This window comes from Pinus tabuliformis, chromosome 4_1 (genome assembly GCF_031772625.1).
Source record: "Pinus tabuliformis cultivar Carrire ecotype Pingquan chromosome 4_1, CPIR1, whole genome shotgun sequence".
In the NCBI taxonomy this organism is placed as follows: Eukaryota; Viridiplantae; Streptophyta; class Pinopsida; order Pinales; family Pinaceae; genus Pinus; species Pinus tabuliformis.
In genome coordinates this window covers 691,705,432-691,777,520 of record NC_142303.1, presented here as the reverse complement: position 1 = coordinate 691,777,520, position 72,089 = coordinate 691,705,432, and the positions used below count along the sequence as shown (strand labels likewise).

Below are 72,089 nucleotides of genomic sequence, written 5' to 3'. Positions count from 1 at the left end.
ATCCATGCACAAAACCATAGGTAGGTCTGCCTACCTAATAGGGTTCAAAAAAAATTCCTAGGGCACTGCCCCCCGCCCCCCCGATGCACCCGACGCAACGAAGTGGGGGCTCTGCCCCCCCTCCTCTAACCCCCCGACTTAACTACTAGGGCTAGTCATGGAAATAATATAACACAACCTAACATGCACATGGGATGAAATCCTCCCTTATATCCAACACAGCTACAATAGAGCTCTTGATAGCTCAACTAGCCACAACCCCTTTTAGGTGGGATTGGGATTCCAACCACTATGTCCCATTGATGTGGCCATACCATTTGCAACTACTCAGGCATATTCATCTCATGTCCAGTCTGAAGCTGACAGGCTAATAGATTCATTGAGTGCATTCAGCACATCTTCCAGCAGATCCATGACATATTGGATAGAGCCACTACTAAGTACAAGAAGCGACATGATCAGCATCGGGTTCCACACAAGATCTAGGTGAGTGAAAAAGTTTGGCTACATTTGCAGAAGGAACGCCTTGCTAGGCCCCACCGCAAGCTTTTCCCACTCTGATATGGGTCATACACCATCACCAAGGTTGTAGGGGGAAACGCCTTCAAGCTTTGCATTCCATCATTCCTTAGCCTGCACTCAATATTCAAAATGGACCGCTTTTGTCCATACTTTCCACCATTGTTGGACACATCTGACATTGTAGAACAAATCAGACTAATGGAGTTAAATACAGAATGCATGTAATAGGCCACAATTGATCTAACCATGGACATGCAGGTCAAGAACACTTGCCAATTGAGGATCCATCTATTTTGAGTTGTCAAAGTAGGTCAACTCCTTCACCAAGGAAAGTGGTTCACCAAGGACCAGGTACAACAGAAATTTCCTCACCTCATGGAAGCTCTTCATGCAAAGGGGGCCATTGATTCCTAAGGAAGGAGGAATTATCTAGGTGGATATTGGCTGCCACCCGCCTATTCCACCTAGACCTTCAGTGGATTTCATCATTTTCCTTATCTATAGCAGCATTTACCATCTTTATCATTTTTTTCAGGTCCTAAACTTCCAAAGCAGTTTTGACCCCCTAAATGACATTTTTTAAGGTCCGCATCAAGTTGTAGGGCTCGGAGAGATATTTTCAACGAGGTATGGTACATTCCAAATGAAAATAATATGACCAAGTTACGACCCAAGAAGTTGGTTGCCCAACTAACTCCAATGGGGCCCACAAAATCTTAGCATTCCATCTCCTAGGGTTAAGGTTTTGGTTTTTTAGGGTTTTCCCTCATTGTTTAATAATAACAAAGCCCTTGAGCCTCATTGTAACATAGTTCAGAGGCATGTAGCCACCACATCTCTTCTCAGTGATAATCTACCATCACCTGAGTTAGTTTATTTCTAGTTCTCTATGTAAGCATATTTCAGGGCTTTGATATTAATGAAATGAAGTTTTCTTTCTATTGCACCTCTGTTTTTATGTGTATATCTATGTTTTTTTGCATTCCCACATAAGTCCAGATAAAATGGCCCACGGACCTTGACATTGATATCAACGCCGAAAACATGTATATATATCATTTGTTTGCCACCCGAACAGAGGAGAGACGAGAGACCGAGCAACGAAACCATGGACAGAGGGAAATGCGCCTAGGTGGGGAACATTTTTTGAGATAGAATATTCTATGGGAATATTCTCTAGAATATTCTACATAATATTCTCATGTAGAATTAGTGAGGAACCTTGGAGATTCCTTGGGGGGCAATTTCGAAGGTGTCAAAATTATGTTGACTTTATACTCATTTTACTTAGTTTTTCACAAGGAATGTGATGGCATAATCAGTTTCTTAATCTGAGCAACCAAATTTAAGTCAACCCACAGAAAAGAATCTTTGAGGAATCTTTGAGATTCCCGGGGAGCCCATATTTGACTAAGTTAGAAAGGGATCGAGTTTACAGTCGGATTTCACGGTTTTTCGTAAGAAATGAAATGGTGCGGGTAGTTCCTTTATCCGAGTAATCAATTTTCAAGTCATCCTAAGATTTGGAGGTATAAGATTCATTGTTGCCATGTCTTCATTTGATTTTGTTGAGATGATGATTCGATTTTGTGATCCATGTATGCCACTTTTTGAGAGGATCATTTTATGTCACTATATGTGAGAGACTATTATTTTGTCATGATGAATGAAATATTTTATGAGTAAGATTTATTATAGAAGAATGTCCCATAGGAGAGAAAAATGTCACTCTAGTTAAGGGAGTTCATCCTTGTATTTGACAAAGAATGCGTCAAGTACTCATCATCTTCTTGCAACAACTAATGAAGCGACATCCCCACTCTTAACAGTGGGCCTAGAGATGTAGCCCACACTGGGTAAACTTCGTTATCATATCTTATGTTTATGGTTGTTCATGATTATTGCTTCTTGTTTCATGTTGATGATTTGTTGAATTTTTTTAGAATATGCATTGCTTATGATTTTACAAGCAAATGTAAGTGTCAGTAAAAGGTCCTGTATGATGCAGATTTTTTGTTTGAAAGCACTCATGAAAATTTCTCGGATCAATATATCATGGAACCATTGGTGGATGCATTGAATTTGTTCAATAAACTTGGTAGATTTTTTGGCTTCATATTGAACATGTGCATATTTTTCCATGGTAGTTACAAGGGGTAGTGCAAGATCAGTGGGACACAAACATTGAAATCTTAGGCCCACCTGAAAGGGGTTGTGATCAATTGAGCTATGGAGAGATTAGTTGTAGCTATAATTTCACATAGGGGAGACTCTAATCTCATGTTTGTGGATGCTTGGATTCATACATCCATACTATGTGCACAATCATCATGTTGATTAACTCTATCTGGCCATCAATCTGGGGGTGGAAGGCAGTCAACTTGGTAAGCTCGATGTCTAAAATTGGGTAGAGGCTCAACCAATATACACTTAGAAATTTTATATCTCAATTTGATATGATGGTCTGTGGGATCCCCATATGTGCCCACACTCATTTGAAGAAGAGCTTGGCAGTGGATTTTTCTGTAATACTCTTCTTATATGCAACCAAAATTGTCATCTTAAAAACATCTATCAACGACCACAAATACATATTCATTACCATGCTTGGTAGAAGGAAGGTCAAGAATATAGTCCATCGAGATGGATTACCGAGGTCAGTTAGGAGTAGGAAGAGGGGTGTATATTCCTTACTTCTTAATGGTTTTTTTGGCAATGGTGCAATCAATGTAGGATCTAATATACTTGCCAACATATTATCAGAGTTTTGGCCAATAAAAATACTTCTATAATACTGCCATTTTTTTCTCCAAAACAAAGTGACTTATGACCCAACTGTAATGTGCCTCCCAAATCATCTTGGCACACTCACTTGAAGATACAAAAATGTGTCCCACATAGCACAATATCCAATCTTGAAGGTGGAAGTATGGAACTAGCTTGCTAATCCTCAACATCTTGTAGGTGGAATTGAATTCCAAGTAATTGGTGTATAGTTGCATCCTTCCAGAGGTCTCGTGCTCACTAGAGTTGAGAATTGTGTTCAATGCCATAATCGGGTGTCAGTTTAGGAAGACGTGTGACATGATTGGTGCTAGCCTTCTTCTATTTGATGTTCAAATGGAATTGTTGTAGATATGTGGACCGTTTCTAATGGTGATTATTATGCAGCTTCCCCTATGTCTACATAAATTTAAGAGGATGACGATATGTGTGGATGATCATCTCCTTCCCAATAATATAATGTTTCCATTGTTGGTAGGCCTGCATAATAGAATACATTTCCTTATCATAGGTGGGGTATCTTCGGACAATCTCAGAGAATGTCTCACTGTGATAGGCTACTTGATGACCTTACTAAGTAAGGACAACACAATAGCATAGTTGGAGGCATTTGTATCAATCTCAAATGGTTGTTGCAGTTCTCTCAAGGTGAGCACTATTGCAAAGCAAAGGCGGTGTTTCAATTCAATGAATGTCTTATGTTGTGACTCAGACCAAAACAACTTTTCTTTTGCTACACCCTTAGTAAATTTACTAAGGTCCAAGTGATATGAGATAACCCCAACACTAATATTCAATAGAAATTAGCAATTCCCAAGAAGTTTTGAAGCTATATTAGAGTCATCTAGGCTAGTCAATCTGAATGACTTGGATTTTAGCTAGATCCACATGCACACCATGCTCATCAATTATGTAACCCAGATATTTGACCTCATCTATGCCAAAGGATCATGTATCTAAGTTAGCACATAGCTTATATTATCGTAGAGTGTCAAGAACCTACAAAATATGTTGCAAGTGCTCTTCCCAACACTTGTTGAAGATGATGATATCATCTAGATATACAACCATGAAAGATTTGGTGAAATTCTACAAGATGTCATCTATCAGCCTCATAAAAGTTATAGGGGTATTTTTCAAACCGAAGGGAATGACCAACCACTCAAAGAGATCCTCATTGGACTTGAAGATGGTCTTCCATACATCTATGGGTTCTATTAGAACTTGGTAACTATTCAAAATCAAATCAATCTTGTTGAAGTACTTGTCTCCCTTGAGCTAGTCAAGAAGGCCATTAATCCATGGAATCAATTATTTATTCCTGACTGTGATTTTTTTCATATCTCTATATTCAATGTAGAGTCTTGAGGCTCCATCCTTCTTCTGTATGAGTACAATTAGGCTCCCACGATGTGAGGAACTTGGTTGGATGTGCAATTTTTGTAGAAACTCCTAGATATTCCACTTTATTTCCTTATTTTCTAGAAGAGAGTGGTGGTATATTTTCCCATCAAATAGAGGTGTAATGGGGGTTAGATCGATCAAATTCTTGACATGACAATGCAAAGGTATCCCTATGGGTGAGGAGAAGATGTCCCCATACTCTTCCATGACCTTATCCGCTTGCTTTTTCTACACAAAGGAACCCTTTCTAGAGGCCATGGGCATAGCCATGATCTTCCCCTTACTTTGAGAGTGAACTAGGAAGAAAAAAATCTTATGCAGGCAGATGATCTTACTACATTTCTTAGCAAAAATCAAAGAAATGGCAGTAGGCAAGGCTACCTCTAATACCCTATATAGTTTTTTTCCCAAAGTAATAATTGTTGAAATATGGTAACAATAATATTCCAATTTAATTTGTCGTTGAATTAAATTGTGAATTAAAATTGAATTTAGTCTTAACAGCTACTTGGAAATAATTGATTTATTTATTTTAAATTAATTAGTTGGAGAAATTCAAGTTAGAAGTATTTCTGAAGTCATGCAAGAGTTATCCCTTAAATTAAGGAGATAAGATTGAGTTATAATTGAGTTGTAATTAGTTAACTCAATTTACTGAGTTAAAACCAGTTAAAGTAGTTCTAAACTGTTTGAGGAACTAATAGTGAGTTAACAGTCAGTTGATGCACTAATGCACTCAACTAGTGCTACTCTAGTTAACTGAAGATTCCCTCATCAGAAACTCATGCATGTCCATTCTGAGAAAGACCCAGTTGAGATTAATGTTCAAGGACAGTGTACTATCAATTGCATGTGTTTTATCATGGAGAAAACTCATGCATGCAATCAAGGATTCATCCTTGAGGATTACGCAGTTTTGAAGGCTTGTTTTTCCACTTGATAATAGGCTAATCATCCACAAGGAACAGCGCAAGGAAATAGGAGCTTGGAGGGCAGAGAGGAAGGCTAGAGAGAAGCCAAGATTGCTTGTGAGAATCTGTGAGGATTGTACTGAGAGCTGGCTAGCTATGAGAGCTAAGACTTTGTATAATTCCTATGTATTTCAACCATGTATGATAATACAATAGTGAGGGGTTTTATCTGAGACTTTCCCCAAAGTATTTTCATGTGTATTGTGCCATTGATTCTTCTTCTTCTAGTTATATTATTCAGCTCGATCTTTAATCTTCCGCAAATTGATAGTAGAAGAAGGTTATAATAATCTTCTTTGATTTATATTGCATTATCAGGTTAACCTATCACATATTTTCTACATGGTATCGGAGCTATGAACAGTATAATGAGAAGAGAATTCGAAGTTTGAAGTTCAAGGTTGCAGGTGCAAATCGAATTCATATCATACTTCAAGGTTGGCCAATGGCGTTCCATGGCTTGAGACTCGAGTATGCCCTGGAAGGTAGCTTGAATTACATAGAATGGAAAGATAGAATGGAGGTTGTATTAGAAGACAATGGCTTGAAGGAATTCATTAATCAAGAAATCCCAAAGCTAGCTTCAACTAATGTGCAAGAGTTGGCTGAGTGGAAGAAGTGTGTGGTGAAGCTAAGACGGATCATCCTTGAGGGAGTTCGAGACCATATTGTCTTGAGTCTCCATGGGAAGGATACTCCATTTTCAATGTGGAAGACATTGAAGGACCTCTACCAGAACAGCAGCGACCATAGGAAATTGGCGCTCAAGGATAAGCTTCGAAGAATCAAGATGGAGAAGGGCGATACTATTTCCACATATTTGAACAAGTTCACAACCTCCAGAGATGAGCTTGGCAGTGTGGGAATAACTACTTCCGATGATGATATGGTGAGCCTCGCTCTCCTTGGCCTTTCAAAGAGGTGCAATAGCTACCAGGACTCTGTGAATGGAAGGGAGAAACTGTCGGATTGGGAACGGCTGTGGTCGGATCTTATGTAGGAGGAGACCAGGAGGAGCACACGAGATGGTTCTTCATCCAAGAATGATGATGAAGAAAATCTGACCTTAGCAAGTAAGGCAAGGAAAGGGAAGGGGAAGGATTCCCATTTCAAATCAAATTCTTCTCATGGAGGTAAGAAGGGTGACATGTCTAAAGTAGGATGCTTTAATTGTCACAAGATGGTACATTATGTGACTAATTTCCATTTGGAGAATTCCAAGAAGGAATCCTCGGAAGGATCAAAAGGTGAGGCATTAGCCTCTTAGTTCGAAATGGACTTTACCCTCATCGCATGCATGGTGTCATAGATGACGGGTTGTGTCTGGTATCTTGACAGTGGAGCCTCATTCCACATGACCAGTGATAAAAATTTATTCAGTGCCTTGGAGGAGAAAGACCTCAAGATGCGCTTAGAGATGGGTGACAACGGAAGGTATAGTGTTTCAGGAGTGGGCACAGTTTCTTTTCAAAGGGAGCATGGAGCTCCTCTCACCTTGATAGATGTGATGTATGTTCCTAGACTAAACAAGAACTTGGTATCGGTCGCAATGTTGGAGGAAAAAGGATACAATGTTGTCTTCAATAAAGGAAAGGTGTTCCTAAGACACATAGCCACGAGTCAGACCAAGAGGATAGGGATTCAAGTGAAGAATCTCTATAAACTAGAGGTAGATGATTATGCAACATTGGGTACGAAAGCAGAATTGGTGCAAAGCCAAGACATTGGCAAGTTGTGGCATACGCAGTTGGGCCATTTGCATCATTCTGCTTTGAAGATAATGCAGCAGATATCTACAGGACTTCCCAAAGGTAAACTTGAGCAAGTTGACACACGTAAAGGTTGTACCTTGGGAAAGTACACCAAGTCTTCCTTTCATGATCGAGACAGTTGAGCAGAGGCTATCTTAGAGCAAGTTCATACTGATTTGTGTGGACCATTCTCGATGGAATCCACAACGAAGCAAAGGCATTATGTGATTTTCATCGATGACTATTCTCATAAATGCTGGATTTATTTCATGCAGAAGAAGGACCAAACTTTCACAAAGTTTTGTGATTTCAAAGCTTTGGTCGAGAAAGAGTTAGGGAAGAATATCAAGGCTTTGAGAAGCGACAACGATGGAGAATATGTCTCTCAAGAATTTAAGGACTTCTGTGCAGAGGAAGGAATTAAACGAGAGTTGACAGAACCTCATAACCCATAGCAAAATGGGGTGGACGAGAGGAAGAATAAAACTATTGTGGGGGCAGCACGGGCAATGTTGCATGACCAAGGCATACCACTTCACTTGTGGGTTGAGGCATGCAACACAGCGGTCTATTTGGAGAATAGAAGCCCACATCACATACTTGGGATGAAGACACCAGAGGAAGCTTTCTACGGTAAGAGACCAGATGTGGGCCACTTCAGGATCTTTGGCTCATCAGTACATTGCCATGTGACAAAGGATGCACGGAAGAAGCTTGAGATGATATTTGTGGGGTACACTGATACACCTCACAACTATCAAGTGTACTTGCCTACCAGTCAGAGGACAGTGGTTCGCAGAGATCTCAAGTTTGATGAGCAGAAGGCCATGTGAGTTTCCCTTGAGAGGGAGCTCCAACTACAGGCTGTGGAGGAACCATTGGTTCCTAAGGAGGAGGAGCCTCAGACTGATGCGGAGCAGCCGCATGCAGAGGTTCTATGAGTGGAGACATCCACTCAAGTAGAGTCTTCCAGAGATGGATGGAAGTGCACAAGAGAAGCTCACAGATTGTTGGAGGATGCAAGAGAGAATGCAGGAGCACCATCTTCTCAGTGCAGACAGAGGAGGTCACCTGAGACGTACAATGGATACATGGACCTTACTGGGGAATGTGTTGAGACAGAGCCATCTTCCTTTGAGGAAGCAGTGAAGTAGCCAATTTGGGTTGATGCTATGGTGGAGGAGTATGACTCCATAGTTCGTAACAATGTTTAGGATGTGGTTCTGAGACGGAGAACAAGTCGATTGTGAGTTCTCATTGACTTTACAAGGTAAAGCAAGCTGCTGATGGTAGTGTGGAGAAGTATAAGGCAAGATTTGTTGCCCATGGCTTTTCACAGGGCGAGGGGATTGATTATGATGAGAATTTTTCTCCTATCGCAAGGTAATCATCTATCAGATCTATTTTGGCACTATCAGCACAGATGGGTTGGAAGATCCATTAGATGGATGTGAAGATTGCATTCCTCAATGGCAAGATTGAGGAAGAGGTGTACATATAGTAGCCAGAAGGTTTTGAGACCTTCGATCATGAGTCGCATGTGTGCCAACTCAAGAGAGCGTTGTACGAGCTAAAGCAAGCACCTTGTGCTTGGTAGACCAAGATAGAAAACTACTTCACCAGGTTGGGCTTCATGAAGAGTGAAGCGTATGCGAACTTGTACCACATCATGGTGAAAGGTAAAATGTTGATCATCATACTTTATATTGATGATGTCATATTGACTAGTGATGATCAGTTGATCGTGTTCGAGATGAAAGACATGGGTCTCATGCATTACACCCTTGGCATGGAAGTGTGGCAAAAGGATGGGGATTTGTTTGTGTCTCAGGGAAAGTATGCCAATGAGATACTTAGGAGATTCCACATGGAGAAGTGCAAGCCCATGCAGACTCCTCTAGTAAGTAACTGGAGGAAGGAGGTTGCTACTTCAAGAGAAGTGGTAGAGGCTACTATGTACAGGAATCTTGTGGGTTCACTGATGTACTTGATGAACACACGCCCATATTTGTGCTATGCGGTGAACCATCTCAGTCAAGTGATGGTTCAGCCTACAAATATGTTTTGGAAGGTGGAAAAGCATGTATTGAGATACCTCAGAGGCACATCTCAATATGTATTATGGTACAGACGGACAGAGGAAGTGAAGCTATAGGGCTTCACTGATGCATATTGGGCAGGGAGTCCATTAGATCAGAAGAGCACATCAGGAGGGATTTTCAACCTTGGGTCAGTGGCAGTTTCTTGGTACAGCAAGAAAAAAAGGTCAGTTGCAGTCAGTTCGGCAGAGATAGAATACATGGCTGCAAGTCAGGCAGCATGTGAGGCCATCTGGATGCGGAAAATCCTAGTTGGTTTGTTTGATCAGAGGATGGATCCAACTGTGATCTATTGTGATAATTAGAGTTGTATCAAACTCTTTGAGAATCCAGTATTTCATGATAGGTCCAAGCACATCAACATCCAGTATCATCATCTCAGAGACTGTGTAGAGAGGAGGATCATGTTGCTACAATATAGTTCGAGAAAGAAGCAAGATGTTGACATTTTGACAAAGCCATTGTCAAGTGTAAATTCAAGTTCCATAGAGACAGGATTGGGTTGGCAAATAATCCCTTTCTTGTTGAGAGGGAGTGTTGAAATATGGAAACAAGAATATTCCAATTTAATTTTTCCTTGAATTAAATTGTGAATTAAAATCAAATTTATTCTTAACAGCTACTTGGAAATAATTAATTAATTTATTTTAAATTAAGTAGTTGGAGAAATTCAAGTTAGAAGTCTTTCTGAAGTCATGCAAGAGTTATCCCTTAAATTAAGGAGATAAGATTGAGTTATATTTGAGTTGTAATTAGTTAACTCAGTTTATTGAGTTAAGTCTAGTTAAATTAGTTCCAAACTGTTTGAGGAACTAACAGTGAGTTAACAGTCAGTTGATGCATTAATGCACTCAACTAGTGCTACTCCAATTAACTGAAGATTCCCTCATTAGAAACTCATGCATGTCTATTTTGATAAAGACCCAGTTGAGATTAATGTTCAAGGACAGTGTACTATCAGTTGCATGTGTTTTCTCATGGACAAAACTCATGCATGTAGTCAAGGATTCATCCTTGAGGATTGCACAGTTTTGAAGGCTTGTTTTTCCACTTGGTAATAGGCTAACCATCCACAAGGAACAGTGCAAGGAAATAGGAGCTTGGAGGGAAGAGAGGAAGGCTGGAGAGAAGCCAAGATTGCCTGTGAGCATCTGTGAGGATTGTACTGAGAGTTGGCTAGCTGTGAGAGCTAAGGTTTTGTATAATTCCTATGCATTTCCACAATGTATGATAATACAATAGAGTGGGGTTTTATCTGAGACTTTCCCCAAAGTATTTTCATGTGTATTGTGCCATTGATTCTTCTTCTTCTGGTTATATTGTTCAGCTCGATCTTTAAGCTTCTGCAAATTGATAGTAGAAGTAGGTTATAATATTCTGCTTTGATTTATATTGCACTATCGGGTTAACCTATCATAGATTTTCTACAATAATAATAGTATGAGGTCTGGACTCATATGCATCATGACGCTTCCACAAGTATGGTTGGCCAAAAAAAAGATCACAAACTTTAAGGAGAGAAACACCACAAAATATCTTATCTGTGAGAGGCTTGATGTTATAGGGTGGGTGACATTGTTGACAGGCGCAAATATCTCTGCATTAGTGGAGCCACCTAATGGCGTATGGATGTAGGTGTGGTGTTTCCAGCAGGCCCAACCTCTTAATTACCTTTTCTAATATGAGGTTATTTTGACTCCCACTATCAACAATGAAATGTAGTAGATCACCCTTCACCCACATCTATGAGTGGAAGAGATGCTCACCTTCCTCTGGATCTTCATGCTCTTTGTTTTACCTTGGTGGTGAAAATAGTGTCGTTGGGTTTTGCATCAATGATTTTTTTCCCCTTTTCGGGTTTTGGCCCAGGGTCAGAACCTGTGTTTGACTCTGAACTTTTAGCCTAGCCACCAGTGATTTCTTTGTGTGACATTCATTTGTGTTGTGAGGGGTGCCCTTGTGGAAATCACACCACTTTCATGTGTATTTCTTTGTATTCCCATTCTATTCTTTTCTTTTGGATTAAATGGGTTTTCCTGGGGTTTTCCACCTTAGCTTTGTCCTTTATTCTATGGTTTGGGGGTTCCCTTACCCTGCTTCAGGTTCACAAATCTAAAGTATCGCTTCTTATGTTTAAATTTTTGGTCGATTTTGACAACATATCGGTATAATGCACCAAGTGAGGAGATGTCCAATAACTCCATTTCTTCCTGGATGTATCTCTGCAGACAACCACGGTACTTGAGCACCATATGTCACTCAGATCCCTTGATACCCAACTTTGTGGATAAGGTACGAAATATATTTGTGAACTCTGTCACTTCTTAGTCCCTTTCCTACCATACTGTGGTCCATTTTATGTACTTGCCTTCATAGCTTCCAACAAGGTAATATTGTTCCTTAACAACATCCCGAAAAGAGTTCCAAGAGGGTGTGACTAAAAATAGTGGGGATTCCTCCCTATCCCTTTTCCCATAGTAAGTTTCCCACTAGTCCTTAACATGGGTGGTGGCCTTAAGAAGTGAAAAAGTGATATTTTCTCTATCAAAAAAACTATGGAGCGAAAAAATATCCTTACAACATATTTAACCATTTATCTAGAGTATTTTCATCTATTTGACCTTAAAATATAGGAATAACAAAATTAGCTTGTACCTTAAAAGGGGTGGCACCTCTAAGTGTTTTTTGGATGAAGTATCCATCATATTGTTTGTTTGTCACTCAAGGGCATCTTCGAGAAACAATTTAATAGGATCTCCTACTCCCTCATTTTTCTTTTATTCTACCATCGGAGGTTGTCAGGGTTGAATAGGACAATATTGCAAGGGATGAAGTAATTTGAGTCTCAACTCCTTATACCCTGACCTCATTGGGGACATGCACAAAAAAATAGAGAATGAGCAAACTGATATGATTCCACTGATTAGAATTTAAGAGGGGAATGAAATAAAATATAGATTTAAAATCAAACATAGATATAAAATGAAACTAAACTTCATTTAATAAATATAAATGTCAAAATTGTTAACATGCGGAATGAAATAAAACTAGCTCGAATGGTGGTAGTTTATCTCTAAGAAGAAATGTGACAGCTACACACCTTTCTGAAATTGTGTTAAATGGAGGCTAAAAGGAATTTTTATCATGAAAAAATAGAGAAACCCTAAACATCCAAAACCCTTACCCTAGGAGATGAAGTGTCAAAGGCTTATCAATCGTAATGGGGTAAGTTGAAATGTCAACTTCTAGGGGCCGTAACTTTGGCATACGATCTTTGCTTGACATGCATGATAACCTGTTAGAAAGGTATATACAAGGAGAAAAACGTTTGAATACAAATGTCAATCAAAGTCTCATGCTTGCCTATTTCCACAAAAAACATCATTTATGGCCTCAAAATGGCTTTGGATGTTCAGGACCTAAAACTACCAAAACTAGAAGACTTCCAAAATAGGAAAATTATGTTTTGAACCAATGGAATAGGTGGGTGGCCACCAATATCCACCAAAATCACCCTCTTTTTCCAATAGATAATATGCATTATAATTCTAGCAAGAAAATTCGTTTCACCAAAGAGAATAGTTACCTCTTGCATTTTCTTTGTTTTGTGATATTTAGTTTAGGAAATTCTATGTTAGTTAGGATGTTATGTTGGAGTGTCCTTATGGGATAGATGTGGAAATTATATTAGGGGTGGCATTAGATTTTAGAAGATGGACAATTGTAGCAAAAATATGAGAGTGTTGTTAGTTGCAACCTCCATTTTGTAATAGAGGTGTTTTTGCTTAGGGCAAAAGGATGAGTTGGATAGAAGGAGAAAGGAAAGGGATTTTCAGTGTGTCCTGTGCAGTTGTTTGGGTCTATAGAATGAAATTGTTAATCATTTGTAATTTTTTTTTTATGTAATCTAAATACAAGCTTGTGTTATGCTATCTATTCATAGTGTAATTGATATTTGTTATATTGTGTTTCTTCCAACTGCATGCTTCATAAAAGTAGGAGGAGAGAGGATTTACAATTGTTTGTTAACATCTAATCCTTTTTTGGATGAGTCAAAATTGTCATTCCACCCGAAACAACACGACATGAAACCCCTATCGATTTCCACTTAGGCCTCGATCCTCAGTTCTCAAGTTGGTTCAAGTTTGAATAAGTGTGGGATATGTCCAATTTCTTGGAACTAGAGTACAAAGTTTCACTCCTAGCACGTGATTCTGCCAATGTGAAGTTCTTCTTTGAGGCCCCAAAAAAACCATAGTGGCTTTTGTTGGGGATGCCTTAGTGGTTTTACAGAAATATCAGGGGATCCTAACAATAAATCTGGGCAATCCACGTACTCTGCTAGTATTGTTAGTGGTTTCCATTATGCCCCCACCAAGTGTTAACTCATGGCAAACCTAGGAGACCTCACAATCCATTTGGGTCATTGATTTAACTATGCCTGCAATCACACCATTCAAAGGTGTTTTCCCATTAAGTGAGGGCCCATGGTAGTCTTAAGATCCCCCCGCAATTCCTGTTAGGATATAGATCACTCCTTCTCATGATTTAAGTTGTCGATAACAAAATTTGCACATAGTAGAGGGCTAGTCCAATAAGTCGCGGATGGTCCCTTCAGTTGGTAGGCCTAACAGATAGAAATATTCTCGACAGTTGTAGTTACTACCACCACTCCATCACTAAAGAACTGAGGCTTGTGATGAGCGTTGAATGGTCCCATCAGTTAACAACCCTAACAGACGAAAACATTCCTCTCAATGAACAAATCCCACACTAAACTTTTTTAGGTTTTAAACCTGTACAAAAATTACCTGCAGATGAATTCTAAAAATAGAAAATAAATAATGACGAGAATATTAAAAAAATACACAGATATTTCCCCTGGATCCCAAAACGAGAGCTATCAGGTTGATTTTTCATTATGTTCCTTTCAATGTTACAATACATATATATACATGTTGAAGCATTCATAAACCCCAAACCATTAACCCTGAATTAGAACATAACAGTAGTTCCCTTGACCAAATATACAAAATACCATGCGCAGAAAACCATCATGCTCAACTACCATGTGCAAAACCCATGCACGAAACCATAGGTAGGTCTGACCACCTAATATAGGATCCAAAAAAAAAAAAAAATCTCTGGACGCTGCCCCATACCCCGTGCAGGGGGGTTACCGCCCCCCCTAAAACCCCATAACGGGTGGGCGTTGCGCCCGATGAAACGAACAACGATGGCTATCACCCCCCCGCATGTGCGACTAGTCGTGGAAAGAATATAACACACCCAACATCTTTCCTAGCATTAGACAGAAAGAACAAAGGTGACGCTCCATCAATAGGGTGCCTATAGTTGGGAGAGATGGAAACTCTCCTCAATAAAAAATGAGGGCTAATTTCCTCAACTAAAATATGATGAATGACTGCTCTACAATAAAACTTGGTGACTTTATAGAGTGTTGAAATATTGAATAGTGAACAAGAGTTCTACAAAAAACCAATTCTAGGTTCTAATGTCTCATATGTTCAATTCCTTTGACTTTGATACTAATCCGACAGATAGAAAAGGAAAAATAAACATAAAATTTGATTGAGAAATGTTCTAACACCAACAATAATTATTTTAGTTTTATCTTTTGCAACACATGCAAGTTATATGAAAAACATTGTGTGAAGATGGGGAGTAATTAACACATTCTAACAAAGGTTTATATGGTTTCAATGATTCCCATAAAAAATATATTCTCATTGACCAACTTATTTTTCATGTCACAAGAGGGACCTATGAATCCAAGATGTGAAACCAATTTTATAATTTTGTAAACGGTTTAGGAATTCTTGTCAAGGTAAGTAAAAGCACTTTTGACTCGGTATTATGCATTCTAGTGGAATTTAAAAAGACATTGTGTTTTCAAGTAGTGCTTACACAACGTCCGGGTGAGTATGGCATGGTCGATTTGAAACTTTGGGCCTCCCACAATTCTAAACTGGGGAAATATATTGACCTTTCACTCCTCGACAGATGAATTCTTTAAATTCTCAACTAAATTCCTAAAGATACCTTGGTAATGAGCCAATGGAGATTAGTTTGACAACCATCACACATCTAGTTTCCTATTTTTGATTAAAAATGTTGTGGATAAAGGATTGAATTGCTGACCAACTTATTGACTTATGAGTGAGAGACTCAAGTTGGCGTAATGGATTTTGTTGCTTAGTCAGGTAAGTCATTGCGTTCTATCTAAATATAACCTGAAATTCACCTTCATTGAACACTTTCATGTGGACCACTAATTCTCTATTTAATCCTACTAACACTTGGTTATGTTGGATGATTTCTAGCGTTCTTGTAAATATCAATTTTGGTTGTCTTGAGCCTTTAGGTGTCTATATATTCTCTTTTCTTCCACTCAAAATATCAGTGCTAGAGAAAAATGGATAACGATCACAAGGAACTCATGAAGGACTCTAGTGGAAGCAATGTTAAGTTAAAAACATTGTACAAGAAAATGGTCAAGCTCAAATGGGAACACGACTCAGATCAATTCCACAATTTCAAGAATATTTTATTGGCTCTCATAAGTTACTTTTTCTTTGCATGTCGCAATACTTTGTTAAAAGATAGTCAAGACATATTATAACTTATATGGGAATCTTAAAAGTGACTTTGGTTTGTTTCAAATGTGTTCGAGTGTGTATGAATAATTAATAAACCAGTTAAGCATGTAAGCATGTAAAGTATGAAGAACTCATGGAAAATTCAAAAATGAGAAGAAAAGTGAATAGAAGAAAGTTCACAACCCATATTCGTTGACGAAATTCGTCCCTCATGGACTATGTCTCTGAGCCCATTTTTCTTAAATTGGGAGGCATTTTATATTAGCTCTAAAGTCTTAAAAATTGCATCAAAATAGCCTCTCCGTGTTTCCAATAGACTCTACTCAATCTTTACAAGAAGCTACAAAAAAATTAAACTCAAAATGGATGAGTATAATACCAAAATGGCTTCCAAAATTCCCTGTTTGTGCTCGTTTGTAGGCCTCAAACTAGAAATAAATTCTATTGTGTTTACAAATCCCACCTACCATCTCCCTTTGGTGAATTTATATATTGAAACTCACTATTGTTTGACCATACAATAAACTATATAGAAATGGACCAATCACCATTGAACCTCGTGGCTCATTAGTCACACCTTATCCACAATTTGGATATTATATCTACCTCAACTCGATGTTGTCAGATTTCAATTTTTGTTCATTGTCCAACTATATGCTAGAGCCATGGCACACAGTTTGGTTTACATTGGTGCTTTGGTTCGTTGTGGCTTGTACATGTTGCTCGTTCATTATGGAGGTCATAGGGTCAAACCTGCGGCCTCCCCCTTTTGGCATTTATTGATAAAACCAAAAATTAATAACACTTCAATATCTTATACAATTAATACCCATGGTATGACAATTAGCTCGATACTTTGTTACAACGATGTTGGCGGTTCAAACCCCATGACTTCTAATAAATTTTGACCGACAAATTTTCTTTATTTTTCCCTAGGTTCCATGTGGCACCCACTAATTGGGCCATGTAACATATTTTACTTGTGCCCCTGTAGCCTAATCAGTTGCCACATAGCCTACCACTTGTTCACCATGTCATTCACTACTAGGTTTCCATGTGTCAACTAAGACTTTCCACATCAGCATATGACATTTCCATGTGTCACCATAACCCCTACCACATCATCATACTGATTGCCACGCCAAATTTTTTGCATTAACACATGGCACTTCCTTGTACATTTTTCCATATCCATGCAATCTTCAAAACATGATAACTTTTACGTACAAAATTTGTATTCGCTCGTTCAAGTTGCGTTGGATTTGGTTCATGGAGCTCTACATAATGATGCAAATTTCACTTGAATATGGACACTCTTAATTTTTTTCCATCCCCGTATCCTCCCAAATCATTCCTCCCAACTTAGAACTTTTGGACCTCCAAAATCTTGATTTTAGACAGACTTTAAGTGAATATGAGGCCTCTCCACTTGTGTTGTGTCATTGGCGCATCCTTCTTAGAATCTGTACATCTAACTCACCACAAAAACAATCAACACTATACATAAATTGTTAAGGACATTGATAAAACTTTCATTCACACCTACATTCATTGTTGCTACTACAAACAATACACTATTAAACAATAAGAAACCGAATAAAATAACCGAACATATAGATGCAAACAAGAATGTACCATGCTTGTCTTTCATAACTAGAACAAGATCAAACACTTCATGCAACGACACTTCATGTTGTACATTTTTTTATTCTTTAAGCATATATTTATGATTAGTATTCAACTTTACTACTTCCATTTTACGCTTAGTTTCTTTAGATTATATAGACATACACATTGAATTCTTTCTTACATAAGCTTTCCTTTTCGATTGTTCCATCATAAGAAAAGATCTCTCTGCCTTGATTGGATGAGAATGTACAACATATTCAATTCCTTTCTTAAATAGATGATATTGATTTTATTCTCTGAAGAAGATTGCTTTGTGATCATATAAATACACCCCTATAACACAATTCCATAGATATCTAACATCACCACATCAAATTCAACTTTATTCATGAACTCAGATGTTATTGAAAATTTTAAAATGCATTTCTTTGTTACCTATAACTTATCATCTTTGTGCATCCAATTTAATGAATAAATTTTCTAATGTGGTTTTATTCTCAACCCCAACTTCTTAACAAATTATACCGAAATCAAGTTTGCTTGAGATCCGCTATCTATTAGCGTGTCAATTTAGTGTGCTTTGAAATTACCCTAATATGAAACAATTTGCATAATTTTTTATCCTCAAAATCAACATTGTTTTGAGAGGCACATGAACTATCAATGTCAAAATCGTTACCAACATCAATTTTACCTTTCAACACCATAGTTGCAATTGTGTTCCATTGCCGGAGTCTGGCCGTAGGTCTTGATGTATTTTCGCTGCCACTTTTTGCTTGAATCATTTTGGTCTCAATTCTAGGTGCAATTTCCAACAACACTCATCATCAAGACCCTCTTTCGTGCAATGAGTGCAGGAGGGTTTTCCATCCTCCTTTTTCATTGATTTATCCTCTTCACTTTCCCTTGGTCTTTTCCTTCTTTGCGTGGAGCGGATTCCGTTGAAACACCAATGTCACCTTTCCTTGCTTCAATATATGTTTCCCGAACACAATATTCATCAAAATTAGCTGGACCAAACATAAAAGCAATGTTACATGTATAGGTGTGCAAACCACCAATGTACTTCATGAGTGTTTCTTGTGTATGCAACATCACAACCAATATTAAGGTGTTTTTTTTTTTTTTCCCTGAATTCTTTTGTGTAATCTTTCATTGTTCAACCTTTTTTTCACCTTAGGTTTTGATGTTCTACAATGTTTTTTCCTTATAACCTAAGTCGTAAAATTTACTTTTAAGTGCGAAAACAAAGTCTCGCCAGAGAGGGAAAGTTTTACTAACTCGTTGAGCTCCTTTTTGAAGCTTATTCTACCACCAAATAAGCATCATGCCTTCTAGGTAAATAGAGTCCAACTTGATTTTGGCCGCATCATCCACAATCTGTTGCACACTACAGTAAACTTACATTTGTTGGACCTATTTTTCAAGTCATTCTGCATTAATATCTCCACCAAACATAGGAAGATCAAACTTCTTGTCCAACTTTAGCAAAGGTTTTGCAGAAAGTTTCAAGCGAAGGTGGAGAAGAAGAAGATGTAGGAGTATCCTTCAGGTCACCATCAGAATCATCATTCTTCAATTGATTCGACGTTCCCTCTGTCTCATATTTGGTTGTGTTTGTCTTTTCTGATTTCTTCTAATCTCATACATCTCCTTGACCATTACCTTCATTTTCATGAAGGCATCTAAGAAAGCCACATTAGAGTCGAAAGGATGCTCCCCTATCGAAGTCATCTCTTCAATGTGAGCTACTTGCCTTCTCATTCCAATTTTTGGATTTCCTTCCACAAGTGTTACTTCACCTTGCTTGAGCTTGCTCCTGGTGATCAAGCACACTCACAAACCAAATTGTCAACCTGCTTTGATACCACTTGATTTGGGAATCTTAAAAATGACTTTGGTTTGTTTAAAAAGTGTTTGAGTGTGTATGAATGATTAATAAACCCGTTAAACACATAAGCATATAAAATATGAAAAAATCGTGGAACTGCGGAAATGAGAAGAAAACTTAAAACAAGAAAGTGCACAACCCATATTTGTTGATGGAGTTCATCCTTGATGGACTACGTCTCCGAACCCCTTTTCCTTCGATGGGGAGGCCTTTTCTATTAGCTCTCAAAGTCTTCAAAATTACACCAAAAGATCCTCTTCTTGGCTCTAACAAAGTATGCTCGATCTTTACAACAAGCTACAAAAATAAAACTGCATTAAAAAACGTTGAGTATAATGCACCAAATGGCCTCCAAGATTCCTTGCTTGTGCTGGTTTGTTGGCCTTGACTAGGAATAAAGTCGATTATGTTTACAAAACCTACCTCCCATCTCCCTCTCGGACATTCATATATCAACACTCACTATTGTACACGATCGAGCCTCGTGGCACGTTAGTTGCACCCGAGTGCTCTTGTTGTCAGCCCCATATAACAATACCAAATGAAGCTTTTGCAGCGTTGTCCAATTACAAAGTAGCATAGTGACTGGCCTTGAAGTGTTTGGATACTATCGGATTCCAATTTTGGTTCACAGTCCAACTATATGCCAAAGCCACAGCACACAATTAGGTTTATGTTGGCGCCCGGGTTCGTTGTGGCTTGTACACGTTGCTTGTTCGTCGTGGAGGCCGCAGGATCAAACCCATGGCCTCTCCTTTTGGCATTTACCATTACAACCAAACATTAATAAGACTTTTCAATATTTTATACAATCAATACCCCCATGGCCTGACAGTTAACCCATTGGGTTGTTCTAACAAAGTTGGCAGTTCAAACACCTTGGTGTCCAACACATTTTGACCGACGAATTTTCTTCATTGTTCCCGAGGTGCCACATGGCACTCACTGATTGGGCCACGTGGCATGTTCTACTTGTTCACTTGTAGTCTAGTGAGTTGTCGCATAGCCTGCCACATGTGTCGCTGCCATGTTGCCACAAGTCAACTGAGACCTACCAGGTAAGCTCTGTGCTTATCTTCCGTGTTAGTGTACAGCTTGGCCATGTGTCACCATCAAGCCAGCCACATCATCATATATACTGCCACACTAGCATCCGTACATTGCCATGTGGCTCTTTATGGTACATTTTTTCATGTTACATGCAATCTTCAAAACGCGATAACTGTCGTGTACGAAATTTGTTTAGCCCATTCACGTTGTGTCGAATTAAGTTCGCTGACATCTCTACACATTGGCAATCCAGAGACTTTGAATTTTTTGTCATTCCTGAATCGTCCTGGATAAATCACTGTGTGAAAAATTGGTTAATTCACAAATTGATCTGACTAACTTCTCCCGTGCAATGAGAAATGCATGAGTGGAATAAAAAATAGTTACTCAATTAGGCCGGATTACCCGGAAGAATTCGAAATCCAGATATTTGGTTCTTTTATCATTAATGTACCCAATTCGAATTTGGTATTGTAGATGACAGAAATTTAAATTCAAAAACAAAACATTCAACTTACAAATCGAACTTAGAAGTTTTACAAACTTGGAAAGTTTGAAAATCAAGCTTATAGTTCCAAAAAAACCAAAACCATTTAAACCCAGAGAAATATATCAAAAAATAAAATTAGAACAGATAAACTCCGCATGGAACTCTTTTCACCATTCAACCCATTTAAACCCAGAAATATATCCTAGAACAGATAAACTCCGGATAGAACTCTTTTCACCACCCAAATTCGCTCGCAATATTTTCCTATGAATACCGCTTGCCACATGCCAACAAATTAACGTGACCGAAAAACAGTGTGTATATTTTTTTCTTTCAGTCAGAGGTTACAGTTGGTAGAGGATATAGTTAAATAGCCGAGAAATATGGACTTGTCTAGCCAAAATAAGGCCAAGGGCCTAACGAATTAAATTGGCTGGAATTAATGCTAGGGTGTTTAGATTACTCATTAAAAGCCATTACAAACCAAGAACTTGCTACCATTTGAAAAGGAAAATGAACCATAGTAGATTGAGTACTAATTGAAGATGTGGGTAATTGCAGAATTCACTTGTAACTTGCTGAAATGTACAAAAAGATTGGGAAATTATAAAAAAAATTGATCCACAAACGGAAGCCAATAAAGGCTGAACAGAAGCCAACAGAAGCGGAACAGAAATGTTCAGATTTCATGGGTTAAGCACCAAAAACACCTCAAAGATGGTCTAACAGTTAAGTGAGAGGTTTGGTCGCATCGATGTTGTGCTCTAATTCTACTCAAGACTATATATATTTGAAAGCTGCTTCAGGCAAGATCTCTTTAATTCAAAAAAAATTAATCTAAAACGAAAACCAATAAAAGCTGAACAAAATTATACAGAAATTCTTCTTGATAATCAAATCTAATAAATACGCTGAGCTGAAAAATCAATTTACAATTCTGAGCAAGGATGAAATTCCCATTCAACACAATCAGAAAATTTACAAAACCATCCAGATCTTTGTTGAAAGTCGAGCTGAAAAATCAATTTACAATTCTGAGCAAGGATAAAATTCCCATCCAATACAATCAGAAAATTTACAAAACCATCCAGATCTTTTGTTCAAAGTTGAGCTGAAAAATCAATTTACAATTCTGAGCAAGGATGAAATTCCCATTCAACACAATCAGAAAATTTACAAAACCATCCAGATCTTTTGTTGAAAGTCGAGCTGAAAAATCAATTTACAATTCTGAGCAAGGATGAAATTCCCATCCAATACAATCAGAAAATTTACAAAACCATCCAGATCTTTTGTTGAAAGTTGAGCTGAAAAATCAATTTACAATTCTGAGCAAGGATGAAATTCCCATCCAATACAATCAGAGAATTTGCAAAACCATCCAGATCTTTTGTTGAAACTATGAAGAAGGGTGAGGAAAATATGAAAAAAGATCTGTTTTGAAATTCCAACCGTGATTCTGAGAATCGAAGACGCACTCTGAGAAATGGGCTCAACAGGCGAAACCCGTCTCCTGGATGGTATGCAGACCAGGCCTCCACGACTTGCTTTTGGACATCAAGTGCTCCCTTAATGCCATCGTCAACTCCGGATCATCGCAGCTTCGCAACAACTTCTCGCACATCGAACTACGGCCCTCGCCGGGCAGATCGCATGTCGAATCGACGAGATCGCATGTCGAATCGCCGCTCCTCCGCCGCTTCGCCGCCCTGGACACTTCCTTTCTGGCCGCGGCGTACAGCCTCGCCCCCAAGGCCACCAAATTTTCGATCGACAGGTCGGCTTCGATGACCGAGAGCGGCAGGAGAAAGTAAAGCTCGCCCAGCCGGAGATCCTCCTCCGGCTGCAGCGGGCGGCAATTGACGGCAGAGAGATCACGCGAGCAGCATATGAAATGGCGGGAATCGTTTTGCAGCGCTCTCTTGACGCTAACCGGTGCTGGAAACTCGTCCAACTGGCCGTTAAGGTGGACGACCCTGATAGCTTCAGGACTCGCCACCTGAGTCCGCCGGGAGCGTGAGGCCATTGATCCCATATTTCTTCTTCTGTGAAAAAAACTGAAAATTTGATCGGGGTTGTGAGTATCGAACTTGTGACAAACATAGGGTAGGCCAACTGCCTAATAATGGATAAAGAGCGTAGATGGCGTGTGAAAGTTCAAGATTACTGCACCACCGGATTGAGAGATGAAAGGCCAAAACGTTGGGCGACCGCAGAATTTGGAATTCCGGGATATGTTGGCGGGAAATACAGGATAAGGGAATGCTGAATTAGGCGTGATGGATGTTTCTCAACTTTAGCATAAAATACATTTAAGGCCACGTCATCGTATGATGACAGGTCACCTAAGGATAATAATTACGTCTTTTCCGATAGACTTTGGAGTCCTTGGAACAAATCCTGCTGTCGTGTAAAACACTCTGGACATGGACATATGACGTGCCAGAAATGCAAATGGAATCTTATCTACAAGGCTCCTATCAGTGAATTTGTGCCGTCGAAATTCTAAAGTTTGTGTCGTTTGTGTTGGGTTTAGGGTTTGTATCTTCAAACAATTGATGATCCCTTACGTAAGATTTTTGCTAATCCAAAGGAGAGAATTTTCATAATACTTTTAATAATTGTGGTTTTTATTATTTTTCTCAGTTTGATTTTTTATTATTATTGAGTCCGGAACCCTTCTCAGAGTTTCTTGAATTGTTTTTGATAGATAAAAAAATATTTAAGCCAAAGTTAATTTTGTAATATAAAGGTAACCTGATGACTTAAGTTTCGAAAGTACAACTTTGCGTTTTATTTCTTCATTAATTATTTACAAAAATAAAAATAGATATAGATATTAAATAATTTTCTAATAAAATAAATTAAATTTATTTTTTTTATTAATTTTTTTATTTTAATTTAATATTAAAATACTTTGAACGATTTGTTTTTTAAGTTTTAAATGATTTTACTGTATAACTTAAAACCATTTTAAAAAGAACTTAAACCTTTCAGATATTTAAGATATTTTTACTATGATTTGTTTTTAGTATGATTTTTTTGAAGTTTTTTTTTCTGGGTTTTTTTGACTTAATTTTTTTTAATTCTAGTAAAAATTTATTGAAATTACAAATTTGATTGGTAACCTCTGCACAATCTAAATACTTTGGTATCCTAAGTTTGTTAGGGTGTTGAATCTATATATGTCAAAAAACCAATTTAAATAACACAAATCAAGATTTCCCTTTCTACACAATCCAAGTACCCTCATACCCTAAAGTTTTTATATATAATCAAAAAACCAATTTAAATAACACAAATCAAAATTTCACTTCAAATTTTTCCACTAAATACAAACACCAAAAAATCTAAAAAATCACACTAAAAACAACTCCATAACTTAAAACCACTTAAAAAAAACTTCAAATATTTAAAATGCTATCATCGCTCTTTAAAGTTTTGGATTTTATCCTTCAAATATTTAAAATGCTATCATCGTTCTTTAAAGTTTTGGATTTTTGATAAACTCCGAATTTCCATAACTTAAAACCACTTAAAAAAACTTCAAATATTTAAGATGCTATTGTCGTTCCTTAAAGTTTTGGATTTTTGATAAACTCCGAATTAGAAATTGCTTGATATGTAAAATCTTTCTTACCATTCATTGAAAACTGACACCAATCTAGATGCTATCATCTTCTAAAGTTTGGATTTTCACGTTGACTTCACATCAAATAACTATTTATTGACTTAATGGTAACTTCGATATTGTTTTTTTAAGTGATTTTACATCAAAATACTATTTGTTTAATTATGTTTTGGCATGTAACTTTTAAAGTTTGGGTTTTCACGTTGACTTCACATCAAATCACTATTTATTGAGTTAATGGTGACTTCGATATTGTTTTTCTAAAGTGATTTTACATCAAAATATTATTTGTTTAACTATGTTTACGCAAGTAACTTTTATTAATGGAATGTTTATAATAATTGAAATGTGTAAATACTTTTTTAAATTATTTTATTAATGTGACATTTATTATAATAATTTTATTAATATTTAATATTTTATTTTTAAATTAAAAATAATTTAATTTAATTTTTATTATAGTAATTTTATTAATAAAAAGAAAATACTTATTTTTTAAATAATTATATTGTATTATATTTATTTTATTTTTTAAATCATAAATATTTTCGAAATTGATGGTTTGAGGGAAGGGATCTAAAGCTTTATTTCTAGGGTTTCTAGGATTTGATCCTAATGCTTTAGTCGCAAGGGTTTCCCCTTCTATTTTACCTTCCCTTTTCTCTTGACACTGTTATACTGGCATTCCTCAATCTTTGATTCATCACCTCTCGATGTTACCACTTTCTGCCATCCCTCCCGTCTTCCTTCCATCTAGCCCTTGCTCTTCCACGGTGGCTCTCTCGTTTTGTGATCCCTCTCATCTCCTCTCCTATTCCAGAATCCTCCCTACTTGAAACCCTCTCGCTTTCAACTTAGACCCCTTTTCTGTAGGGTATGTTTGACGCTTTTGATGGAGTGACTTTGATTATGTTGGTTGTTTCCTACAATTTACATTACACAGTCAGTTTCCTATGCAATATTCTAACCGAGGAAATGCTTAGTGGGTCATCAAACTCTCAATCTCCCTCACAGTGGTAGTTATAAAAATCCGCTATGAAAAAGAAAATTAATGTCAAAAGGAAGGTGGATGAACCCATCTTAGTCCTAGGAGCAAATATCACAATGATTGACATCCCAAAATCATGGAAGACATCATTATAGTGAGCAGGTTTGCCAACAAAAGGATGGGCATGCATATTATGAAAAGTTGGATGGTCAAGCATTTAGCCTTGATTATAGGATACTCACCCAGTTGCATTAATCTGGCAAAAGGATAGTTAGGTCGGGTTACTAAATTAAAGGAGGATGCTTATAATCTTCTTCATAGGCACTCGCAGTGAGGCTCTCAAACCCTTTTTCTCAAAAAATGGTCAACAGATTTTGATGATCACTTAGAGTGGCTCTCAGTGGTCCCAATTTGGGTTAGAATTCCTGCCCTTCCCTACAATATTATTCAGAAGAGGTTTTCCAAGAGATCAATAATACCCTTGGTTTCTTTTAGGAAGCGGATTTCTCTTTCAGGAAATCAAGTTATATGGAGATGGCTTAAATATTAGTTGAACTCAATCCGGTGACAAGCCTTCTTGATTCCATTACTACCAAAGAAGATTCAAAATAGCATAAAAAATTCCTTGATTACAAAGGAATTCCCTATATAAATGTGCTCGTTTTCACTCATATGGCCAGTTGTGAGAGGATTGCATAAAATACATTTAAGGCCACGTCATCGTATGATGACAGGTCACCTAAGGATAATAATTACTTCTTTTCCGATAGACTTTGGAGTCCTTGGAACAAATCCTGCTGTCGTGTAAAACACTCTGGACTTGGACATATGACGTGCCAGAAATGCAAATGGAATCTTATCTACAAGGCTCCTATCAGTGAATTTGTGCCGTCGAAATTCTAAAGTTTGTCTTTTGTGTTGGGTTTAGGGTTTGTATCTTCAAACAATTGATGATCCCTTACGTAAGATTTTTGCTAATCCAAAGGAGAGAATTTTCATAATACTTTTAATAATTGTGGTTTTTATTATTTTTCTCAGTTTGAGTTTTTTTTATTATTGAGTCCGGAACCCTTTTCAGAGTTTCTTGAATTGTTTTTGATAGATAAAAAAAAATTTTTTTTTTTTTTTTTTAACACTAGGACAATCGGTAACTGGTGAGAGTTATCCTGGGCAGGCCCAGGATCAAATCCAACTGGCTGCCACTATAAACCTAGGCTAGGTGCAGCAACCTGCAAGCCACACATAGCAAGAACTTATGCCTCAACAAGAGCCGAGACGTCCACTCTGGGGTCGCCTACTCTTCTAGCCAAGATAAAAAAAATATTTAAGCCAAAGTTAATTTTGTAATATAAAGGTAACCTGATGACTTAAGTTTCGAAAGTACAACTTTGCTTTTTATTTCTTAATTAATTATTTACAAAAATAAAAATAAAAATAGATATTAAATAATTTTCTAATAAAAAAAAATAAAAATTAATTTTTTATTTTAATTTAATATTAAAATACTTTGAACGATTTGTTTTTTAAGTTTTGAATTTTCCCTACAATTCAAATGATTTTACTGTATAACTTAAAACCATTTTAAAAAGAACTTAAACCTTTCAGATATTTAAGATATTTTTACTATGATTTGTTTTTAGTGTGATTTTTTTTTAAGTTTTTTTTTTGGGTTTTTCTAATTTAATTTCTTTAAAATCTAGTAAAAGTTTATTGAAATCACAAATTTGATTGGTAACCTCTGCACAATCCAAATACCTTAGTACCCTAAGTTTGTTAGGGTGTTGAATCTATATATATGTCAAGAAACCAATTTAAATAACACAAATCAAAATTTTGCTTTTTGCACAATCCAAGTACCCTCATACCCTAGAGTTTTTATATACAATCAAAAAACCAATTTAAATAACACAAATCAAAATTTCACTTCAAATTTTTCCGCTAAATACAAACCCAAAAAAATCTAAAAAATCACACTAAAAACAACTCCATAACTTAAAACCACTTAAAAAAACTTCAAATATTTAAAATGCTATCATCGCTATTTAAAGTTTTGGTTATCCTTCACATATTTAAAATCCTATCATCGTTCTTTAAAGTTTTGGATTTTTGATAAACTCCGAATTTCCATAACTTAAAACCACTTAAAAAAAACTTCAAATATTTAAGATGCTATTATCGTTCCTTAAAGTTTTGGATTTTTGATAAACTCCGAATTAGAAATTGCTCGATATGTAAAATCTTTCTTACCCTTCATTGAAAACTGACACCAATCTAGATGCTATCATCTTATAAAGTTTGGATTTTCACGTTGACTTCACATCAAATAACTGACTTAATGGTGACTTCGATATTGTTTTTTTAAGTGATTTTACATCAAAATACTATTTGTTTAATTATGTTTTGGCATGTAACTTTTAAAGTTTGGATTTTCACGTTGACTTCACATCAAATCACTATTTATTGAGTTAATGGGGACTTCGATATTGGTTTTTTAAAGTGATTTTACATCAAATCACTATTTATTGAGTTAATGGTGACTTCGATATTGTTTTTCTAAAGTGATTTTAGATCAAAATAATATTTGTTTAACTATGTTTAAACAACTAACTTTTATTAATGGAATGTTTATAATAATTGGAAATGTGTAAATACTTCTTAAAATTATTTTATTAATGTGACATTTATTATAATAATTTTATTAATATTTAATATTTTATTTTTAAAGTAAAAATAATTTCATTTAATTTTTATTATAGTAATTTTATTAATAAAAAATAAAATACTTATCTTTTAAATAATTATATTGTATTATATTTATTTTATTTTTTAAATCATAAATATTTTCGAAATTGATGGTTTGAAGGAAGGGCTCTAAAGCTTTATTTTTAGGGTTTCTAGGGTTTGATCCTAATGCTTTAGTCGCAAGGGTTTCCCCTTCTATTTTACCTTCCTTTTCCTCTTGACACCGTTATACTGGCATTCCTCAATCCTTGATTCATCGCCTCTTGATGTTACCACTTTCTGCCATCCCTCCCGTCTTCCTTCCATCTAGCCCTTGCTCTTCCACAGTGGCTCTCTCGTTTTGTGATCCCTCTCATCTCCTCTCCTATTCCAGAATCCTCTCTACTTGAAACCCTCTCGCTTTCAACTGAGACCCCTTTTCTGAAGGGTATGTTTGACGCTTTTGATGGAGTGACTTTGATTATGTCGGTTGTTTCCTACAATTTACATTACACAGTCAGTTTCCTATGCAATATTCTAACCGAGGAAATTCTTAGTGGGTCATCAAACTCTCAATCTCCCTCACAGTTGTAATTATAAAAATCCGCTATGAAAAAGAAAAATTAATGTCAAAAGGAATGTGGATGAACCCATCTTAGTCCTAGGAGCAAATATCACAATGATTGACATCTCCAAAATCATGGAAGACATCATTATAGTGGGCAGGTTTGCCAACAAAAGGATGGGCATGCATATTATGAGAAGTTGGATGGTCAAGCATTTAGCCCTGATTATAGGATACTCACCCAGTTGCATTAATCTGGCAAAAGGATAGTTAGGTCGGGTTACCAAAATTAAAGGAGGATGCTTATAATCTTCTTCATAGGCAATCGCAGTGAGGTTATCAAGCCCTTTTACTCAAAAAATGGTCAGCAGATTTTGATGCTCACTCAGAGTGGCTCTCAATGGTCCCGATTTGGGTTAGAATTCCTGCCCTTCCCTACAATATTATTCAGAAGAGGTTTTCCAAGAGATCAATAATACCCTTGGTTTCTTTTATGAAGCGGATTTCTCTTTCAGGAAATCAGGTTATATGGAGATGGCTTAAATATTATTTGAACTCAATCTGGTGACAAGCCTTCTTGATTCCATTACTACCAAAGAAGACTCAAAATAGCATAAAAAATTCCTTGATTACAAAGGAATTCCCTATAAATGTGCTCGTTTTCACTCATATGGCCATTTATGAGAGGATTGCCCTAGCAGGCATAGAAGAAAAAAATTGGTTCAAAAATCACATAAAGATTTGGTGTCTAGAAGTTCTCCCTCAAATAGTTCAATCACTACAAGGAATTCTCTAGAAGAAATGTTTCAATACATATTATTGATCTGATGGACCAAGGTCAGATCCCCGTGGAAATTACACTTGATGCTTCAGTTGCAACTACAAAGGTTAGAAAAGGTGATTTTCCTATCACCATTGAGAAACCCCTGGAAGTTGCGCATCTTGGTATAACTATCATATCCTCCTCCTCCTTGGGTATGTTATCTTCATGTTCCCCCTCATTAGTTTCTTTTTCAAATGCTTTGTCTCTGGATAATATTTCCCCTTCAAATCTGTCTAATGTTTTTGTTCCCATCCCTTCACCCTCTTATCCCCTTCTACCTCCTCTCTCCACCTCTATCACGCCTTCTACTAAAAACCTTCCTCCCCTTATCTTGGAGATCTATTTCCCCCTCTTCCTTCTACCTCTTCAATCCTTATCCTTTGACTCAGTTGAAGGGGAACTCTAGATAAGAGGTTTTATTCTCAAACCAAGAGGGAATCTAGGTTCTATTGATGCATTTTTACCTCTAAGCTTAGGCAGGAGTCAGAAATTGCATATCTCTCTAGCCAAGGAACAAGCCTTCTTAGAGGTGAAACTTGGAAAGAAACAATCTATTTTTGGGGCCTTAGAGCAATAGGCCCTGGACGGGTTTCAAAATGAGAATCTTTCCTCTAAATATTCGTGGATTTTCCAACCCCTCAAAATCTTTGGCTTTGAAGAGGCTTGTTGTATCCCTCTCGCCTCATGTTTCCATTCTCTGGGAATCCATGATAAATGTTTTTAAGGCTAAATCTCTCCTCTCCCCTCTCCTTCATAATTGTTCCTTCCATCATATTGACGTTCAGTGGAAATATGGTGGACTGATCACAAGGTGGAACATAGTTGTTTTACATTGCACTTTGGCTTAGGCCTCGAAGTCATGTCTTGCTACAACCTTCATTATCAGGGATGATGGTTTTGGTTTCACTATTTTGAACATATATGGTCCTTATAGAGAGTGAAAACCTTTCTTTGAAAATATCTTTATTCACCCCTATTTAAATTTAGATTTCATGTGTCTTGGGGGTAATTTGAATTTCTCATTAGGGCATTCTGAAATTTGCAGTCCCTCTATGCACCCAGACCTAATGGTCATTTATTTTGTTAATAAGCTTGAAAACCTAGGGTTTTTGGATGTACTTCCTAAGAAAATCCTCCCTACCTAGACAAATAACAAGACCATTCCATCTTATATTTCGAAAAGACTTGATGTGTTTCTCATATTAGAAATTTTTATGGACCATCCCTTCCAAATTTGTTAATGGGTGGAGGATGGGGGTGGGTCTGATCATCGACATGTTATCTTTGATACGACCCCTAACACTCAAAATCCTCCAGGACCTTTCGAATTGAATCCTAATTGGCTCAATCATCCATCTCTTATAGAAAAATTAAGGCCACTTGGAACCCCTATGAGCCAGCTTGGGGATCATCCCCTATGATCCAATGTCAAAAGAAATTTAAAATGGCCAATTATGGGCCAAGGATAATAAATACTAGTATGAGAGGTCTCTTATTGAGATTGAGGTGAAATTAAAAGACCTCCTTCTAAACAAGTATCATTCCTCTCTCACTGAGAATCTGTTACGGCAAAAGTAAGCTCTTGAAGCAAAAATATGATCCCTCCTTTGGAGAAAGAGAAGGAATGACATTTGAAGAGTAGAGCCCTTTGGTTGCAAGTTAGGGATGAGAATACCAAAATTTTCACATGATAGAAAGCCACAGGAAAGTTATCGATACAATATGGGAAATTAATAGAGAGGATGGTTTGAAACCTACCTCCTTAAAAGATATCTCAGAGGAAGGAGTCTCCTATTTCAAGGACATTTTCAAATCATCAAGTTGAGAAAACATTCAAAAAATATTACAAATAGTGGCCTATTTTCCTTGATTCATTGAGGAGAATGATAACCAAGATATTATGAAGGAGGTTACAAATGAATAATTGGAATTTTTTCTCCATAGTTTCCAAAAATAAAAAATCCCTGGGCTAGATGTTCTCTCTATAAAATTTTACCTTGATTGCATTGAATTTGTAGGGAAAGATCTGCTACAGGTTATGAAATACTCTAGATGATAGGGGAAGATTCTTTCTCCCTTCAACTCCACTTTTCTCTCCACTATCCCAAATCTGATAATCCCATTTCTTTCGATCATTTCCATCCCATCTCTCTACACAACACTTTCTACAACATCATCTCAAATATTATTGCTCTCTGTATAAAGCCTTTTCTTTTAGATCATATATCAATGGAATAGTTTGGCTTTCTCAAGTACAGGAAAATTCATGAAGATGTTGGTCTTGCTCAAGAAGGTCTTCAATATATTCATACCCAAAAGAAAAAGTTTGTTATATATAAGGTAAAGCTTTTGATATGGTGGATTTACTTTACATTCGATGAATTCTCCTTCATTTGGGTTTCATCCCCTCCTTTTTTTCTTGGATCTATAGATGTATTAGTTTATCCTCGATGGGCCTTTTAATAAATGGTTTGGCTTCCCCATTTTTCTATCCCCAAAGAGGGCTTAGACAAGGTTTCCCCCTATCCCCTCTTCATTTTCTACTTGTGGCTAAAGCCCTCATCAAGGTCATCATTGATGCAAAAAATCATCATATTGTTAAAGGTATTGAGTTTTCTCAGGCTTATTCCATCACACATCATTTTGTGGATGATGTCATCCTCTTTATAGCGATGGATATAGGTTGTCTCCAAGCTATGAATAATATTTTAGATTTATTCTCTCTTTCTAGTGGAATGTTAATCAACTGTGCAAATTACTCCTTAATGGAATTCTCTCAGACAAGGGGACATCAACTCAATTCCAAGGATCTTCTCAGTCTCCCATTCTCCTCTAAGTGATCTAATCAAATACATGGGTTCCTTTTTAAATTAAAATGGATACTAGAAAAAAGAGTGGGATGACTCATCGCTAGCACTGGTACAACAAGTGGCTCTCCAAAGCAAGTTAGATGATACTCTACAAGGCGATTATAGAAGCAATTCCTATTTATTGGGCATCCCTTGCATGGGTTCCTTTAGGAATATTACATAAAATAAAACAAATTTATTTAAGATACATATGGTCAGGGGAACAAAATCACCACCTTTTTTCACTAACTACATGGTCCTCCATATCCATTCTTAAGTAGATGGGGGATGGGGCTTAAAGAATCTCATTTGGTTCTCTAAGGCTCTTGCTACAAAACAAGTCTAAAAATTAATTCTGAGAATAGGGATGTTGGCACAAGTCATAGAATATATATATATATATATATATATATATATATATATATATATATATATATATATATATCACCTAGGTGATTTCTAACCTTTAGATCAATGGTTTGGCAAACACTTGAAAATTTTGCATCAATTGTCCTACAAGGTCTTAGATGGTAGATTGTGATGGTTCAAAATTGCTTGATGGAAAAGATCCTTGGATAGGATGTGGGGATTATCATATCCTCTTTAATCAACTCATTTAGGCTCTACACACTCTATTTCACATAGTGTTTTCATTAATGATAACAAGATGTCATTGATGTCAAAGGGGATGTGTGGCCAGTAGTCACAAGACCATTCATGATGATCAATGAAGTAGTAGAACTCTTTATAAAGAAGTATGATAGCTTGATCCTTCACTAGGTCTCATTACATGAGGACATGGATTCTGTTGTAGCGCTACAACCACCCTCCAAAATTTTTCCTAATGCTTTGTTTTGGAGCCTCCCTCCTCCAATCACAGCAACTGATCTTATGCTGACCTAGGAACTTGCGTTTTAATTTAGTTTTATCTTCTTCTTACGACATGTGGTTTCCACCTTGCTTTTTTGTCTAACCCGCAATCCGATCTCTTCACTTGGTTTCAACCTGGTTCCAGGCCTACCTTTGTGAACTGGGTAATCCTTGAGGACAACTAGCCTTCACTCCAGGATTGCACAGTCCAAGCTCACAAGGAGCCTTCGGCTCAAAAAAATGAGCAGATTCAGCTCACAGCTTGCCTTCAGCTGGGAAACTGCGTAGAGCATGAGAGGCAGCCTTAGCCACTTAGCCTAGGAATCGCGCTAAATCTTTCCCTCAGTAGCTGCCCGATGCATGAGCTAGTGAGTTGTCCAGCTTCCCCAGGAATTGTGCAATCTCTCCGTGCATGCATGGCAACTTTTTCCCGAAAAAGAAAAAAGAGAAAAGGGAAAAAGAATCTCGAAAATAGGGATCTTTTTTTAGCAGTCATCGTTACGCTTGAGTTATTTTTGGAAACTACCACCATGTGTCGCTTTTCCCTAGATTTTTGGCCTTCACGTAATAAACCCTAAATCGACCAAATCTATTTAATGGATGTCCCATCGTTCATTTTGAAATTCGATCTTAGAGCTCTGGCAGTCCCGAGGAGATCTCGGAACCTTTGGCACAGTCATCGTAGATTTTCTAGGTAAGTCTTGCTTTTCTAGTCTTTTGATGCTTTTTCTGTTGCTTTTGTTTGCTTGGCTTGTGAGAGTGTTGTTTTACCTGTTCTACTGAACGACCGTTGGAGTTTTGATTTGTTTTAACTTGTATAAGTGTTTTTTTAAGTTTACCATTGCCTTTTCCAAGTGTCGCATGCATAACCTAGTTTTTGCACTAATGTTCATCGTTGCGGCGTCTCTCTCCACATACTTCATTATTCTTCGGTTTGATTGATTCCTACACTCATTTTGTTTGCATGCATCATCATTCACTCAGACCTGCACTCACCTTCACTTCCACTTTCACATCTGCTCATTTTCATGTTTCCATTAGGTAAATATGGGCTTCTTGGGCCCAAATCTGGCTCTTCCCAGGCATGCACTATGCATTTCTAGATCTCAAGTCTTTGCCTTGGCTCTAGAAATTGCGCATAGGCTGCCAACGCTGGCTCCAACTACACACTCTGCAGTTCCAGGAGCCAGTCCCAAAACTTGGTCACTGGGATTGTGCAATGCACATTCCTATCTGGCCTAAGCCTTACTGAAATACACATTGCGTAGTTCTAGTCAGCGACACCTCTCCACTAGCAGTTGGGACTGCGCAATGTGAAAAACTAGCTAGCAATCAATCACCTCTGAGAGCCAGTATTGTGCCATTATTCCCATTAGTTGCTTGGTTTTTTGTCTGTTCTATTCTTGAAGTGCTTTTGGTTTCACGCTAATACTTGCATGCCACGAGTGTCCTCTTTTTCTCCAGGTACAATTGTTTTGTATCCACTCTCCACAGTTACAAGTAAAATGGATTCCAAGGGAGCTGCATCAAAGGATATTGTTGAAAGTAGCACTAGGGATGTAGTTGAGCAAGTGTTAGTGAGTTTACCAGTTTATGCAGACACTCAGTTGTTCATTGAGAAGGGCATGAAGTTAACATGGTAGGAAATCAAGGATATCTTTGTAGGAGACTTCAAGGAAGATCTAGAAGATCGACAGGTGTATGTCAATATCCACCGGTCAGGATTACATAAGGTTGCATGCAGGTACCCTGCATTCCCATGTGCAAACATCATCCATTGGATTGTCTCACACATAGATCCCGAGACTATGACATTGAGTAGTGCCAGTGGAACATAGCTTGCTACCTTTAGGACGGAGAATTACCATCAGATGTATCACTTACCTCAACTAATGAACTGCATGGATGAACTTTTCTATGCCACCCACAGCTATGTAAACACCAGGGATATTATAAAGCATTGGGTGAAGGAGCCATCAAAGTTCAGATCCACACCCAATCATGTTTACAAGATGAAGTCACTCAGAAAGGCCTATCAATTCTTGATCATCTTTGCATGAATATTGTATGGTCAAGAAAGCATAGAGACCTTTCTGCAGAATTGGGTGGTTGTGTTGGACCAATTGGTGAATGATGGAAAACCATTCAACTGGTTAGATCTATTGGCTCATCAGTTGAAATTCCATGTGACTAATGCCCAGAATCTACCAAAGGATGAGCAAGTGATATTCTACATGTCTGCATATTTACTTGATGCAATTTGTGCCCAACATCAGTTTCCTAGCATGGGTTGGATATGGACACCACAGGAGCATGCTGTCAATATTTATTGCAAGTTTCTTTCCGAGTGCAACTACCGAGGAGTTATGGTGAGGCTAGCTGACCATTTCATCACCTCGGTGTACAAGTTGATCTTTGAGCAAGATCCACCTTGCATGTCCCAAGAAGCGATGGAGGCATTACTTAACATTGCATATTGGTATGCCTCATCCAGTGGCACCCTCATCAGGACGCTTTGCAGAGAGAATCCTCCACATGTTCTACCAAGGTTTTCCATGGACAAGTTGTTCATGCAAGAGGTCGCATATCACATTTCCATAGGGTTATCAACAGGGTTGCATAGGAGGAAGAAGAAACCATGGCCTTCTCTTCCTTTGCAGATTGGATTGTATGGGATTAAGAGCTTGAAAGATGTAGATGCCAAAGCCAAGGAGATAGTGAAGTATGATTTTGGCACCAAGGTTACAATTCGTATGATCCCCATGAGATTTGCAAGAACTACTGTGCGAGAGTGTATTATCCATGGATCCACAGGGCATGTCATTGGGTAGAGGAGGACCTTGGGAGGTATTGTTACAACCTCTCCAATCTCAATGAGCCAGTCAACATAGCCACAAAATGGAAATCTACTCTGCAGGCAGCAACACCACACAAAGCAACAACAATAGTAGCAATAAGCAACAAACCGACGTAGGATAAGGGTAAGAGGAATATTTCCGAGAACTTAAAGGCTGAGAAAAGCTACAAGTTCAAAGAATATCCTCTCATTGAGAAAGCAGCTTTAGCAATGGAGGCAAAGAGGCAACAACACATAAAGACAAAAAAATGGAGGAAGAGAGAGAATCAAAGGTTGGAGGAAGAATAAAGGAAGTTGCAAGAAACAAAGAAGAAGTTGAAAGAGGAACAAGAACTAAGAAGGAGAGAGATGGAAGAGATGCAGAAATAGGAAAATGAAGAAGGGAAAGGTGCGATCATAGAGAAAACTACACCCATACAGGTTAAGAAGTCAGAACAACCAGCAGATGAAGAGGAGGGTGAGTAGAAGCAGGATCGACAGCTTGCTCAACAGATTGAGCAAATGTTTGAAGCAACGGACATGGAGTTGGGACAAGAGCCACAGGACCAAGATACTAACCTCATACTGAGAGAATCCAATGTCGCCCCTCAGGCTCCCCCACCTCCAGTATCAAATTCAGTCCTGAGCAAGCAAGGAGAGGTTGTTCTCCTTGATGATGATCTAGTGATGTATGTTAACAAGCTATCATTTGATGAGTTGCAACAGAGGATAATACAGGCATGGAGAAAGAATTTCCCAGATGATCACGCATTACTTGCATTTGTGAAAGAAAGGGTAATAGTGCTAGATGTCAGGAAGCATCCAGTCGCCATGGTTGATGCCACTATGGCTTACGCAAGAGCCACAAGCTCAAACGTCAAGTTCTTGTTAGCATAGAATGAACACATGGCTAACAACTTACAAGCAGACAAGAAGAAAGCAGAACAATCCGTAGGATCTACAATGGCAGAAATGAGGAAGGTGATACTTGATGAAGTATCAACCCTTGAGGCCACCATGTGGAAACTCTATGATGGATTTGTCACCGTGCATAAAGCAGTTGTCCATCTATTTGGTTTTTAGCAGTGGATCATAAAGATTGTCCAATCTCTCAGAGCCATACACACTACTATTGCCCATGTGCAAGAATGGACAATGAGATACAAAGGAGCCCCGCCTCACTTGCTCAAGATGATGAAGTCGTAGGTAGAGCTAAACAAATCAAATATCTGGATGCAAATCTAGAACGATTAGTAGCTCGACTTGTTCGTAAGTAACATACAGGCTTCATATACATGGTTGTTCAAGATTTTGGATGTGATGGTGAGGATGCACATGATCTCGTCAATCGGTTCCCTCACCATAGTCAGGGAGAAGAACCAAGTCCGACCAGAGATCAACAAGCACATGGAGAAGCTAAGGCGAGAGGCCACCAATGATGACTTGGAGATGAGCACAGGAAACATGCAGAAGTACGTTAGTGGTCCTGCCATAGTCAAGACCATGTTGTGCATGCTTTAGGATGAGTTGGACAAAGGTTCACAAACCATAGACCTACAAGCTATGGAGGAAATAGTACGCTACCAGAAATACACTATCAAGCAGTATGGGGACACAATAGCATAGTACTAAGCTTGGTATTAGTACATCACCGAGAGTCATCAAGTGGATGTTGTTGAGTTGGTCTTCCCCCAGACTTCTAAGTCATAGTGTTGTGTCTTGTCTGGCTGTCTCTAGCCTATTTTGTCTCACATGGGTACATGTGGAAATTGTATATTATTTGTGAATATATTGTAAGTGAAATTCCAAGTGTCATTAGTGGAATGTGAACAGTCACTATGTAATGTAATGAGTTATTTGTAAATAATTTGAAGAGTCATGAGGGTATTCAAAGAGTCAAAGGGGAATGTCAAGGGTCACACCACCCTTTGTTATAAATAGAACCTCATAACTCATAGAATGGGCTTTTGGGAGCCAAGATTTTGGCTAAGCTTAGGCTTAGAGAAGGCTTGGGAGTATTGTGACAAGCTTTGGCTTCTCCACAACATAAAGTGAGTATACTTCTTTGGAGGAACAAGTGTTCATGATTGCAATGTTCCACTATTGGGGCTAGTGGCCGTCAATGGTGTATGTATGGATGGAATTTTCACTTAACAATAATATAATTGAGCCAACATGTTTTCATGCATATGTTGTTATTGTAGTTGGACTATTATGGTTTCTTTAGCAATGTATGTTGTTCAACTTAAGAATTTGCTTATGAACTATTTTTTTTGCAATTGTATGAATCTAGTTGAAGGTGTGTTCTTGGATTAACTCGTCACTTTTTTTTGTGGACTATTCCACATTGCATCTTGTGATGTCATTCCGCTCGTGTGTTCCTTTCACACTGCATACTATTACAGAATTCTAAGGGATAAACTTCCTTTTCCCCTCCATATGTTAGAACCCCATGCATCTCACTTGACTCATTGCAAGGTCACACACTTAATTTCGACCAAAGTCATCATACTTATCTCTGCTCAGTAACATGGTCAAGGAACTACATTACCACCCACTACTGGGACTCCTACTCCAAACTGTCTGAGGTCTAGTTCAGACTTCTTACCGGGGAGATCCCCTTGAATGTTGGTGGGTCCAACACCGTCAACATTTATGGCGCTAGAAGGAGGGCCATATGAAAAAATGAGCTGTCAAAGTCTGTATTGAATCTCTGCACATCGTTTAGGACTTACATCACAATCTCAATTCCAACATGCTTTTCTCACGCTCATGATTTCAAAGTTTCGGAGGATGTTATCGATGACTTATCACAACTTAAATATGATGGTGAAGGCAGAACAACCTTGTTAAGACACAAAGTTTCGTTTTTGCATTTCTCTGATAGGAATGAAGTTCCCTTGGATGACATTGCTTGTGGGTTGTTCGCTTACACGTTCGAAAGGCGTGTTAAGAAATGGTGTCTCACATTGCCCGCAACCTCTATTCAATATTTCAATCAAACGATCAGAGAGTTAGGTTGTGATTTCTTTCGTTATGACTGTAAAGCACTTAATCACAAAATATTAAAATTATGAAAATCACCTGACGAATCTATTGTGAAATTTTATAAACGCTTCTGTCATATTTGTTTTTAATTTCTGGAAGATGAAGTTGATTGGGAATTTCTCACTGAATGGTTTAAGTATATTCTTCACATATCTAAAAATCCACATGAGTTAGAATCTTTTGAGCCCCTCCTACTATATCTCGGTGTTAGAGCTTCTAAATCTTAGACGGGCAAGGTTGGTGTCACAAGTGACTCTCCGTCCTCTTCTCATCAAACAACTCTAGCTCCACAAGACGAGGTGAGAGAAGTTGTGAATCCACCTGTTGAACTCTCACCTCCTCCCACCCCACCTACTCTAGATTTCTGCGTAGATCTGGACTATAAGCTTGATGGTTGTCACATGGTCTCATCTCATCGACCTCCATCTTCGGGTTCTTTCGATCCTCTAGATTTTGGTGTCTTGTGTTCATCCATTCCAGATTCCACATGTGATGTTCACAAGGATTAGGTTATGGATGGAGCTAATGTTGGGAAGCCAACTTGCACTATCATTTTTTATGAGTATGTGTGGGAATATGAAGAAGAAGTTGCATTGAAGGATGACCTCCTTCTATCTACACCTAGTCCGTTTTATCCTGACATCATATGTGATTCTTCCATTTTTATTTTTCCTGTAAAAATTTATCCCTGGATATTTTTACTTCCAATGATTCACTGAACAATCAAGATGTTAGTCCATCATTCAATTGCGAAGAGGAAAAATATTTCTTCCCGAATCTACTTGATCTCTCATAATTCATTTTCGGAAATTCAGAGGGTGAAATTTTTTTTTTCTCATCAACCCCTCTATATGATTCATCATATCATGAAGATGATGCTGTCGATCTCAAAGTTTTTGATCATGGTTGTCGTGATATTTTCACTCATTCATTTGATCACGATTCTGATCCACCTATTATCAGTTTTTCTAAGCCACTAGTCTTTGATGATGAATCTTCTGATGAGTTGGAAACCCCTCAAGCTGTCGAGGCACTTCAGCCCGAGCTGATGGTTATGTCAGGTTATCGTAGCCTTGAGGATAGTTCCAATTCTAATCAGAAATCTATTGAATCACTTGAGGCTCCTCAACACACTCTTGTTCACATGGAAAATCAATCCATTTTATAGCTTTCACATCCTCCACTCGAATCACACGATCCTATCACTCATGCATTGGAGGAGTCATACATAGAAAGCACTGTGGCGAAAAAAAAAATTCTTCCTTTTTCATGTTTGCTCGTTTGTCACGTTCGAAAGAGTGTACATATTTGTTGTCCATGCACAATGTGACACAACACCATGATACGTCTACAGGGTGCCTTTCATGTGCTTTCAATCTTTTATTTGTTGTAGACGCATTCAAACTTTGAATGTTCTAGTTTGCATTGTTTTATCTTTCTTGTTTATTAATTGGCTTTAATATATTTTTTGTGAGTCAAGCCATCACTCACATGGGTCAACCAATGCACTGGTGGTTGCATTGGAAATATCACTTCACATGAGTTGGCCCATGTTATGCTTAGCTTAGGAGTAGGAGTAGTGTTTTCTTTCCTGTTTGCTTATGCTTACTTATTTTGCTTCATTTTACTTCTTTCCTTTTCTTGTTTGTTTGTTTATGCACCCATAGGATTAGTTTCCCCATGAAACCATGTTTGGCTTCTTGTGACAAGTAGGGTGAAATACAAGAGGACTTGTACAACTATCAAAATTTGGTTATCTGTCTATTCCCTCTCTTTATGAAGATCTTGTGTTTCTTGTCAATGATACCTTGATGGAAAATACATTCCTTTTAGAGTGAGTTATTGGTGAAATCACATCGCTTGCACTTTTAACTAGTACCGCCTACTCTAAATGGTTTTCTATATTCGGTTAACGCTTTTCAACTTAGTCAAGTAGAGTAAGGTGAGGGGGAAAATCTTAACAAGTATGTCAAAGGTATATACAAACATCCTTCTCTGAAGGGACAACCTCTTTTTCTCTCAATAAGTCAAGATCCCTCTTCTGCCTCATGAAATAAATAAGTGCCTATGCACAGTTCTTTGAAAAATAAAAAATTGAAATGAAAAATAATGAAGGTGAAAGAAGAGAAAGGCTTCCTAAATAGAGAGGTGAAGCAAATAACTCTGTCGGGGTACTATCTAGGCTCACTGGCAATGAAGCAATGCTTGTGTTCCTGAAGTGACTCTGTCAGGGCACTGTCCAGGCCTGCTAGCAATGGAGCAACACTAGAGATGAAACTAAAACTCTGATAGTCTATATTACTTGTACATCAATATGCCCCTCATCCCTAATCAAAACAACTTAGTTGACTTGGATTGGGATGTGTGTTGATGATAAAGAGAATGGTAGGGACTATATCTTTAACTAAAGCTAGTGAAGAAACCATGATGATCAAAGAATTGAACAATACTTCCGAAATAGTTAGACTTGCTTTACACGAGACAAGGTCCATACAGAGAGTTGGAGTTCTACTAGTGTGTCAACAACGTTGTAGTGGCTACAATCGCCCTCCAAAATTTTATCTATGTTTCATTTTGGAGCCTCCCTCCTCAAATCACAACAACTCATCTTATGTTGACCCAAGTACTTGTGCTTTAATTGAGTTTTATCTTCTGCTTACGGCTTGTGTTTTCCAACTTGCTTTTTTGTCTAATCTACAAGCTGATCTCTTCATTTCGTTTCAACCCGGTTCCAGGCTTGCCTTAGTGAACTGCGTAATCCTTAAAGACAACCAAACTTCAATCCACGAATTGCGCAGTCCAAGCCTATAGTGAGCCTTCAACACCAAAAAAGGTGCAGAGCCAATTGATATCTTTCCTTCAGCTAGGAAACTTCGCAGAGCATGAGAGGCGAGCTGAGCCACTTAGCCCAGTAATTGCGCAGAAGCTTTCCCTCAGTAGCTACCCAATGCATGAGCTAGTGAATTGTCCAGTTTCCTCAGGAACTATGCAATATCCATGTGCATGCATTGCTACTTTTCCCTAAAAAAGGAAAAAAGAAAAAAGAAAAAAATGCATCCCTAAAAATAGGGATCTATTTTTAGGAGTCGGAGTTACACTTGAATTATTTTTGGAAACTGCGACCATGTGTCGCTTTTTCCTACATTTTTTCCTTCACGTCATAAACGCTAAATTGACCAAACCTATTTAATGGATGCCCCAGAGCTCATTTGCACATTCGATGTTAGAGCTCTGGAATTCTTGAGGAGATCTAGGAACCTTCAGCATAGTCGTCACAACTTTTCTGGGTAAGTCTTGCTTTTCTAGGATTTTATTGCTTTTTTCTGTCGCTTTTGTTTGCTTCACTTGTGAGAGTGTTGTTTACTCGTTTTATTGAATGACCGTTAGCATTTTGATTTGTTTTAGCTTGTAGAAGGGTTGCTTTAAGTTTTGCATTTCCTTTCCCAAGTGTCACATGCATAACCCATTTTTTTCACTAACAGTCGTCATTGCGACAACTCTCTCCATATGCTTCATTGTTCTTCAGTTTGATTGATTCCTACACTCGTTTTGTTTGCATGCATCATCATTCACTTAGAACTACACTCACCTTCTCTTTTACTTTCAAATTTGCTTGTTTTCATGTTGCCATTGGGAAGATCTCGGCTTCCTACACCTAGATCAACTCTTCCCAGGCATGCACTGCACATTGAGGATCTCAAGGTTTTGCCTTGGCTCTAGAAATCGTGGAGAGCCTTCCAAGGCCTAGCTCCAACTGCGCATTGCGTAGTTCCAGGAGCTTGTCCTGAGCCTTGGTCACTGTGATTGTGTAGTGTGCAATCCCAAATTTCATAAGCCTGATTGAACTGCGCATTGCGCAGTTCGCGTCAGTAACACCTCCCCATTGGCAGCTAGGAATGCACAATGCGTAGAAATAGCTGGCAGTTAGTCACCTCTGAGAGCCATTATTGCATAATTCTTCCCAGCATTTGCCCAGTTTGTTGTTTGGTATGTTCTTGAAGTCATTTTGGTTTCACACTAATATTTGCATGTTGTGAGTGTCCTCTCTGTCTCCAGGTACAACAATTGTTGAGAAAATATCCACAGTTATAGGTAACATGGCTTCCAAGAGAGATGCATCGAAGGATATTGTTGAAAGTAGGACTAGAGATGCAGCTGAGCAAGTGTCAATGAGTTTACCATTTTATGCAGACACTCAGTTGTTCATTGAGAAGGGTATGAAGTTAACATGGCAGGAAATCAAGGATATCTTTGCAAGAGACTTCAAGGAAGATCTAGAAGATTGGTAAGTGTATGTTGATATCCACCAGTCAGCCTTACATAAGGTTGCATGAAGTTACCCCGCATTCCCATGTGCAGACATCATCCACTAGATTGTCTCACACACAAATCTCGAGACTATAACATTGATTAGTGCCAATGGAACACAACTTTCTACCTTCACGATAGATAATTACCATCAGATGTATCACTTACCTCAGCCGGTGAACCAGATGAATGAAATTTTCTATGCCATCCACAACTATGTAAACACCAAGGATATTATAAAGCATTGGGTGAAGGAGCCATCAAAATTCATATCGATGACCCATCATGTATACAAGACGAAGTCACTCAGAAAGGCCTACTAGTTCTTGATCATCTTTGCATGCGGATTGTACAGTCAACAAAGTAAGGAGACCTTTCCACAGAATTGGGTGGTTGTGATGGACCAGTTGGTGAATGATGGAAAACCATTCAATTGGTCAGATTTGTTGGCTCATAAATTGAAAGTCCATGTGAATAACACCCGAAATCCGCCCAAGGATGAGCAAGTGAGATCCTACATGTCCACATATTTAGTTGATGCAATTTGTGCCCAGCATCGTTTTTCTGGCATGGGTTGGATATGGACACCACAAGAGCATGTCGTCAATATTTATTGCAAGTTGCTTTGTGACTACAGCTACCGAGGAATTATGGCAAGGCTAGCTAACCATTACATCTCCTTGTTGTACAAGTTTATCTTTGAGCAAGATCCACCTTGCATGTCCCAAGAAGCGATGGAGGAATTATTTAACATTGTAGATTGGTATGCCTTACTTGGTGGAACCCTCATTAGGATGTTTGGCGAAGAGAAGCCTCTGCATGTTCTACCAAGGTTTTCCACAGACAAGTTGTTCATGCAAGAGATCGCATATCACATCTCCATAGGGTTATTAGTAGGGCTGCATAGGAGGGAGAAGACACCATGGCCTGCTCTTCCTTTGCAAATTGGATTGTACGAGATTAAGAGCTTGAAAGATGCGGATATCGAAGCCAAGAAGATAGAGAAGTATGAGTTCGACACCAGATATTACAATTCATATGATCCCCACGAGATTTGCAAGAACCACTGTGCGAGAGTGTATTATCCATGGATCCACAGGGCATGTCATTGGGCAGAGGATGACCCTTGGAGATATTGTTACAACCACTCCAAGCTCAATGAATCAGTCAGCATAGCCACAAAATCGAAAGATGCTATGTTGGCAGCAACACCACATGAAAAAACAACAAAAACAACAATAAGAAGTAAACTTGTGTAGGATAAGGGTAAGAGGAAGAGTGTCAAGAACCCAGAGGCTAAGAAAAGCTACAAGTTCAAAGAAGATCCTCTTATTGAGAAAGCAACTTTGTCAGTGGAGGCAAAAAGGCAACAACGCATAAAGAGAGAAGAACAGAGGAAGAGAGAGAAGTAAACGTTAGAGGAAGCATAAAGGAAATTGTAGGAAATAGAGAAGAAGTTGAAAGAGGAGAAGAGCTAACAAGGAGAGAGAGGGAAGAGAAGCATAAACACAAAAATGAGGAAGGGCAAGGCGCGATCATAGAGAAAACTACGCCCATACAGGTTGAGGAGTCAGAATAGCCAGCAGATGAAGAAGAGAGTGAGGGGATGCAGGATCGGGAGCTTGCTCAGAAGATTGAGCAAATAGTTGAAAAAACTGACATGGAGTTGGGAAGGGAGCCACATGATCGAGAAACCGACCTCATGCCTAGAGCATCCGAGATTGCCCCTCAGTCTCCATAACCTCTAGTATTAGAGCCAGTCTCGAGCGAGGAAGGAGAGGCTATTCTTCTTGATGATGATTTGGTGATGGATGTGTATAGTCTGTCATTTGATAAGTTTCAGTAGAGGATTATATAGGCATGAAGAAATAATTTCCCAGATGATCATGTGTCACCTACATTTATGAAGCAAATGGTGATGGTTCCAGATGTCAGGAATCATCCAATCGCCATGGCCAATGCCACTACGGCTTATGTAGGAGCCAGAAGCTCAAACGTCAAGATCTTGTTTGCAGAGAATGAATAGATGGCTAAGAACTTGCAAGCGACCAGGCATAAAGTAGAAAAATCCACAAGATACGCAATGGTAGAAATGAGGAAGGTGATACTTGCTGAAGTATCAACTCTTGAGGCCACCATGCAGAAACTCTATGATGGATTTGTCACCGTGCATAAGGTGGTTGTCCATCTATTTGGTTTTCAATGACGGAGCATAAATATTGTCCAAACTTTCAGAGACATACACACTGCTATCGCCCATGTGTAGGAATGGACAATGAGATACAAAGGAGCCCCACTTCACTTTCCCAAGATGATGAAGTCGTAGGCAGATCTAGACAAAACAAAGATCCAAATGCCGATCCAGAACTATGAGCAGCTCGCCCTGTTTGTTAGTAACATACATGCTTCATAGGCATGGTTGTTCAAGAGTTTGGATGTGAATGTGAGGATGCACAAGATCCTGTCAATCGGTACCATCTTCATAGCCAAGAAGATTGACGGGTACATGCAACAACTAAGGCAAGAGGCCACCAACAATGACTTGGAGATGAGCGCAGAAAACATTCAGAAGTACATCAGTGGTCTTGCCATAGTCAAGGCCATGCTACACATGCTTCAAGATGAGTTGGAAAAATGTTCCCAGACCATATACCCACAAGCTATGTAGGCAATATTATGCTACCAGAAAGACACTATCAAGCAGTATGGGGACACAATAACATAGTACCAGTCTTTGTATCAGTACGTCACAGAGAGTCATAAAGTGGATGTTGCCAAGTTGGTCTTCCCCTAGACTTCTGAGTCATAGTGTTTTGTATTTTCTGATTGTCTCAAGCCTATTTTGTCTCACATGGGTACATGTGGAAATTGTATATTATTTGTAAAAATATTGTAAGTGAAATTCCAAATGTCATTAGTGGGATGTGACCAGTCACTATGTAATGTAATAAGTTATTTGTAAAGAAGTTGAAGAGTCATAAGGGTAGTCAAAGAGTCATAGGGGAATGTGAAGGGTCACCCCACCCTTTCTTATAAAGAGAACCTCATTACTCATAGAACAAGATTTGGGAGCCAAAATTTTGGCTAGGCTTAGGCTTAGAGAAGGCTTGGGAGTATTGTGACGAGCCTTTGCTTCTCCAAAATGTAGAGCAAGTATGCTTCTTTGGAGGAGCAAGTGTTCATGGCTATAATGTTCCACTATTGGGGCTAGTGGTTGTCAATGGTGTATGTACGGGTGGAACTTCACTTAATAATAATATAACTGAGCCAACACATTTATGTACATATGTTGTTATTGTAGTTGGACTTTTATGGTTTCTTTAGCAATGTATGTTGTTTAACTTACACATTTGCTTATGAACTATTTTGTTTGCAATTGTATGAATTTGGTTGAAGGCGTTTTGTTGGATTAACCTATCACTTTGTTTTGTAGACTATTCCACATTGTATCTTGTGATGTCATTACGCTCATGTCTTCCTTTAAAGCTACATACTAATACATGCTTCTAAGGGATAAACTTCCTTTTCTCCTCCACGTGTTGGTGCCCCCATGCATCTCACTTGACTCGTTGCAAGGTCACACACTTGATTCCGACCAAAGTCATCATACTTTTCTCTGCTTGCTACCACAGTCAAGGCACTACATTACCACCCACTACTGGGACTCCTACTCAAAATGGTCTGAGGTCTAGTTGGGACTTCTTACTGGGGAGATCCCCTTGATTGTTAGCGAGTCCAACACCGTCAATAGGTTCTTGAAGTTATATGAGTTTTTGATGAAGCTAATACTCTCAAATCCTCTTACAATTAGCATGGTTGTGTACTGCTCGTCAATACCTTTCCAACAATATATTTTTCTGAGTAAAACTCCTCTTGGATGAGAATTTATGCTCTGTTAAAAATCAATATTTGTTTGGGGAAAAAATTAAAAGGTCAAACTATAGGGCCAAACCCAAAATATTAATCTTGTAAATAACATGCAAGTTTGGAGTAGATCCATTGTTGACTCAACAAATCAACAACCATGGTCACAAGAAGTAGTGCATTGTTTCATGCCACTAAATGACATGTAAGTTTAGGGTCAATCACTAGTGTTGCCAATAGATCAACGACCAATTTAAAGAGAAATAGTGTCATGTTTAAGCTTCCAATTAAACAATGACATGTGGAACATTGACATCATGATGATGTCATCAAAAGATTATATAGAGACCCTAAGATCCAGGTCATGGGAATCTGTTACATGGGATCTCGACCCGATCATTCAAATATATTAAATTTAGAATTCCCAGGAAAGAAATTGGTGGGCCCTTCATTGCCTAAACGCTATAAATATGGTGGCACAACCATCTTGAAGACACATAATTTTGAATTCAAAATATAACATATCATCTGAGGTTTGGTGCAAGGGTTTGTGGGTGGAACAATTTCGACTAAATCAAAGATATTCTAGTTTGTTTTGTTTTGATTCCTCTAACTTGGTTTATATGTGAGACATTTTTTCAATTTTGGTTTAGTTTGGACGGATGGTGGCTAAGCCACCATTTTGGTATTGGGTTGTGGCTCCTCCTAGCATCGCTCTATTGTACTGAAGGAGGAAGGCCACCATGGCCCTGGGAATTTTACGTTGATTGCATACCACCATGACAGAGTACTGTAGCTGAAGCTCAAGTGTTACACCCACCATTGTATGCCATCTTAACCCTTGACACAAAGTATTGTAGCCATTGTGGATAAGGCCAAGGCCATGCATTGTATCCATCGTGAATGAGGGAAAGGCCAAGGCCATGTATTGTAACCATTGTGGATGAGGGAAAGACCAAGTTTTATTCCCAATATATATAAGGGTGAGATCAAGTTTTATTGCCATTGTGGATGAGGGAAAGACAGAGTTTTGTAGTCATTGTGGGTGAGGCCAAGGCCATGTATTATATGTCACCATGAATGAGGCCATATATAATAGCCATTGTGAATGAGGAAGAGACCAAGTTCTATTTCCACCATGGATAAGGGAGAGGCTGAGTTTTATTTCCACCGTGGACAAGGGCGAGATTGAGTTTTTTAACCACCATGGGCGAGGTCGAGGTCTTATATCATATGTCACTCCAAATGAGGCCATATATAATAGCCACCATGGATGAGGGTGAGACCAATTTTCATTGCCACTTTGGATGAACCTGGGGTATTATGTGCCATCGTGGATGAGGCCAAGTAGTGTATATCTTCGTGAGCCCTAAGTTTGAGTGTTGAGCCATTGTAGCTCTAACATGGATAAGGAAGAGTATTTTCGCCACTGAGTACAACAAGTATTGTATAGTCACATTGATCCATGGAGGGATGGAAAGTCAATAGGACATTGTTGAACACAATGAATCCATAATAAATAAATAAGAATATCCCGATGTACCAAGGCAAACTGAAACAGAAGTTGGTAATTCGTTGGTATAGTGTGTGAGTGGTTGTGAGTTTGATCCATGGTACGAATAGGTTGGTTAATATTTTTTAATACATTCACCCATTTTCTAGACTTGTTTGAAACTTTCGATGACGTAAACCAAAATATTGTGGTTGGATTTGAAAGGCACTCAAAAAAAGGTCTTTTGTCAAATATTTGATTATATACATGGTTTATTATGGTTTTTTTGGGTTATTGAAGTCAATATTAATCCAATTTGAAATCCAAAAGAAGTTGAGAAATCAATACTTATGGATGGATGCATCCAAATATGTTTGATAGTTTTTTGAATCATGTTTGATGACTAGTACCTCATATGTGTGTTTGGAAAAGTCACAAGTCTATTGAAAGTGTTTCAGATACACGAAGTTAACGAGTATTGGGGAAGCATTTGAGTGACCAAATTGTAGTCATGGTTGGAGAAAATTTTTGGAACATCAACTAGTATGATAGCTAGCAGTTGATATTGACATGACTTTTGTAAGAGTAATTATAGTTGAGATGATGATTCCAGTGATTGTAGGTTTTAGGGTAGTATAATAGTTGCAATTTGTATGCCAAAGAAAGTGATTGTTGCAGTGGTAGAGATAGTGGGAGTGAATCATACGTATTGATTGCATATTTTGGTTCTACTTATGATTCAGTGATATTTTATGATTGTGGATTGAGTATGAAAATGTGATGAAATAGAGGTCCACAAGGAAGTAGAGGAAGGTGGTTGCAACCTAAATCTAGTTGGAGCCTACTCATTCTTGAGGTTGGTGCCTCAATCATGTTGGGGCATATTGTGAGCAACTAATTGCATCTTCGAAGTTGGTTCCTCAATCAGGTTGTAGCCTATCGCAAGTGGTTGCTTGCATATTTTGGGGGTAGTTGACTCTTGTAGGATGGGGTCTTCAAATTGATGTAAAATAAATAAAGACCAAGCAAAGGAAGAGTTGGTGGTTTTCTCCCATTTGGCATTGCATCTAAAATTTTTGTGTCTCCTTGTGATGTGATGCTTTCTTGTGTTGTTGATTGCTCCTTTCATGCTATTGATTTGGTGATGCATTGATATAACTAATGACCTAATGATAATGGTTCATTTCTAAATGGATGAATGATTAATAACGATTGCTAAATTGTTAAATTGACCTCACATTGATTTACCACCCCCACCCCCCTCAATGTGACTTTCAAGCAAACACACTCTTGGAATTTTCTTCTTAAATAAAGCCTCTAATCATTTGGACTCAATGGGTAACCCCATTTGGAAGTAGTCTAATGGCCTATTACTGGAAGGGGATCTAGTTAAAGAGTGGAACATGTATATTGAATCTCTTAGTCATAATATGGTATCTCTCTCAAATTCTGAAGACACTCTAGTCTAGTCAAATGCTCCCTTGGCTTGGTACAACCCCAAATTTGGTTATCTATCTTTAGCCCATCATCCTCAAGCTTACCCTCCTCCCTAGTGGATTAAAATGATCTGGAAGCAAAATTGTCTACCCAAAACCAAACTATTCATGTGTCTACTCCTTAAAAAACAAAGCACCAATGTGGGATAGGTTACAAAAAATCTCTTTATATGGGCTCAATAGATTCCCACTTCGTATGGAAAATGCTAAGAACATCTCACATCCCTTTATACATTGTCTCTTTACTATCAGAGTATGGGTTGAAATTTGGAAATATATTGGTTTCTCACATCAATGGCATGGGGATTTTGTGGATATGTGTCTAAAGAATTGGCTGGAAATAAAACCTCCTAAAAAAATTAGAGCTCTCCCTTTGATTATCTGTTGGGACATTTGGATGGAAAGCAAAAAAATATATTTTTGATAATCAGGGACAATCCTTTCTTAGAGTGGTTGTCAATAGCTTGGATTTAATATCATCTATTCCTAAACCTCCTAAATATAATCAAATTTGAAACAAAATTGAAGTGGAAATCCACAAAGATAAACCTTGGGCATTCTTTGATGGGGCATTGCAACACAATCCTTATATAGGAGGATCAAGAGGCACCATCCATTTGACAGATTCGCATTTCTTCACTTTCTCATGTAACATTGGGCATGCTTCAAACAATTTTGCGAAACTTTTCGCCTTCAAATTTCTCCTGCAGGTTGCCTCTTATCTTCACCTCTCTCAGATTAATATATATGGAAACTCCTTCTTGGTGATCAAATAGATGTAAAGAACTTACAGGCTAGAAATTACACCCTCCTTCCTATATATCAAAATGTTCTCCTAAAATCCGAATCTTTCTCTTACTTGAATTTCTCACATATCTATAGGAAACATAACTAGTTAGTTGATCAAATCTTGAAAAGAGGTTTAGTGATGGATAAGGGACAATGTGAAATATTTGGAAACACAGAGGGCATCATCACGACCCACTGGTTATGCCCATGGGCTTAACTAGTTCCGAAATTTTCATATACAACTCAAAATACTATCATTTTTACTTTCTCTTATGAGCATATAACAATTGGGCCTCTTCAATTTTTCTTCTCGACCATCTCCTTTTGATGGTATTTTTAGGGTGCTTAGACTCTTGACATCTTGAGCCTCTAGGATTTTTTTACCCATTCGGCATGATACAACTTCCATGTTTTTTTATTCAATCGACATGCTTCATGATGATATTTCCATAGGCTTTGGCCGTTTTGCCTTTACTTTTAAAACCAATTTTCAGTAAAACAGAACCTTAGGTTTATCAGAATAACTGTTTTTATCCATTGGGTTGTATACATAAGTAATAAGTCAGTTATGTGCACATTATCAATAGCTCTGTTTTGTTGTTTTGATCCTACGCAAAAGGTAAATGGTTCTTTTTGTTAAATGTTTATAATAATCATAACAAACTTTAAATCCCTCCCAGGCAAAAAGGCTTTTTTTGAATATTGTGGCATATAATGTAAATAAATTTTATTCTTACACCTAATAAATATGTTTTTTTTTTCTCCGAGGAAAAAATACTTTAAAAATTAATAATAAAATATTACAAAATTAATTATATATATGACTGACCATATTGGGAAAGCATTTTCATTATAAATGATATGTACATGATATTACTTGATATCTATAAATGCATATTAAATGGTGTAAATTTGGTGGTATATACTTGTTGAATGTTGAATTGGGAGATGTGTCTTACTCGTGATTGACCAACCTTGCAATAAAAATACGTGAGCGTGTATTTAATTTTTTATTTTTTTGAGAAAAGGCTTTTGTGTTGATTTGATTAGGTAAGGTTTATTTTCCAATAATGTTTGTTTAACAGCCCAAGCCAGGAATTTTTAGTGGGAGTTAGTTAATTGATCGAAACTTTGACAGGAAATTTTATCTTCGGGTGTTTGGTCTATCTTAAAACAACTACAAATTTCGAATCAAAAAGTAAATCAACATAAAATTCACTCGGCCAAAAAATCATTAAAATTGTCATATATTCAATCATTCTTCTTAACTTTAAAACATAAACACACATTCATTTTTAAGGTTCTAATTAAAATTTAGTATTCTTTTCAATATCTCCTTACTTCCATTCAATGTTTCCTCGATTTCCCAACCCATTTATGTTTAGCACATCCCATATATTACATTAGCATGCAGATATATCTGACACTGTAACTTACTAAACTTTGAACCTTATCCAAAATGAACTTTGAATGGGATCATGGTTACCTTGTGATTTATACTTGGATAATGAATGTAAGTAAAAAATATATTAAAAAGGGAAAATAAAACAATCTCTTTTGCAAAAAAAAAAAAGGGGCAAAAGGGAAAAATAAAACAATCTTTTCCACAAAAAAAAAAATGGACATTTATATTTAATAATCTAAAAGAAATTACATGCTCTAAGAGTGTAATTTGTAATTTAGTGTAAAAAGTGTATTAGAATTAATTAGATTTATAAGTATGCATATTTTGGAATAGGACTTTCATATTTTTAATTTAATTATTAATAATTATTAGTGGATGATAAAGATTTAACTTCCATAAAATATTTTAAAATATTTGACTTCCATAAAATATTTTAGAATATTCACAGTATTATACACACAACAAAGGTTGAGATTTCTCTTCAATGTAGTTATGCTATTTTCCCTTTTTAATTAAATTGCTTAATTAAAAAAAAATGCCATAACGACAAGTGTCAATTGAAGTGAGTCATGCTTGTTTTAGGCATGTGGTATTGACAAGCCATTGTATTATAACAAATTCTATTTACAAATTAAGAATCTTCATGGTAAAGTGACGATAAATCTCCATGGTTAAGAATCTTATTCCATGTTGTTTTAAATGTGTATATGTTTAGCTTATATATTAATTATTTTTATCATTAATAATAATAATAATAATAATAATTTGGATAGACGGTGAATGGGTGCACTGTTAAATCCTTGCGATAGGTCACCGGTTCAAATCCCCGTGGGTGCGTAGGTTAGTCTTAACAAAGAAAAAAAAAAAAAAAAAAAAAATAATAATAATAATTTAATAATAATAATCAAAGAATCACAGGTGCAGACTTAAGAAGAGAAAGAACCTCAAAATCTGCCTTAGTAGAACACATGCACTCTTCCTCTCATTACATCTCTATGGAAAGAGCCAAACTAATTAAAAAATAGGACCACTATCTTAAGAGAAAAAGTAAAGAAGCCATAGAAATAGAAAAAAGAAAGAACAACTTGAATCACGATGTTGGATTAAAACTAAGCAATACGTGGAAACCTTTATTTGATATCATTAAAAACCTATGACCTTTCATCTAAACTAAAAATCATTTTAACAATTGAAGAATAACAAATAATAAGCATAATAATAATTAAATAATTTAAATAAATGATCAATCTAATCATATTAAATCTAATCAAAATTGTCGTATAATATAACAATTCTAAGATTTAATTAAATATCATAACTATTCATCTATTAATCTAAGATCAAACAACAACATATAATTTATATAATCATAATAAAATTGATATGTGAATAAATAAGTTTCATAAAATATGTAGGGATATCTCAACATATCCTTCCACCTTATACAGATTCTTAAAAAAAAAAACATTTTAGACCACTATTAACATTTTTATTTCAAAAATTTTACAACAAACAATGATTATCTATTAATCAAAATTAATCTTAGTTTCAAAAATTTTACAACAAACAATAATTATTTATTAATCAAATTTAATCTTAGTATTAAAATAAAAAGAAATAATAATCAAAATTAATCTTAGTATTAAAAAAAAAATAAAACAAATCATTTAATCAACCTATAATTTATATAATCAATCTATATACTAAACTAAAATAAAAAGATTATTTATATAATTAATTATAATATTAAAATTTAAAATATATAAAATTAATAATTAAAAAAAACTTTAAACTTAGAATTTTTATATATACAAATAAATTACAGAGAATTAATTAATTAAAACCCTAATAATTTAAAAATTCCAAATTTTCAATATATTTTAGATTATGGCCGACTAAAACTCTTACATTATTTTTATTCATAATCCTTATATATACTCTCAAGATTAGCTCCTAGATACATCATTAATTTTTTCTTAAATCTATTGTCGTATCCCCTGATGATGGACTCACTTAGTAGTCTGAAATGTTGGGTTCATAAAACTCTATAATAAGTCATTCCTCCATTATAAAAAATAATAATATAGTTTTTCTTTGTTAGGTAATGTGTGTCCTAAGATCTCTGACACGCCTAAACTTGACCACTGACATCTAAGATGTCAAAATCACCTAGAGATCACATTGGGCCTAGGCCACAGTAACCCTTAGAATTGTTGGATTTTTTCCCACGGGGGTTTGAACTGGTAACCTTTTCACCACAAAGTGCCTTAGAAAGATACCTATCAAGGAATTTAGACTTCTGTGATCCATAACTTGTTTAGATACTCTTCGGCAAAATCACATAATCAATCGTTTGTCGACGCGTTTCGAACCAACCAGTGTGGTTCATCGTCAGGACAAGTTGAAGAACTGATCTGGTTTAGCTTGATTAAATAGAGTGTGCAGCGACTCCAACGGCTATATTGTAACGGCTAATTTTGACCTGAGGATCAAAGTCAAACCCCAGATTTTACTAAAAATAGAAGCATATAATATTATTATTTAATTGAATAATACATCTTTTTATTGTCATAATGGTCATTATATCTTCATCTTTATTGCCTAACCTATATTTATTATCCCTAAATTATTTAAATACAAATAAATAGTATTAAAATATTATTATTCTTAGAATTTAGTTACAATAGGTAACTATGTATTCATTTAATAATAATTGTTTAATCAAAAGGTCCAATGGTAAATTAGATAAATGGTCATTAATAAATTATGGTAAACTGAATAATGGTAATCTATAACTATTATTATTCCCAAAATTATATAGTTACAATAGGTCACTGTGAATTTATTAAAAATAATTATTAAAATTAAGGGTCCAATAAATCATTTTTATTAATTATTTTAATGTAATGGCCCATTCGAAATTAAATTATTATTTCATACAATAATTTATGTTTACTAAATGATCTATATTTACCTAATAATATATAATTCTGATATTAAAATCGTATTCTAGTTAAAACATTATTATGTAAATACCAAAATCAAATTACATGCTTATCTAATATAGAAATTTATATCTATATGTATTAAAAAATTAACTATGTTATTACTTATCAATATATAAGAAAACAGTTAACGGAAATAACTAGGTTAAAAAACCATGTAAAGAATCTAATCCAATTTTAAAAAATTACCCCCTGGGATAAGGTTAATGCCAAATAAAGCTCGAAAAAACTTAAAAACCTATTACTAACTCCTATACTCCATGACAAACCCACCAAAAACAGAACAGGAGGGGGGGGGAAGACAGAAACCCTAAGACCTAACAGAAGGGGAAAGAGGAGGCTAGGAAGACAAGGCTGGGATCCAGCAACTGCTAATCTTCTAGCCATCATCCCTATTAAGATTGTTCGGCCTTTTCTCAATCTCCAGGGCCTCTCTAAAAAAGATACCTATCATCGTCTAATCTGCTAGTGGGTTAAAATAAAGTTATAATATAATTAGTTTTTATGATTTCTTTTTTTAATTTTAGCACCATGAGATATATAATGAAGTAAGTATTTTGATGATTATTATGGATTGATGCCTACCAACCATTTAATTTATTGTAGAGTATTCACAAATCAAAGGTGCATTTATTTTCCAAAGTGTTTATGTATTTTTTGTGCTCTTAATTAAATTGATTAATTAAAAAAAATGTCATATGAACAAGTGTTGGATGAAATGAATGAGATAGGATTTTTTGGGCATGTGGTATTGATAAGCCACGATATTTTCCCATGGTATATAACAAAGCTTATTTTATTTTTTTAACACAAAATTGAGTACTTTTATATTAAGTCTATGCTCAGTCACAACAAGTACACAAGGATTACATTAGAAATTTTCAAAACTGACTAAAGATATGAGAGATCACAAACCCATTATATAGTAAGAAAAATAAGAAAATATTATGTTAGTAAGAAAAATAAGAAAATACTTAACTACATAATATTTGCAAAACTACAAAAGGGGAAAAGACACATATAGTGAGAGTCATGAAATTTAGTTGTTTTCTGTCATTGGCCTGCTTAGACCAATATCCCGCTTTCCTGGATCCTCCTAGTGTTGGTTTGGTCTTGTAGGTGCATTTGTACTAAGTTTGAAATCTATTATTATACTTCAGAGCACATCTACTTCATTTATCAAGCGAGAGATTTGATTTTGAAGCACCATTATCGTATGAGTGTGTTCCACCTGAGTGTGATACATTTGACAAAATTTTACTTTCAGATTATAGTTAACCCTATGGAGGGCTTCATGAGTAGATAGTAAATGACAGCAAGGACTTGCCACTGAGGAGGTATTTGAATTAGAGTCTGAGTTCATGAGAGAATGTTGGACACAGATTCAACGTAGACAAATACCATAAGGGAGAAACCCAGGACTCCCCACGATGACTTCAAGGCCAGCCAAAAGAATTTCGAAACAAGGGAATTCCACTTCCATGTTCTTAGACCTTAAAGTATTGGATACCTAAGCCCACATGATATAGCAACAACCATATGAGTTTTATGTCAGCTACAAGACAGGAATCAGGAAAATACTACACCACCTTTGAACTAGAGACATGCACAATGCTTCAGGGGAGGAATACAACAAAGTTGTTGGGATGACAACCAACAAAACCTTAAACTTATTTAATAAGTTCAAATTAAAACCCTGAGTGCCAAGAGAGGAACCAACATCCTTGGAGTTTCCATATAACCCAAATTAATGTAGAGAACTGAATTGAAAATGTGAAACAAAGAGTTACCTTCCTGAATTAGAGCCTAAACCAGCTTGACGTCAACAAAGTTAGGAAGCCCAGGCATTGTCGAGGTGGCTTTAGAACCACTAAGTCCCAACCTCCAGAATTCTTGCTCCTCATACTCTATATATATTGACATTGGTCTTTATATTATCTTTAGTGCACAACCTAGTGCGAATGTCTTTACAATTTCTTCATAGCAGAGATATTGCGAGTCACCGTATGTATAATTAATTGTTCCACTAATCTAGATAGCTATAATTTGAAACCAAATCATGAAATTTCAATTGAGCATATGCTTCTTTGTGTTGATTTTCATCATTATTCTCCTTCAAGACTAGCAGCGAGAATTAAATCCCAGGGTAATATGTTATTTGGTTTCAAAGTGATTTAGGGTTTATGGGCGAAGAAGGTTGTGGATGCATTGAGGGAGTGCAAGCTTGAGTATTGTTCATTATGGAAGAAGCAAAATACCAGAGAAGGGTGTGCCAAATACCAGAGATAGGTGTGCGTCAGTGGGGAAAACACTTGTTCCAAACTTGTTGTGCTCTCAGAGTCCTTCTCTGGTATCTTTGAATTCATTCATCAAAACACCAACAACGTCACCTATCTTTACTGGGTCTATGGGGTTTTCTTTGATGAGGGAGCTTCTATGTTTAGGCTTAAGTCATCCACCATGATACCCTTTTTTCAGGGCTTGAAATGGCTTCCTTGCAGTGAATTATTTCAGTGTTTGGTTGTTGCTAAGCCCAAAAGAAGGGATAACTTCGTAAATTCTTGTATTTTGAGCAGCGACGGTTAAGGGGATGGAGGAGGGGATTACAACTCCCTAATAGAAAAAGGAAACATAGAAACAGTCAGAGACTGTTTATAAAAAGAGTGGCAGTGAGAGATTGAGTTGGCTTCCTGGGTGGGCTCAGATGATGCAAAGACCCTTGTAGTGGCCATTGTCACATCCCTGAGTTTTAGGTCATTTGTGGCACAACCCAGATACATTCCTTCCCTCTCCATGTATCCAACCTTCAATGTCAGAGACCGCATCATCATGGAAAAGCTCTCCTATTATTTTAGAAAGCCAGATGTGACTGATATAGTAATATTCAAGGCTCCCCCAAATTTACAGGAAAATGGATACACTGCAGGAGATGTCACCATTTTAAGTTGACAATTGTCAATGAGTCTTCCATAGAGATGCTATAATTTAACCCCTTATTTTAGTCATTTGCATTATTGTTGTTAGGTTTTCAAAGATAGTAACTTGTACCTTTCTTTGAAGTTAGAGAATTCATGCAGTAATTTGTCCTAATAGAGAATTTGTTTTTAGCGTTATCAAAGAAAGACTCAGTTTGTTGATTTTTTGTAGGGATTGAATCTGTAACTTTGTTGACCATGAATATTTCACTCATATCAGTAAAGTCCCTTTTTTGTGTGTTGAATTTCAATTTGATAAGAGATGTAATATTTGGGAACAAATATTATTCTGTAGCTGCTAATAATTCAAGGATATTTAATGCTACTCCTAATTAGTTCTATATTTTTGGAATTAAAAAATCTTGGTCTTTGATTCCTTCTACTTGTTTACTCATGATCAAATTCTATTACCAATTGAAAATTCTATTACCTACATTTTTCATTTTTCCGGTAAGGACAAATCATTTTGGTCCACTGCACTGCAATGTATCGTCATGGGAAACTGTCCTGAGATTGCGACCTTGATTTATGAGAAGAATGAAATGAGCCCATGTTAAGCATGGTCAATCAAAAATTGCATGTGATCAAATGGAATTAGAACTTACCAATCTTTAGGACTTAATGGTTGCTACATTGTATAGCATGAGGATTTTGGATAATAATTTTTGCATCTATTTATAGTGGAAAATTATTAAGATGCTTTTTTTCCGAAGTGCCCATTTTTTGTTAGATTTGTGAACCTTGGTAAGATTTGAGTCCATGATAAACCCAGTCAATCATGGTCAATAAAAATTTATGTGATCAAATGGAATGAGAACTTGCTATGTTCTAGTGGGCTCAAATGATTGTAACATTTTATAGCATGAAGATTTTGAATTGTATTTTGCATTTATTTATAGGATGTTGTCTAACACTTTTATTTTTTGGTTTTTTTTGGCTGGAATTTGGTGATACAAATTTGGCGAGATTGTGTTCTTTTATTATTTAAAATGTGTTTTTGAATACGTATATGGATTCAACGCCCTCTAAATCTCTGAGGTACTTGGATAATGCATACGACACAACTCAAACATGTGATTCTAATAAATATTTGCCAAATTTTAAGAAAAATGGACTAGGAAACATGCCTAGAAAAGAGCCGAAATAAGGAATAGTTAGACCACAAGCATCCATAGTGGCAAACTCTAAGATGCTCATTTGAAAGAGTGCTCTGTAGATACAAATGGGTTAATATTTCTTGTGAAGATTTGTGCACCTTGATGCAGTTTTCTGTAATGTATGAATGTCACCAAAGCTTTCATGAAACTACCTGTTGCTTGGTTGCCCATTGGTATTCAAAGGACCAAATGCATTGGGGGCACAATATTCTTATGAAAACTCTTTTTAACATTACTGGATCACCACATTTTTCATATCTTTGTTTCCATTCCTATGGTTTGATGGTGTATTAGTCAACGCTAAATCCATTCTTAATGTTATTGAATCATTGCATTTTGTATATCTTTGTTTCCAATCCTATGGTTTGATGGTGTATTAGTGAACACTATACGTTATTCAACGTTGTCGTTGATTGATTGTTAATTTGTTAGGAATGCCAAATTTGCAAGGTTGATTCCATTGATGGATGTAGGTACAGGTGTCGGTATTTGGATGCCCTTTCCAAATCTCAAAGGCGAGTTTGCATGATTTAGGTGTATGCAATTCAAGTGATGTGTTTATGTGTATGAGTGTGCTTGATGACTTTGTGTTTAACACATAAATGTTGAATTCGATAACGTGGAACATTAAAAACCTGAATTTGATAAAAAAGGGTTGAATTTGATCATTCTTTCATATTTTGAATGCATTAAGAAATCTGGAGCTTTATGAAACCACTTGTATGAAACCACGTTTTTTTTTAATAGTCCAATCAGGATAGATGATCAGTTTTTTTCTCAAACAAACGCCAATAAATTTCACTTCTTTCTTCTATACTATTCTTTCCTATGCTACTACCTTATGTGGTGCAATTGCTAGTTAAATTGGTTGGTTGAGAAAAATGTTATATGAACATGAGTTATGGTTTTTTAGGCATACATGGTATTAGTAAACCATGGTATTGTAACGAATTTTATTTATAGTTTATTCTATGCTTAAGAATTTTGATATATGTTTTTTTAAATGTATATATGTTTAACTCATATATTAATTATTTTTATAATTAATAATAATAAATTATAATTTAAAACAAAGTTATAATTTAGGTAGTTTTTATGATTTTTCCTAATCTTAATATTGTGAGATGTATCACGAGGTAAGTTTTTTTATGTTTATCTGTATTTACCAACAATTTAATTATGATTGAGATAGTAATTGCTGAAGGCTTCTTATTTCACCTTAAGGTGAATGAGGATTTGTTGATTTTTTTAATTGATGGCCTAGATTGATTCTCAAGGGAATATGCTCAGCATATGCTTAGTATTAATGCTTATCCACGACTGTAGTGTGTTACATAGTTTGTTAGGTTACAATGACTTTTAATAAATTAAAAAAAATAATTTTACAAGGGATTTGAGATTATTCCAATTCTAATAAGTTCATATTCTAATTAGATAGGGAGTTAATATATAAGAATTTTTGTTTTAGCAAAAGGATCCATTTTACAATAAGATGTGTAATTCCTTTTTTTCTCAAGTTAAAGTTGACCCATAACCTTTTTATACACAGTTAATCAAGTAAATGTGTACATTGGTAAGGCATTCTTTGTGTTGCAATAGTTTTTTTTGTTATATTTATAAAGTGTTCAACGATATCAACGATATCAACCACATTAATATTTTTAATGTAGTTGTACTGGTAGTTAGGTATGATGACCATTTAATGAAGGTGGATTTAGTCCATTGTGTTTTTTTTAAGCAAGTGTCGCCCCGTAGCGTAGTTCTTGCAATTAAGATTAAGGGTTATGTTGCTACAAAATTTGCATATAGAAGCTCCTAATATGATGCATATAAAGCATACAAGGAAATATTTAACCTGACATTAGTATAATATGGAGAAGATTAATATATGTTTACATATACGTAAGCTAACAAAAAATGATTATTCTATGAAATTGTTTTACAAAGCACAATTGTATTAAGATTTATATGACAAAGTTTAACAATTTATATCCCCCCGCCCCCAAAAAAATATTAAAACAAAATTGCAATTCAATTATGAAGTAGTAACTTTGGTAGGACTTGTTTGAACATGTTATGTGTATATACAACTAAATAGATGTCACATTCATATATATCTAAATTACAAGTTGTTTAGTACAATGCACAATTACATAGTGTTAGATCAATTTGGCATGGCACTTAACATTATGCTAGACTCTTCGTTAGGCAAGGACTACTAATGTGAAAATTGCGAGGGGCAATTTTGTGTTTCTTTTGGCCTAATAATTCAACCATTGACCATTTCATAACTTGTCGATGTTTTGAAAAAGAGATGAATAAACAATAGTTAATAATGTTTCTTTGTTTTTTTCTAAAAATTATGATACATTTTCTAATAACTTTCTAATTATATGAAAAACTTATTGTAAAATTGAGGATTCTAATAAATGATAAAATTAGAAGGACCAATAAAAATTAAGATTAGAATAGTAATGGCATAAGAATGTCTTCTCTATTTGACTTATAGATTTATATATAAATTAGTTAAAAAATCGTATCAAAAAATAAAATATGCATATAAGAAGTTATGCTTTGTTATTGTTAATTTAGGTGAATGATGTTATGTTATTAACGAATCATAAAATTGCTTGTGATAAAATATAATAATTTTATATAATAGTGACATTTTCTTTTTAGGTAATATCATTGTTATTATTAAAACTTGTGTAAAAAAATGTAACCATAAACATGAATGCTCTCTATTCAATACATAATAAATGAAAAAAAAATGCAATTATTTATTTATATATAGTAATATTAAAATAAATTATAGAATAAATTCACCTAAAATTTTATATAAATATATAATATACAATATAATTTTAGAGTATGACAATTAAGTAGTATGTTATTAAATATAAAATTTATTAAATTGTAATTATTTATTTTTTCCTAATAAAATATGTTAAAGCATTAATATTATCAATAGAATTATGTAAAATATCATATAAAATATATGCAATGTAATTTAAATTTTATAATTTCTTATTAAAGTAGCTTTGTGTATGCCATTCTAAATTCTTTTGATTTTCTTTTCACTTTTGATTTTCCTTTCACATAATATGAGCATGTAGATTTAAATTGATGTGAGATGTCGAAAATTTAGATTATGATATTTGGCTAAAGTTAGTTCATATTTTATTAATTAATATTTTTTAATAAATTTTATTTATAATAATATAAATAATAAGAGATAGTTGGGTGTATTGTAAGTGTATTTTTTTATTTTAGAATTGTTTATTTAAAATTTATGAATAAGCAACACACATAAATGAAAAATAAAAAAAATACAACATATTTTATATTTTATAAATTAACAATTTTATTTTAATTTTATTTAGAATAATATAAATTTTAATTTCCTTTTTAAAATTAATATAAATTTTATTTAGAATAATATCAAATTTATAAATTTTCACTAAATCAAATTTTGTATAAAATATAAATTTTGATGAAAAAAATAATGATTTTACTTCTTTTTTTTTAAAGATTCGTAGGTTTTTTATATTAATTTTCTGTTAGAAAGAAGCAGGTTACATCCACATTTCATATGATTAGGTGGCCTCAACTTGCCCATTGAGAAACTAGGTCTGTTGGCCACCTAACAACATGATAAGCCATCCAAAAACAAAATATAATGAGTCTTGCTAGCCACGCTAAATACGTTTGAGTGTCCTTGTACTTCCTACAATCTAAATAACTATAAACATAACTGAAAACATTCCTAAAAGTTTGAGATTGTTGCATACAAAAACTACAACAAGGGGTGCACCATCACACTATTCATCTTCAACTGAATCAACAGGAGTAGGGTCCTTCACAGTGGAGCCTGACAACTCAGTGTGAGGGATACATGGGATATGCTACTTGATGCGGCTGAGGCGGCCATTTTGCTACTGCAATTGAAATTGGATCTTCTAAAACTCCTTGTTATAATCTGAGTACCCATGGGATGACATAGGCATGCATGTTGGGACTCCAGAGCTTTAGCTAGAAGGCTCTTCATCATCCAATATAAGTGGATTATTTTCTTATATTGGGTGGATCTTCCTCGAGTATGTCCAGGGTCTGGTACCAAAGTTTTCCACTCATCCAAATCAATTTCTAGAATTTCATCTTTCTGTTTGATCTCCTCTTCCCATTCTGCAATGAGTTGTCTGACTCGGGTAGAACTACTCGAATGGTAAGCCTAGGCTGCTTCATTAATGATCCGCGAGGCCGGCTTACGCCCACACACTGTCCCCCCTGATGAACTAGGCTGATTGGGTTGAACAAGGGACGATTTATTCTATTTCCCGTGACTGCGGGTTCCTCGAACATTCTTTCTTTTACTAGAGGTGACACGAGCCATTTTGTTGATGAACTTTCAAGGCGAATGATTGACTATCTGTATGTATGGAAGTAGGCCTGAACAAAGTCTATACTTGGAAGCAAGAGGGTGTCGGGGGTCACTCCAGACCTGGGAACTTGCCTACGAAATCACATAATAGGCCTAGAAAATTAGGAGTCGATTCAAGTGCCCGTTTTCGAAAGGAAACTAGTAGAGAACTAAGGCCTCGAGCCATCCATTATTCCAACTGTGCCTGTGAAGGTCGGGCTTGTAATTACAAACATAATTTTCCACTGACCAAAACCCTGAAGGTTCTAGGCCAAGCCCACCTATATTCATTTCAAGTAAAAATCATGTGCGTCAAAGGTAGAGAGAGTAACAAAACCCTGAGCTGCCCATAGGCCAGACCCCACACAAACCCATGCGCAATAACCAAATTCCATAGACCATTGACACAGGAACACAATAGACATGAGACTCTTCACACAATACTGACCCAACCATGAAACTGTGCCCATGAAGGTTGGGTATGTAATTACAAACATAATTTTCCACTGACCAAAACCTTGAAGGTTTGAGGTTGAGACCACATATATTTATTTCAAGAAAAAATCATGTGTGTCAGAGGCAGAGAGAGAAACAAAACTCTGAGCGATCCATAGGCCAGAACCCACACAAGCCCATGCACGATAACCAAATTCCATAGACCATTGACATAGGAACATAGTAAACACGAGACTCTACACACAATTCTGACCCAACCATGAAGAATTCCAGAGATATCTCCTTCCATACCCACCAAACTAACACATTTCCCTTCACCCCATAGACCAACAGACAAAGACGATGATCCATAGAAGCAGGGATAATAGAATTAGGACTAGAAACATACCCGTGATAGGAACCTTGAACTAGAGGAGACTGAGCCAGTGCTCGGTGAAGCTTCTCGATGGACGCCTTCCCCAGGACGATGAGCAACTCGGACCAGATCCATAATGAACGAAGCATACAAACAAACTTATCAAACTTAACGGGGGATAAATTGAAATCCACCACCTTGTTAATGGCTCTGCCACCTTCCAGGTCGACATTAAAACCTTGCATGTGCACCACCACTTCTCCTTTGAACAGACCTTAGAGGAAAGCCCCATGGAGAGTGTTCCTTATTTTCTCATGATTGTCTACTGAAATAGAATGTGAACTGGAAATAGAAATGGAAGGGCAAACCAATGTGATATTGTTGTTGTTCATGGGCCTCTAGTAGTAGAGACCACCTCCCTTTTAGCGATAGTTTCTAAAAAAAAGTTGGGTTAGATTCGATCTTATTGTGCAGCACATCCTTAGTTATCTACTCTTATGCTTTTAACAGAGGCTAGTGCCTTTTTTGAAAAAGGGAAGAAAAAATTGGAGCATATTTAGGCTTATCTCATGAGTACACTTCTTGGCTTGTTGCATCTACCCAGTTTTGCAAAAATTATTTATGAGTGCATTGCAAGTTACAATATTAGGTGCTAGACCAATTTCCATAATTATATCGCATGCTTAAAAAGAATCTTCCATATGTCCCTTATTACAGTACCCACCAATCACTGGATCAATTTATTTTCTTGTCGCACCTTTCCACCCTTGAAATTCCCATGTATTATCATATTGAAACAACATATGTTAGGATGAACACTTTATTTTTAACAGAGAAATTTGGCATAGTCCACAAATAGAGAACCTTACCAAATTTTCTTCATACCTATACGAACATTCACCGATTCTTGGATGTTGCATTACACAAACCTTCTAGTTGTAAATCAAACCTAGTTCACCTTCACAAGACATACTCCATCTTGAAAGACAACTACATCCAAACAAACTATGTGAATTTGAACAGCTTCAACAAGCGTTTCCTTACATAATTCTCTGGCCATTTGGGTATGAACATATTTTAAATGGGCAATCGAAATTTATTACATCTGATTGGACAGTAGAAATCAACCCAAAAAATTACATAGATGCAAGATGTGGGTGGCCTCTTTGAAATTTTCTAACTTAATGAAAGCATTCATCAAGATGTCCAAACTTTCTGGGGTGATTTCAAACAACCATATTTGTAAAAATATGCCAAAATATTAGCAATTTGAGCAGGGTGTTGAAATCTAATGCAATTTATGTGGAGTTGGGGGAGCAACCTCTACCATTTGGAATGAAGAATCAAATTTGGAATCATATCGGATAGTCCTAAAGAAATTATGTTGGTAGTGTCTGAGTTTATTGGATGCTCCCCCTCTAAGTGAAGTGTTGAGTCCCACCCAATAAGGGGGAGCATCCAATAAACTCCTACACTACCAAGGCCCATCCAATAAACTCAGGCACTACCAAGGCCCATCCAATAAACGCCTACACTACCAAGGCCCATATGGTATAAAGGCCTAGTTTCCAACTCCTTAAATATTTGCCTTGGCTCTAGCTATCAACACAGGAGAGTGATGCAATGGTATCTTCAAACAACAAGGTGAGTGTGTAGTGCAACTGCATCTAGGTTCTCTTACTGCAAAAAGGGGGGAGAAAAGTAAGACTCTAAGTGAGAAGTAATAGCACCACCTAGGAAGAGACACACATGAACTAGAAGGACTTGTCTAACATCCAGTGGAAAAGTCCATAGTGGATGGGAAAATCATTACAACTAATGAACAAGGGAAGAACTATCTAGCATCCAATGGAATAATCCACCGCGGATGTGACAGTCATTATAACCGATAAGAAGGGAAATGTCTGTCTAGTATCCGTAGAATATTCCACAAGGATGAGACAACAATAGCAACCATTACAACACATTATCAACAAGGTAAGCACTAAAATAATCGAAATAGTTCAACTATCTTAGTACATGAGAAAGAAAACATGAAATGCAAACGTTGACAAAATAGTCTTAAAAACATTCATAAGTCATGCATGAAGAACATGATAGCCTTAAACGCTTTCATTATTAAGTAAAGGTTCCAAGACACATATTTACATTGTACATCACTAGCCCCAATAGTGGGACATTGGAGCCACTCCTTGCTCCTCAAGGAGCTAGCTGATCTCTCTAATGCCTTACGAGAGGATCCAAGGTTAAAAGTCCTTTTCTCATACAATGAGGGGGTATATATAACCAAGGGTGATGATTCCCTTTGTGAATCTTTGACTACCCTCATGAATATTCAACTTCCTATGACTTTTCAACTTACATGACTCTTCATATTCTTGTGTGTCCATTGAACTTTCACTTTACAATACATTTGATTCACAATATACATGGCCCATAGTAGTGATGTGGCATATGACAACTCATGACACAACTTGAAATGACACTATTGCCATGGACTAGCTTGATGATGTGGCAATGTCAATCCATTGTTGCCGCAGAGTGATAGATGTGTTATTAGATATGCTTTCTTTTATCCTTCGCATAGCTTGATAATGCAGGGTCTTCAATGATCTTTGGTCTTGGCAAGTGGTTGCACACTTGTGTTCCTTCGCTTGCTCTTGGTAGGTTCACTTGTCCATTTGGCTACAAGTGAGTCTCTAGGCATGCCTCCCTCCTTCTTCTCCTTCTTCATCATCTCGCCATGGCTTGATAGTGTACCTGTTCCTCTAATTCACTCATGACGGGACGTCATCAATCCGAAAACTCCCTAGTCTAATATGATGCATTATTTTCCATGAACTGAGCCTGGGACAAGTGACAGGCTGGGAGAGAGGGCCCATTAACTGCAGATTGCATAGTTCCAAGTGACAGGGAGATGGATTGATCATTGAGACTGCACAGAGCGCAACTCAGGATTGAATAAGGAACTTTTCAGCACAATACCCACTGGGGAGAAAAAATGCGCAGTGGCCATTGGGAGTCAGAATTGGGTAGTTCAATCCAACAATGGTTGATGCGAGATGATGCCATGAGGGGTAAGTTCTATGCCGTTTTCAAATGCAAGGAGGATTGGGAAGTAGAGAGGCCTGGAGGATGAATATGCGCAGTTCTTGAGGTCAATGAGCTCCAGTTGAGGGAGGACACTGGGGAACACCTCTGTGCAATTATGGAGGCTAAGGGAGGTTGGGTTCTCTGCGCATTGAGGGGTTTTAGCAGGCAAGGGAAAAACTTGAGAACTGACAGTGTGAAGTGCGCAGTTCAAGTCAGACTGAGAGGAACTGCTACACAATTCTGGGGGTCAAGGAGGGCTACGAAGCTTTGGAATTGCGTAGTACAAGTTCCCTAGAGGAAAGTGACTACATACTGCATAGTTCTAGGTAGAAATTTTACAACACTGAGGGTTGAGACTGCACAATATGCAGTTCAGTAGAGGTCCAGTGAAGCTGAGTTGCCTGGTCGGGAAGATTTTCAGAAAAATGGATAAGTGTGGGAGGAATATGGACTTATGATGAATTTGAACTTGTGATCACACACTTAGAATACTTCGATGAAAAGATAACATAGACCACTGGAGCAACAAGAAATAATTCCCCTCTGTGCGATTGTCTCATAACAAGAAGCGACAAGTGTGACACTTGACATAGACTTTAGGATGACAGTGACGACACTTGTGCAACAGTTCTCAAGACTTTGTGTATGAGTGTGACATATGTTTTCATGGGTAGGATAACTTGTATACACAAAGAAAAACCTTTGAAACCACTAGAAAAGGTTCACAAACATGACAAAATAGTCAAACATGCCAAAACACAATAGTTGATCCAACAAGTGAAAGAGAGAAAAACACTTACAGAAAACACATGGAATGACTTTCAGTGTTTGCGACCATACATGTCATTGAAGACATAATGATGTGACAATGATAAGCTATCATTCATACTATGCTAAGAGGTGTATTTCAACTTTATGAGATGTTTTTTTTTTCGTACCTACCCTCCAAAGAGTTGCGAATCAGATGGAGTCTTCATGCGGTCTCGATCTTTTATCATACCCTGGGTTCCTTGGCCTTCTTATATGATAATTATCTTTTCTCCTTAATTCCTTGAGTGTCATCTAGCATGTTATCCTTCTTCATCCCCTTCTTAATGATATTGCCATAGCCTGGTAGAATTCATGTATCTGTAATCCACTCATGACAAGACAACATCAGTCTAATAAACCCTTAGTCTAGGATGTTGCATGATAATCCATTGACTAAGTCGGAACTAGTATAAGGTCAGGGGGGAGAAGGCTTAGTGACTGGGCTAGACTGAGGGATGAGATTTCATAGTGCCCAATGAGGGGAAGATTTGCGCAGTGCCTATTGAGGCATAAAATTGCATAGTTCAAGTAGGCAATGGCTATTGTGGGATGAGGTACTAGAGGAAAAATATGTGCAGTTTTTAGAGGCAAGGGGGACTAGGTAGCAGAGAGGCCTGGAGGACAAATTTACACAATTCTTGAGGGAAGTGAGCTCCGACTGAGGGAAGGTCACTGAAGGAAGCCTTTGTGCATTTTTGGATGCCAAGGGATATTGGGCTTTCTGCGCATTGCGTAGTTTCAGTAGGAAAAGAAAAAGCTTGAGGGTTGCAGATGTGAAGTGTAGAGTTTAGGAAGGCTAGATGAGGCTAGGTTGCTAGGAATCCTCCGGAATTTGGCTAAGTGTGCGATCAGTGGAACTGATGTAAATAGTGATAGAACTTGATTATGACCACACACTTGGACACTTAGTGATACACCATAGATCATCCAGAGCATATGAAAACATACTTCGCTTAATGCAACAAACTTTGTGGTAACTTACTACAAGTGTGGCTCCAACGATAGACTTTGTGAGGATAACGATGACACTTGTGTAATAGTGCGTGAAACTTTGGAAATGAGTGAGAAACATGTATGTATGATGGGAACAAATCATTTTCACAAATATTTACCTTGGAAGTAAACAAAAACTTTCCTTTGCATGACAAGCGATAACTCCCATGCCCGAAGATGACACTTGCTATATCAAGATAAAAGCGTGAATGACTCTTGCGATTGAAGAAGGGAGATTGAAGTCATCATGATATGAATTTAAACAGGAACGTAAAAAATTATAGATATAACCATAAATAAAAATATGTAGTAGAAATAACACTTCATTTCATTAATATCAAATATTGAAATATGCTTACAAACAAAATGGAAATAAGACTAGTTTGGGTGATCGTAGCTTATCTCTGAGAAGAGATGTGGCGGCTACATTCCTATTAAATTTGTTACAATGAGGATCAAGGGACTATTTATTATTGAAAAACATGAGGAAAACCTAAACAACCAAAACCCTAACCCCAGGAGATGTAACGCCAAGAGTCTGTGGGTCCTGTTGGGGTTAGTTGGGCAACCATCTTCCCGAGGTCATAACTTGGTCATATTAGCTCTGTTTGGTGCGTACAATACCTTGTTGGAAAGGTCTCTCTGAGTACTATATTATTTTTTTGCAGGCCCCTACCTGTGGCTATGTGCCTATAGTGGACCTCAAAAAAATGTCATTTAGGGGGTCAAAACTGCTCTGGAAGTTCAGGACCCGAAAAACTGCTAAAAATAGTAAATGCTGAAATAAACAAGTAAACAAATGAAAATGACTGGAGGTCTAGGTGGGATAGGTGGGTGGCAACCAATATCCCCCTGGACCATACCTCCCCCCTTATGAAGCAACAGTTCCCATTTCGTGCAGAGCCTCCATGAGGTGAGGAAATTTCTGTTGAACCTGGTCCTTGGTGAGCCACTTGCCTTGGTGTAGGAGTTGGCCAACTTTGACAACCTGATATACTTGGATATTTTGATGGAAAGTGTTCTTGACCTGTGTGTCCATAATTTGATCAGTTGTGGCCTATTCCATGTAGCCTGCATTTAACTCTGTTGGTGTGAGATGTTCTGCAATGTCTGATGTGTCCAACAATGGAGGGAAGTATGGTTGAAGGCGGTCCACATTGAACACAGGGTGCAGCCCAAGGAATGGGGTAATGCTGAGATCAAAAGAATTATCTCCCACAACCTTCATAAGGGTGTAAGGACCATATCAGAGTGGTCTGAGATTCCAATGGGCTATGGTAAGGCATTCTCTCTACAAATGAAACCAGAATTTGTCGCCCACTTGAAACTTGTGTGGCACCCGATGTTGATCATGTCACTGCTTGTACTTGGCATTTGAATTCTCCAGGATGTCGTGAGCCTATTGGCGGATGTGTTGGATGCATTCAATAAATCTGGTTGCTCTATCAGCCTCAGAAAATACATGTGCGGATTATGTCTGCATAGTCGCATGAGGCATGGAAACATCAATCAGACACAATGGTTGAAATCCTAGACCAACTTGAAAGGGACTGCGGCCAGTCAAGCTATGGAGAGCTCTATTATAACTATGATGTACATATGGAAGAATCTCATCCTAGGTTCGAGTATTCTTGGAGTTGTACATGTATAGTATGTGCACTATCATCCTATTGATGACCTCCGTCTGGCCATCAATATGGGGATGGAAGGCAATCGATTTGGTGAGCTTGGTGTCCAATAGTGTCCAAAGGCTTGACCATAATGTGCTCAAGAACCTGCTATACTGATCTGATATAATGGTCTGCAGGATCCCAAAATGCGCCCATACTCATTCAAAGAAGAGTTTGGTAGTGTCCTTTATTGTGATCTCTCCTTGCAGGTCACCAATATAGTCATCTTAGAAATATATCCATAACCACAAATAGGAAG

The 72,089-nt window shown here is 36.9% G+C and overlaps 1 protein-coding gene and 1 pseudogene across 1 annotated transcript; one reads left to right on the top strand and one right to left on the bottom strand.

Moving 5' to 3' along the window:
• Positions 1 to 22,071: 22,071 nt before the first annotated feature.
• Positions 22,072 to 23,475, bottom strand: LOC149178019 (uncharacterized). The gene has a single exon (XM_089420240.1). It carries the CDS (start codon positions 23,244 to 23,246, stop codon positions 22,704 to 22,706), a length of 543 nt encoding a protein of 180 aa, XP_089276366.1. The 5' UTR covers positions 23,247 to 23,475; the 3' UTR covers positions 22,072 to 22,703.
• A 13,925-nt stretch (positions 23,476 to 37,400) lies between these two features.
• On the top strand, positions 37,401 to 58,850 carry LOC149178018 (putative thylakoidal processing peptidase 2, chloroplastic; annotated as a pseudogene).
• Positions 58,851 to 72,089: the final 13,239 nt, after the last annotated feature.

What these genes read in the sequence shown, in the direction of transcription:
- LOC149178019 (XM_089420240.1), bottom strand. Translation starts at nt 23,246, where the DNA reads ATGGGATCAATGGCCTCACGCTCCCGGCGGACTCAGGTGGCGAGTCCT.